The sequence below is a fragment of the Mytilus edulis genome, chromosome 8, assembly GCF_963676685.1.
Source record: "Mytilus edulis chromosome 8, xbMytEdul2.2, whole genome shotgun sequence".
NCBI classification, from domain to species: domain Eukaryota; kingdom Metazoa; phylum Mollusca; class Bivalvia; order Mytilida; family Mytilidae; genus Mytilus; species Mytilus edulis.
In genome coordinates, this window is record NC_092351.1 from 83,678,203 (window position 1) to 83,749,980 (window position 71,778).

The 71,778-nt window shown below is 34.0% G+C and overlaps 1 protein-coding gene across 1 annotated transcript; it reads left to right on the forward strand.

Annotated features, from left to right (window-relative positions):
* The first annotated feature begins 38,619 nt into the window (after positions 1-38,619).
* Positions 38,620-60,525, forward strand: LOC139486425 (uncharacterized). Its single transcript, XM_071271298.1, has 4 exons — positions 38,620-39,052; positions 43,909-44,126; positions 49,895-50,039; positions 50,799-60,525. The coding sequence occupies exons 1-4, from the start codon at positions 38,785-38,787 to the stop codon at positions 59,282-59,284; spliced, it is 9,117 nt and encodes a 3,038-aa protein (XP_071127399.1). The 5' UTR covers positions 38,620-38,784; the 3' UTR covers positions 59,285-60,525.
* The last annotated feature ends 11,253 nt before the right edge of the window (positions 60,526-71,778 follow it).

A 71,778-nucleotide genomic window follows, 5' to 3' on the forward strand; every position in this document is an offset into this window, starting at 1 on the left:
CTTCGATACCTTGCGCAAAAGAAGCACCTGTTTTGTCGGAAAATACGCGAAGTACAAACATTACGTTATGGTGACGTTGTTGCCATACCGCTTTACTCTGTGACGTTATATTATATGCATTAGCTATCACGACGATTAAACGTATAGAAAAACACAACGCATGATTTATTAAGATTCTTCAACATTTAATGGTGCCGTAACCTTTGGATATATATGGATTCAAAGCTGAAATCAGTTCGTGCTGGACACAAAGGAGCCGTCACGAAGCTACTGGTGAAATTCGACGAGTTAAAGTCAAAAACAGACACAGAAGTTGACGAAGTGGAAGCCCTTGATGATGCCGTCACGCTGAAACAGAAAACATTGATTGACCTGAATAACAGACTTTTGGAACAGACATCGGAGGAAAATCTGGAGCAGGAAATCACCGACTCAGATGAGTATATGTACGAACTTGATTGTAAAATTAGACAATTTCGGAAATTTATTAAGTCCTTTGAACATGTTGAAACAAATACTATAATTTCGCATGATACTGTTGGTCCTTCAACGAGCAGACTTAACCCAGACGCATATCATTTCACACCCGAAGCTAGAGTTGATATGAACAGATGTGCAATAGATTCTATGAACCAGCAGTATTCAATTAACGCCCCTGCAGTGCATACCCGTCCGTCAGAGAATGTCATGTTTCAAGTCCCGTCAGAACCGAGATCTTCAAAAACTAATTACCATAGGCTTCCAAAGTTAGACTTACCCTATTTTAATGGAGATATTCTCAAGTGGCAAACATTTTGGGATTGTTTCGAGTCATCTATACACTACAACGACACATTAACGCCAATCCAAAAGTTTAATTATCTTAAAGCCCAGCTAGAGGGAAGCGCCGCGCAGACAGTAGAGGGATTCGCTTTGACTAATGGTAACTACGAAACCGCAGTCAACCTTCTCAGAGATCGGTTCGGACAACCTAGCAAACTTATACATGCTTACATGAAAGCACTCATGAATTTACCCGCACCGACAAATGATGCTTTTAGTTTGAGGTCTTACGGAGACAGATTAGAATCCTACGTACGAGGATTAGAGTCACTTGGTCAAACACCAGAGATGTATGGTTCGCTTTTGGTACCTGTAGTTTTGGACAAGTTACCGATTGATATAAGAAAATCTATTGCAAGAGAACACGGGAGAGATAATTTGATATTACAAAATTTACGAAAATCAATAACTAAAGAGATTGAAATACTTGAGGCAGGACAGGGAGTCATGGAACCGGACAGATTGCACACCACAGCATTTTTCACAGGTACACAACCAAGATCACACAATAAAGGTAAATTAACTGACACACGGAAGAAGGTAAATACGCATACATGTATTTTTTGTTCAGGTGAGCACTATCCGACGGAGTGCTCTGAAGTAACAGACGCAAACGCTAGGAATCAAATTGTCAAACAAAAACAGTTATGTTTTAACTGTTTAGGGTCACACCGGATGGCCGCATGTAAGTCTACAAAACGGTGTAAAAATTGTAACGGAATGCATCATACAAGCATATGTAAAGGGAAAGAGACCAATACAGGTACGAAGCAGGAGCCGAAAGTACAGCAGACAGCTATCAACGTGGTTGAAACAACAGACACAACTAGTGTATTGCATGCATCACAAGTAGGTCCCGACATTCTTCTAAAAACAGCAACTGCACCAGTTATATATAACGACGTAAAAATAGAATGTAACATCTTATTTGACGAAGGAGCGCAACGTACTTTTATCACTCAGAAATTAGCCGATAAACTAGAAATTAAAACAACGGGGAAAGTCAGCATTCAACTGTCTGCGTTCGGAGATTTATCTCAGAAAGTTCGTAACTTGGAAACTGCAACAATACAATTACAGACCGACACGGGAGAAAATGTGCGTATAAACACACTCATTGTACCGGAAATTGCCGTCCCGATTCATAACAGTATTTCACAGACTACAAGGAGCTTGCCACATTTGAAAGGACTTAAACTTGCACACTCTGTACACAGTGGAGAGCGTTTTGAGATCGACCTACTAATAGGCGCGGATTATTATTGGGAAATTATCGAGGACAAAATCATAAGAGGAAAAGGACCCACCGCTGTACAGTCAAAGATCGGATATCTATTATCAGGACCGATCAATAGAAACATCAACCAGCCGTCAACAGTTCTTGTAAACGTCATTACAGACAAGAACACAGCTATTGAAAACGAGAAAGGCTATTCCACAGAAAGGTTGCATTGGAAACATGACCATCCAGATGATATTCCTTCAAGTATGACCGTTGCCAAAAGAAAACCAGAAAACCCATCGCAATGGCTCGTACAAAGTAGATCGTACATCAACCAATTTGAGCAAACTCTCCAAGGAAGTAACTTGCTACCTAGACCGCCTGAACAAACACACACTCAACTTTTGGAGTCAACAAGCCACATATACAGGACAGTAACTTATAACGCTTAAGAAAATTACCGCTGAGTGAAGTTACCGTGTGTGCTAGAAGAAACATCCACGAATGGACTAAAAGATAAACTGTAATTGTGTTCAGTCAAGGTTAAGGAATTTGATTGTATTATTTGAGATGGACATTAATTTTAAATTTATTTATTTATATTGTGAATTTACATTTTTTTTAATTTTCGTTACATATTGCACTTTTGTCGGCCCCCAGAATGTCGGAAAATACGCGAAGTACAAACATTACGTTATGGTGACGTTGTTGCCATACCGCTTTACTCTGTGACGTTATATTATATGCATTAGCTATCACGACGATTAAACGTATAGAAAAACACAACGCATGATTTATTAAGATTCTTCAACATGTTTCTCCTCTACAAGACCTATATAGTCATACCCCGTGACACACCTCATTATTTTTCTCTAGGAGCCGTGGAATAGGTCGACCCCCCTATTTTGGACTATTTTTTTTCAAACTTTGGGCTCTAGTTTCAGATTTTTGAACATAGCGCCCTTCGATACCTTGCGCAAAAGAAGCGCCTGTTTCTCCTCTACAAGACCTATATAGTCATACCCCGTGACACCCCTCATTATTTTTCTCTAGGAGCCGTGGAATAGGTCAACCCCCCTATTTTGGACCATTTTTTTTCAAATTTTGGGCTCTAGTTTCGGATTTTTTAACATAGCGCCCTTCGATACCTTGCGCAAAAGAAGCGCCTGTTTCTCCTCTACAAGACCTATATAGTCATACCCCGTGACACCCCTCATTATTTTTCTCTAGGAGCCGTGGAATAGGTCGACCCCCCTATTTTGGACCATTTTTTTTCAAATTTTGGGCTCTAGTTTCAGATTTTTGAACATAGCGCCCTTCGATACCTTGCGCAAAAGAAGCGCCTGTTTCTCCTCTACAAGACCTATATAGTCATACCCCGTGACACCCCTCATTATTTATCTCTAGGAGCCGTGGAATAGGTCGACCCCCCTATTTTGGACCATTTTTTTTCAAATTTTGGGCTCTAGTTTCAGATTTTTGAACATAGCGCCCTTCGATACCTTGCGCAAAAGAAGCGCCTGTTTCTCCTCTACAAGACCTATATAGTCATACCCCGTGACACCCCTCATTATTTTTCTCTAGGAGCCGTGGAATAGGTCGACCCCCCTATTTTGGACCATTTTTTTTCAAATTTTGGGCTCTAGTTTCAGATTTTTGAACATAGCGCCCTTCGATACCTTGCGCAAAAGAAGCGCCTGTTTCTCCTCTACAAGACCTATATAGTCATACCCCGTGACACTCCTCATTAATTTTCTCTAGGAGCCGTGGAATAGGTCGACCCCCCTATTTTGGACCATTTTTTTTCAAATTTTGGGCTCTAGTTTCAGATTTTTGAACATAGCGCCCTTCGATACCTTCCACAAAAGAAGCGCCTGTTTCTCCTCTACAAGACCTATATAGTCATACCCCGTGACACCCCTCATTATTTTTCTCTAGGAGCCGTGGAATAGGTCGACCCCCCTATTTTGGACCATTTTTTTAGGTCAAATTTTGGGCTCTAGTTTCAGATTTTTGAACATAGCGCCCTTCGATACCTTGCGCAAAAGAAGCGCCTGTTTCTCCTCTACAAGACCTATATAGTCATACCCCGTGACACACCTCATTATTTTTCTCTAGGAGCCGTGGAATAGGTCGACCCCCCTATTTTGGACTATTTTTTTTCAAACTTTGGGCTCTAGTTTCAGATTTTTGAACATAGCGCCCTTCGATACCTTGCGCAAAAGAAGCGCCTGTTTCTCCTCTACAAGACCTATATAGTCATACCCCGTGACACCCCTCATTATTTTTCTCTAGGAGCCGTGGAATAGGTCGACCCCCCTATTTTGGACCATTTTTTTTCAAATTTTGGGCTCTAGTTTCAGATTTTTGAACATAGCGCCCTTCGATTCCTTGGGCAAAAGAAGCGCCTGTTTCTCCTCTACAAGACCTATATAGTCATACCCCGTGACACCCCTAATTATTTTTCTCTAGGAGCCGTGGAATAGGTCGACCCCCCTATTTTGGACCATTTTTTTTCAAATTTTGGGCTCTAGTTTCAGATTTTTGAACATAGCGCCCTTCGATACCTTGCGCAAAAGAAGCGCCTGTTTCTCCTCTACAAGACCTATATAGTCATACTCCGTGACACCCCTCATTATTTATCTCTAGGAGCCGTGGAATAGGTCGACCCCCCTATTTTGGACCATTTTTTTTCAAATTTTGGGCTCTAGTTTCAAATTTTTGAACATAGCGCCCTTCGATACCTTGCGCAAAAGAAGCGCCTGTTTCTCCTCTACAAGACCTATATAGTCATACCCCGTGACACCCCTCATTATTTTTCTCTAGGAGCCGTGGAATAGGTCGACCCCCCTATTTTGGACCATTTTTTTTCAAATTTTGGGCTCTAGTTTCAGATTTTTGAACATAGCGCCCTTCGATACCTTGCGCAAAAGAAGCGCCTGTTTCTCCTCTACAAGACCTATATAGTCATACCCCGTGACACCCCTCATTATTTATCTCTAGGAGCCGTGGAATAGGTCGACCCCCCTATTTTGGACTATTTTTTTTCAAACTTTGGGCTCTAGTTTCAGATTTTTGAACATAGCGCCCTTCGATACCTTGCGCAAAAGAAGCGCCTGTTTCTCCTCTACAAGACCTATATAGTCATACCCCGTGACACCCCTCATTATTTTTCTCTAGGAGCCGTGGAATAGGTCGACCCCCCTATTTTGGACCATTTTTTTTCAAATTTTGGGCTCTAGTTTCAGATTTTTGAACATAGCGCCCTTCGATACCTTGAGCAAAAGAAGCGCCTGTTTCTCCTCTACAAGACCTATATAGTCATACCCCGTGACACCCCTAATTATTTTTCTCTAGGAGCCGTGGAATAGGTCGACCCCCCTATTTTGGACCATTTTTTTTCAAATTTTGGGCTCTAGTTTCAGATTTTTGAACATAGCGCCCTTCGATACCTTGCGCAAAAGAAGCGCCTGTTTCTCCTCTACAAGACCTATATAGTCATACTCCGTGACACCCCTCATTATTTATCTCTAGGAGCCGTGGAATAGGTCGACCCCCCTATTTTGGACCATTTTTTTTCAAATTTTGGGCTCTAGTTTCAGATTTTTGAACATAGCGCCCTTCGATACCTTGCGCAAAAGAAGCGCCTGTTTCTCCTCTACAAGACCTATATAGTCATACCCCGTGACACCCCTCATTATTTTTCTCTAGGAGCCGTGGAATAGGTCGACCCCCCTATTTTGGACCATTTTTTTTCAAATTTTGGGCTCTAGTTTTAGATTTTTGAACATAGCGCCCTTCGATACCTTGCACAAAAGAAGCGCCTGTTTCTCCTCTACAAGACCTATATAGTCATACCCCGTGACACCCCTCATTATTTTTCTCTAGGAGCCGTGGAATAGGTCGACCCCCCTATTTTGGACCATTTTTTTTCAAATTTTGGGCTCTAGTTTCAGATTTTTGAACATAGCGCCCTTCGATACCTTGCGCAAAAGAAGCGCCTGTTTCTCCTCTACAAGACCTATATAGTCATACCCCGTGACACACCTCATTATTTTTCTCTAGGAGACGTGGAATAGGTCGACCCCCCTATTTTGGACTATTTTTTTTTCAAACTTTGGGCTCTAGTTTCAGATTTTTGAGCATAGCGCCCTTCGATACCTTGCGCAAAAGAAGCGCCTGTTTCTCCTCTACAAGACCTATATAGCCATACCCCGTGACACCCCTCATTATTTTTCTCTAGGAGCCGTGGAATAGGTCGACCCCCCTATTTTGGACCATTTTTTTCAAATTTTGGGCTCTAGTTTCAGATTTTTGAACATAGCGCCCTTCGATACCTTGCGCAAAAGAAGCGCCTGTTTCTCCTCTACAAGACCTATATAGTCATACCCCATGACACCCCTCATTATTTTTCTCTAGGAGCCGTGGAATAGGTCGACCCCCCTATTTTGGACCATTTTTTTTCAAATTTTGGGCTCTAGTTTCAGATTTTTGAACATAGCGCCCTTCGATACCTTGCGCAAAAGAAGCGCCTGTTTCTCCTCTACAAGACCTATATAGTCATACCCCGTGACACCCCTCATTATTTTTCTCTAGGAGCCGTGGAATAGGTCGACCCCCCTATTTTGGACCATTTTTTTTCAAATTTTGGGCTCTAGTTTTAGATTTTTGAACATAGCGCCCTTCGATACCTTACACAAAAGAAGCGCCTGTTTCTCCTCTACAAGACCTATATAGTCATACCCCGTGACACCCCTCATTATTTTTCTCTAGGAGCCGTGGAATAGGTCGACCCCCCTATTTTGGACCATTTTTTTTTTCAAATTTTGGGCTCTAGTTTCAGATTTTTGAACATAGCGCCCTGCGATACCTTGCGCAAAAGAAGCGCCTGTTTCTCCTCTACAAGACCTATTTAGTCATACCCCGTGACACACCTCATTATTTTTCTCTAGGAGCCGTGGAATAGGTCGACCCCCCTATTTTGGACTATTTTTTTTCAAACTTTGGGCTCTAGTTTCAGATTTTTGAACATAGCGCCCTTCGATACCTTGCGCAAAAGAAGCGCCTGTTTCTCCTCTACAAGACCTATATAGCCATACCCCGTGACACCCCTCATTATTTTTCTCTAGGAGCCGTGGAATAGGTCGACCCCCCTATTTTGGACCATTTTTTTCAAATTTTGGGCTCTAGTTTCAGATTTTTGAACATAGCGCCCTTCGATACCTTGCGCAAAAGAAGCGCCTGTTTCTCCTCTACAAGACCTATATAGTCATACCCCGTGACACCCCTCATTATTTTTTCTCTAGGAGCCGTGGAATAGGTCGACCCCCCTATTTTGGACCATTTTTTTTCAAATTTTGGGCTCTAGTTTCAGATTTTTGAACATAGCGCCCTTCGATACCTTGCGCAAAAGAAGCGCCTGTTTCTCCTCTACAAGACCTATATAGTCATACCCCGTGACACCCCTCATTATTTTTCTCTAGGAGCCGTGGAATAGGTCGACCCCCCTATTTTGGACCATTTTTTTTCAAATTTTGGGCTCTAGTTTTAGATTTTTGAACATAGCGCCCTTCGATACCTTGCACAAAAGAAGCGCCTGTTTCTCCTCTACAAGACCTATATAGTCATACCCCGTGACACCCCTCATTATTTTTCTCTAGGAGCCGTGGAATAGGTCGACCCCCCTATTTTGGACCATTTTTTTTTTCAAATTTTGGGCTCTAGTTTCAGATTTTTGAACATAGCGCCCTTCGATACCTTGCGCAAAAGAAGCGCCTGTTTCTCCTCTACAAGACCTATATAGTCATACCCCGTGACACACCTCATTATTTTTCTCTAGGAGCCGTGGAATAGGTCGACCCCCCTATTTTGGACTATTTTTTTTCAAACTTTGGGCTCTAGTTTCAGATTTTTGAACATAGCGCCCTTCGATACCTAGCGCAAAAGAAGCGCTTGTTTCTCCTCTACAAGACCTATATAGCCATACCCCGTGACACCCCTCATTATTTTTCTCTAGGAGCCGTGGAATAGGTCGACCCCCCTATTTTGGACCATTTTTTTCAAATTTTGGGCTCTAGTTTCAGATTTTTGAACATAGCGCCCTTCGATACCTTGCGCAAAAGAAGCGCCTGTTTCTCCTCTACAAGACCTATATAGTCATACCCCGTGACACCCCTCATTATTTTTTCTCTAGGAGCCGTGGAATAGGTCGACCCCCCTATTTTGGACCATTTTTTTTCAAATTTTGGGCTCTAGTTTTAGATTTTTGAACATAGCGCCCTTCGATACCTTGCACAAAAGAAGCGCCTGTTTCTCCTCTACAAGACCTATATAGTCATACTCCGTGACACCCCTCATTATTTTTCTCTAGGAGCCGTGGAATAGGTCGACCCCCCTATTTTGGACCATTTTTTTTTTCAAATTTTGGGCTCTAGTTTCAGATTTTTGAACATAGCGCCCTTCGATACCTTGCGCAAAAGAAGCGCCTGTTTCTCCTCTACAAGACCTATATAGCCATACCCCGTGACACCCCTCATTATTTTTCTCTAGGAGCCGTGGAATAGGTCGACCCCCCTATTTTGGACCATTTTTTTCAAATTTTGGGCTCTAGTTTCAGATTTTTAAACATAGCGCCCTTCGATACCTTGCGCAAAAGAAGCGCCTGTTTCTCCTCTACAAGACCTATATAGTCATACCCCGTGACACCCCTCATTATTTTTCTCTAGGAGCCGTGGAATAGGTCGACCCCCCTATTTTGGATCATTTTTTTTCAAATTTTGGGCTCTAGTTTCAGATTTTTGAACATAGCGCCCTTCGATACCTTGCGCAAAAGAAGCGCCTGTTTCTCCTCTACAAGACCTATATAGTCATACCCCGTGACACACCTCATTATTTTTCTCTAGGAGCCGTGGAATAGGTCGACCCCCCTATTTTGGACCATTTTTTTTCAAACTTTGGGCTCTAGTTTTAGATTTTTGAACATAGCGCCCTTCGATACCTTGCGCAAAAGAAGCGCCTGTTTCTCCTCTACAAGACCTATATAGCCATACCCCGTGACACCCCTCATTATTTTTCTCTAGGAGCCGTGGAATAGGTCGACCCCCCTATTTTGGACCATTTTTTTCAAATTTTGGGCTCTAGTTTCAGATTTTTGAACATAGCGCCCTTCGATACCTTGCGCAAAAGAAGCGCCTGTTTCTCCTTTACAAGACCTATATAGTCATACCCCGTGACACCCCTCATTATTTTTCTCTAGGAGCCGTGGAATAGGTCGACCCCCCTACCATTTTTTTTCAAATTTTGGGCTCTAGTTTCAGATTTTTGAAAATAGCGCCCTTCGATACCTTGCGCAAAAGAATCGCCTGTTTCTCCTCTACAAGACCTATATAGTCATACCCCGTGACACCCCTCATTATTTTTCTCTAGGATCCCTGGAATAGGGCAACCCCCATTTCTTCAAATGTGTATGTTAGTTTAATTAAACAATGACATCACAGGTGCGATAATTTACAGGGTAGGACTACTTTTACATACGTTCTAAATTGATTTGGTACATTGGTGGCCCTACACCTACAAAGAATCCGTTGATAGATGCAGATTTACTATGGTACTGAATATTAGCCTTAAAAGAGATGTGACTAGTTTTATCAATGGATGGGATAAAAACCATTTCAAGCTTGAGTTTAAATTGCAATATTTGGACTGATTTTCTGCCTTTTTAAACATTTTTTGATTTAACGGCCGTTGCTGTCTTATTCATTTTTTTGGTTTCTCGATATATCGCCTTATTGTTCGCTGGCTTATTGTTCGCTAGCTATTGTTCGCTAGCTTCTGCCTGGTATCCAGTCTTCAATAATGAGCCCCCCGGGAAAAGCATACTTTGAAAAAAAAAATTGTAAAGCTACATGTTGTATAAACTGATGAATTGTCCTGTATTATTCAACTTACTTTATAGATCATGTAGATATTTGATAGATCTGGCATCAAATTTTTTTTTTAAAAAGCAATAGTGAAAGAAGCCGGTACTGATACATAAACGTTTATGTGTGCACAAATAGTTCACAAAGATTGATCCAGAGAAAGCATACATGAACCATGCTTTTGGCCTCCCCCTTTTTAACTTTATATATAATATATATTTTTTGAAAGAGAAACTCATTCATGCACTATTTAGTTTAGTAAATATTATGCCTACACTTGTATATATAAATGTTTATACATGTATCCGACTGGTATAACACATAATGATGATTGATTGTTATTTAATGTCCAGTGGCAAATATCAATTGAATACACTATAAGGTGTTAAGGTACATAACAGAATTGTACACAAGAGACCAAGTCAAAATATACTACATGTATCTGAATAAAGAACTTAAATTTCAGCAAATTCATCAGGTTCTCTTATTAAGTCTGATCTTAAGTTCACAAGGGCTGAACATACAAGAAGAATGTCATCAAAGTTTTTCAAGGAGGACACTGGAACAGTACTACTTAGAATTTTGAAAACTTTAAGTCTACGAATCGCACGCTCCACATGAATTCTAACTCTTGCTATACGCCTGGTTGTTGTTAAATCCTCATTACTAAGTTGTGGTTTGCATTTTGTAAAGGCTGGAATATTTAGTTTGACTCTGAGTGGGAAAAGTAAATCATCAATTGTGAAACCCCTATCTGCCATTACCTCGTCTCCTGGCAAAAGATACTGACAAAAGCCACTTTTTTCTACTATGAATTTATCACTTGCCCTACCTCCAAAAGCCCGAGATATAAACATTATATGTCCATGAGGTGCAATGCCAACAAGATATTTTGCAGTATTATGTGACTTGTAGTTACTATAAGTCTCTGACCTACTCTTAAGATTTGTTGGTCTCTGTATAAATGTCTCAGCACAATCAATTATCACAGTTGTACGAGGATAATTTTCCCGAAAAGATTCGGGAATACAAGCTCGAATTGTTTCTCGTGGAAGCCAAACAACCAAGCCTTTAAGTTGTTCAGCAAGAACTGGCATCCAAGAATTAAATAATTTGCATGCCAAACTTTTTGAAATACCAAAGCGACGTCCTAAATCATCAAATATCAAATGAAGTTTTAACCTCATCAGTACAAGCAAAAGCTGATCTGCAATATCTAGTTGAAAATTGAATTGATTGTCTTCACGTAGTAATTCCACTAAAGTAAAAAAAACTTCCTTGGTTACACCAGTATATAATAAGGCGTCACTGTCAGTCACAATGTTCGTATTTGCTGACATGGTCCCCCCTTCTATTTTACTCTGAACACCTTTCTCCTCAGTCATAAAAGTTTTGTCTGAGTTGATGTTGTCTGAATGTCTGACCATTTTTCAGAATAAGGATGGTCGTTATAAATAAGATAGTCCGTCTCATCATACTGGGTAGATTTAGTAACAGTTTCAGGGAAAGCTACATTAAAACTACATGTAGCCTCGGGATACGTTTCATTGTCATCATTTACAGAAATGTCTAGAGCTTCAAAACCAGTAGAGTCCGACACATTATCGTCACCAGAATTATTCTCATAACTTAATTTTAGCTTTTTCACAGCCGTTTCACGACGTGCTAACTTGCGTCTGCCGGGTGTAACTTTACTGTCATAACCAAGTTTTAATTTTGGATACGGATTTCTTTTTGTCGGCGCACCATCAAGAAAATGTACGGAACATACATAAACATGTTTTGGCAAAGTTTTTCTGTTAATTGCTTTTATCCACTCGAGTTTTGTTAATTCGTCAGAAGGCATCATATGAAACTTGTATGGGATCAAACAAGGACAGTCATTGTGCAACTCGTTGTGTAATTCACACATTGATTTTTTCCACATCTGGAGTTTTCTACGATTATTTGTACAACTATTAACTGCACACGAATTGCCTCCACCTTTTTGCGTAAACCCCTGAGGGTTTACGCAGTATATATTGGACGAGTGATGTAGTCTTTCGGAACACCGGATGTTATTCGGAACACTTCTGTTCTTTCCATGACCACCTTTCAAATACATGCGCAATAGCTATGACCACTTTTCAAATGCATGCGCAAGAGCTTACTAATCTGTTGAATATGCATTAGCATCTTAAGTTGCTATAGAGATATTTTACGTATGATCTGAAATTTATATAATACTTTCTTGCACACGATCACAAGCTGCTAATATTAACCTACATGCGTAGTATTTTAATTAGTCAAACGATGTAACCAGCTGTGCTAGATATGAGATAAGATTTCATGTAAACAATGCGCTTTATATTCTGAACGAGAATAATTAAAAATAAATTAATCTTTAGAAAGAGTTTTGGTAGCATTTTATTTTAGATTTTACGTTAAGTGAAGATGTACATGTTTTTTATACTGAAATTAAAGGGATTCTTTCTTGCATATGATTAAATTACAGTTGGTTTTTTTTGTTAAATGTTGCAACTTTAATAAAAAAAAATGGTTATTAAAAATAAAATTAAATAGATATTAAAAATGAAAAAATAAAATATTTTGAACGAGAACAATTAAAAATAAAATCTTTAAAAAAAAAGTATTAGCACTTTTTGAAATTTTACGTCTAGGATAGACCAAGGACATGGGAATCATAAATACGTGCCTCAAATAGGTGTAAAAACGAGGATTTTTCAAAAAAAAAAATCGTTTATTGAAAATAACGTTAAAATTAATTATAAAAGTTATGTCCGTATCTATTTCATTAATATTGCAAATTTAAAGTTATTTTCTTTGTTTAAATATTGCAACATTATTTCCTTTTTTTAAAAACAAGGAGGTCACATAATAACCTCTGAATCCTTTTCGTCATTAAAATGCGACTGATAAGTATAGATATTCAATATGAAAAGGGGGGAAATAACCGTGACTGAAATCTAAATCTAAAATGTGTTTAAAAAAAATACACATTTGACCATGCAGATGTAAGAAATAATACTTCAAGCAATGAAACTACGAATTAAATGTGCCACTTTCATTACGACTGATAACCTAAAAATGAATCATGCATGCATTTTTAGCAGACTTAACCAGGTCGGCGATAAGATATCGAATATAAAAAAGAAGATATGGTTTGGTGTCAATGAGACAACTATCTACAAGAAACCAAAATAACACAGAAGTACAAACTATGGGTCTCCGTACGGCCTTCAACAACAGACAAAGCACGTACCGCATAGTCGGCTATAAAAGGCCCCGAAAAGACAATGTAAAATAATCAGTCAAAAAAGAAAATTAACAAAGTCCGTATCATCGTATGCGTAACTTAGTTGCTCACCAGAGGAACGCTACGCAAGCATTTAAACCCATCACAAAAAAAAACAAAAAATAAACCATCACGTCAAACTCGCGTTCCATAAGTCTGAAGTACATCGAAAAGCTTGGTGAACGCTTTTCCTTCAGGAAAATTTTAATGGAACATAAAAAAATTTCATTCAGCTCAAGCGTTTGTCAAGCGTATAACTGTAAACTGCACGTACATAATATACACTCTGCACGAGCGTTGAAAACGCTACAGATAAGTTTGAGACACGTTAAGGGCACATTGCATACAAAAATACTCGTCGCCTTAAAGCTTTCATTTAGGAGAAGAAGTCCGATACGGGTGAAACTTCATCAAACCTACAGAAGATATTACACCCTCTCCAACCATGCAACATGGGCGAGACATAGAAGTACAGGAACTACTCCCATTAGGTTGAGCTGTACAAGATCTACAAAAATATCCCGCCTGCCTCAAAGGTGCATAGGATCGACAATGGTCCAGCACTAATGATACAAGTATCAACCAGAGTTACAATGACGTGGTAGTAAGTCTTTAAAGGCCACCGAGCGGCCTCCAAAAATGAAAAAAAACTCTATTTAGTCGGCTATTAAATGCCCCGACCATTAAGATTTAAAAACAAAAATCAAACAAAACTAAATAGCCTTATTGATAACAAAATAATTTACGAAAAAAACTTGACCGACATGAATTATGAACAACAACCAATGTACTACATGTTCCTGGCTTTAGAATGGACATTGGTACATAAACAATGTGGTGGCCATAAACCCAACCCTCCCTAATGAACCAAACCATAAGGACAACACATCGCAAGAAAAAAACTGTAAAATATCAGTTGCAATTCGCGTCTCTAAAAATATGGATAAGGTGCACAATAATCACTTACATAAAAACAATAGACACAAATCACTGAAATAATCGCACTTACCGAAAGCTATTTCAAAGCTAGTGAACATGTAGACGAACCAGTGGGCATAGACGGACTGGTAAACATGTAAACAGACGGGCGAATGTGATAGACTTATTGACAAACATTCACATATAGACAGACCTGCAGTCGGGAATGTAGAAAGACTAGGAGAAACGCATAGGTACGCTTTACGCACACCCAATACACGTTTAAGGTCGTTGTGCACACGATACAGATATGATTGACAGGTTGAATGCATCAAATTTACTAGCGTATTGGTAGCGTGCATGATTTTTTTTAGCACGGCCGACGTACGTCGGATCTATACGTTGATGTGTGAAGCCGGTATTACATAAGGTAAACAGGCAATGTCAGTTTCTAATTCTTATGCACAACAAAAGTAATATAAAACAATACATCTTTATTAAACAATTATCTAATATATATATAATGCCAAACAAGCATTTGGGTTTACGATTGCATTTCTTTTTTTTAAAGAAAGCAACTTGTTTATAACTTTCGGCGCTTTCCATAGTAAAATAAATTAATAAATGAAAGAAATATAAATGTAAACAGAAAATCGATAATGTTTTGATCAATGCACGTGCTTTATTTTTCACGGTTGTAATGGCTGACCGGTCACGTGAGAGGTTAATGGATGCGCCCACGTTTTCTAGGTCAGTTGTAGATAAACCCGTCTATATTTACAACATTTATTATAATTTCACAACATTGTTTTCGCTGTACATAATAAAAGCGAACTGTTTACGTCTGCAACATTAGACAGAAAATTTCACACTAAGTTAACCTGATTCCCAGAGATGATAAAAACAATGTAATTAAATATCCACCAGCTGCATTTGCAGACGACTATTATTTGAACTCTTAATGACTAGACTGACCTACTGAAAGTGTCATAACATTTAGGAATCCCGTAAAGATTAACGTTCAACTTTCTACACTGTAATAAACTATTTAAAAAATACTGTTATTTTTAAAAGAAATTGTAACTTTGTTTCAACATAATTCATATTGTACTGAAAAATAACGATTAGATTAATTTAACTTGAAAAATTATAAGTAAAACTATAAAAACGAGTTTTACTCTACTTAAATTCAATCATACTCCTTAAAACTATTTAAAACTATTAACTATTGTTTTTCAATAATTCAAAACTGTTTAAGTTAAGATATCTAATCGGGTCCTACTAAAAAGCGTCGGGAGCGCCCGGATGAAGAAAAAGCGCCCGTGGAAAAAAAATTAGCGCCCGGGGAAAATATATAGAGATGAATGTTTCAATTTTAACAATAATATATGAATACTATTTCGAAAAGCTAATAATGGATCACAGTTTATGCTGAAGATTTATAAATCGTTAAACACCGACAGATACGTTTCTCAAATTTCCCAGATAAATATTAATTTTATAAAATTAAAAGAGTTGCACATTATTTAAGAACGGTAAAAGTAATTGAACAAGTGTTCACCATGCAGTTGCGAATATTAGACCTCGGAAACTGAATTTTTTTAAACTAACTAAATATACGTTTTGATCGAGGACAATATCGTTCATGATTCTTCTATATAATTAGGCAGCAACCATTTGATTTTCTGGGGGGGGGGGGGGGGGGCTATGGTTTTTTTTTCTGTGCAAACTTTTTTTTTCGCCTTCGGCGCACAACAATCTATTTTTTTAGCGACAAACCGAAGACAATTTTTTTCTTTCAATTTTAGCATTACATATAGTGGCAGCTGAGGGTGAAACAAACCCAGAAAATCAAATGGTTGCTGCCTTATATTTACCAACTTATATACAATTTTTAAATCTAAAATGTAAAAGTGCAACAACACTATCTAAACACTTTAGATTTAGCATCGTTAATATCCCCATTTATACGGGTGAAACACGCAATGTTTTTTTTTCATTCAGGAAATCACTTATTCTCCCGGGCCTTTTTTTCTTCCTCGGGCGCTTTTTCTTTTCTCGGGCGCTCTCGGGCGTTCCCAAGCGCTTTTTAGTAGGACAGATCTTATCGTATTATTTATTTATCGTAGGACATGTAGAAAAAATCCGTCCTTTCGGATAAGTAGTTTTATACATATCACCCCAAGGTTATCCTAATAACGTGTCGAGTAACGAGTAGCAGCATGAAAACAAATAAATGGTGGTGTCAAACTGTCAAATCCAATGTATCTGTGTTTTCCCCCAAAAATGTTTTTATACGGAGCACTCATGGGAGGACAAGATAACTTCTTTAACACCGAAAAATATATTAGAAAAAAAAATGAATAAATGATATGTTTTAGAAATTGTAATCACAATGACTGACATGCTTGAAATCCTAAATTGGATGCGCAGTTGCTTATTATTTTCTTTTCTTCAATTTTACCCCACCCCCCTTTTTTTTAAGAAATGAATATATTTCATAGATTAGACTACATCCATTGTTTTGGGGTAAAATATGGTTCTTTAACTCCCAACATTGGTAGAGCCTTCAAACACCAAACCCTGGATCAGTGCATTTAGTCTGTTATGATTATGGCAGAAGACATGCAGAGAAATGACTAATGACCAGTGCATTATAGGATTTACATTTTTCCTTTTGGTCAATCATCTTGCAGGGTCCAAACGAGTTCACCTGTATGTGTGCCATTTGTTTTCTTAATTTCTTTATCAGCTATTGACTTGGTATCTTCTTATCAAATAATGTGTGTGAAATTTAAATCTCATTTAGATATACATGTTAGTTTCTTATCCTTTTTACTTAAAAAAAAGCCATTTGCCAATGTAATAAAAAGAATAACGAATCAAAGAATTCAAATAGGCTGCGCGCATTAGCAAATTCATGTGTTGTTCGGTCACTCGTTGAATATTTTTCTTTTTGGATTCTTCGATAATTTATTCTATAAATCTCATTTTAATTTCAATTGTACGTACACGTACTTATGTATATATGTTTGTTAACTAGTACTGGAAAATATTTCTCGGTCTTAAAATCAATTATACGTCGTATACTTTTCTATGTTAAACTTATATAGTTAGGCACTTTTGTTGTATGTTTATATCATTCGGTTTTTTTAGACATTTATTTCTTCCATTAGTTCACTGTTGTAGCCTAAACATATATTCAAAAGGCTAAGTCTAAGAAATCAAGTTGAACCCCATCATGAGTTGAAACATCAATATATATAGTCTTAGGTCTCTACTTTTTATATTTTGTTGTAAGAGATGTATAAATACTCTGTCACGTCCGGTCTATGTTTTAGTTAGTTTTTTTCTGTTTGTATCGATCTGATGAGACAAGCCATTTTCAACTGGCTTCTATAGTTTGTTCATATGTTAGAAGGTTGCAATTTAGTGGTTGTAATGGTTCATGTCATTAATTTTTGTTTTTTCCCAATTGATTTGTGAATTATGCCGTTATTTTTCTCAATTTATTTGTTTCACTTTTTATTTATGTCTTGGCCTTTCATAATCGACTTTAAGGTATCGGCTTTTGTCATTGTTGAAAGTCGTACCGTTACCTCTTATTGCTAACATCTACTAAATATGAACTTTGGTGGAAAGTTGTCTCATTGGCAATCATACAACATCGCCTTATATTTATAATCTTAGGAAAGGTATAGGAAATAGTAAGGAAATTGGAAATATATATGCACGCCATTTAATAAAATTCATGCTAGTGCTTTATTACAGAAAATGACATGCAAAACATTAAACGTTTGAAGTTGTAAATTGTGTTAAAGCTTGCGGAAGAATATCTCAAAAACGTTTTACGACACTCCCGATAAGGACCGGTAACTCTGTATTTTTTTGCGGGAAAATATGAATGGCTTCTCATATCTAATCTTTCAGAAAAATCGATTTCTTACAAAAGAGTGTCCACCATGCACTTACCCTGCACTATTAAAAGCATAGTAGAATATATTGATATACAAATGGATGAAATATAAAAAAAGAAGATGTGCATGGTATGATTGCCAATGAGACAACTATCCACAAAAGACCAAAATGACACAAACATTAACAACTATAGGTCACCGTAAGGCCTTCAACAATGAGCAAAGCCCATACCGCGTAGTCAGCTATAAAAGGCCCCGATAAGACAATGTAAAACAATTCAAACGAGAAAACTAACGGCCTTATTTATGTTTAAAAAATGAACGAAAAACAAATTTGTAACACTTGAACAAACGACAACCACTGAATTACAGGCTCCTGACTTGGGACGGGCATATACATAAATAATGTGGAAATTATATATACAGCCCTTGGATGGTGTTAACTTTCCAAAAAAATGTATAGTGTACTGGTGTAATGGTGTAATGGTGTAAGGTGTATGGTGCTGTGGTGTATGGTGTAAGGGGAATGGTGTAATGGTGTTTGAGGAATGGTGTGATTGTGTAACTAGCGATCGGGAATGGTGTGAATGATGGTGTACGACATCTCATTGGTTGAAACGAATTTCTTTTTATTTTATGTTTTCGAGTTGTAAACATACTCAATAATAATAATCTTAATATTTGAAATTTAATTGCATTATGGGTAATTTCGGATCGTGTAGATAGAATGGGGAATGGTGCATGGTGTAATGTGTAAGGTGTATGGTGCAAAGGTGTAACGTGTATGGTGTAATGGTACAAGGTGTATGGTGTAATGCTGTAAGGTGTATGGTGTAATGGTGTATGGTGTAATGCTGTAAGGTGTATGGTGTAATGGTGTATGGTGTTAGTGGGAAGTTTACACCATACAAGGACTGTACATGTAACTGTTATATTAATAATAAAATAACAACAAACCAGTACATACTCTGTGACGTTTATTATAATATAGTATAATAGTCCCAAGTAAACTGATTTGTATCTCAACAATATCATAGATATTACGGTGCGGTTGAATTTCCTGTCATTTATTCATCATCCACGCAAGAACTTGTCTCAGAAAAAAATATACTCTGTACATTAAACTCAGTTTCAGGTATAGCAAATGTACAGAGGTGTGATCTTTTTCTGTGACATCTGCTTTTGACCATCCACAAGAACTTGAGTCATCCGATGTTTAGCACTTCAGTACTTTGATTAAGTTGGAAGTTTTCAGTTCAAAATCGATTCATGAATTTTTTTGGTGAAAATAAGATTTTTGAAATATCAATTATTGCAACAACAGAAATCGCGTATTTGTCTTCAATAGTTTTAATAAGAACATAACACTTTGTAAATATAGGACCAATTGGCCTATTATTTTCCTTATTACAGTGTATTCAATTTAATGATATACATTGCCTTGTATTGTTTCTTGTGTTCGTCCGGAACCATTCATGAACTATTTGCCACTGGAGTCCAATCAAATCGTTTCCTTTGTTGACTAGTATATATAAATCGATTGAAGCTTGTTTATATCAAGTGACTAATTACATGTAATATTTTTTTTATAAACTGTAGTATCAAAGCTCCTCTATGCACACAAGACGTAATTTATTATTAATTATGGACTTCTTCCAGTAGTTATTTTATATCTATGTTAATCTTTGGTACACCATTCTTACATGTCAGTCCTCTCCCACCATAACATCACTCGATTTTGGTTAATAAGTTGAAAAGTTAAATTTCGTTTATTGTAAGTGTAATGTATCAAGAAAACAAAGACGGGTTCAAACAGAAAGGTTTTGAAATCAAAGATAACTGTGCACCTTAAGATCAGCATGGGTTTATTAGTCGTCAATACGTGTACTTAAAGTCCAGTCTAAAAATAAGCATACTAGGTACTTTGATTCAAGGACGAAACCACGATGTCTAGTCTTACTAAAAAATATAATCAATATTCAAACTCTTCTTATGAAGATTAGAACAGATTATACCCATGTCATATCTTTTACCAATTCAATTCAAATATTTATTGTCATATAAACTCTGAACAATAAGTTTGTGACAAATAATATAAACATACACAAAATACATTTAACAAACAAAACCATGAAAACAAAAAAAGCAAAAAAGCAAAACAATCTATCTATATGATATATAAATATATATTTTATAAATAAATCAAGAGTCCCCTGTCCTCAGTTCTAATGCCTGTTTAAAATAGGACCCTAAGCTTTCTACTTCTTTTGAGGCTGATGGACAAAGAAAATATGTATTTTTTTCATTTTCTTGCCAGGACATAAAATCTGGCATATGTTTAATTACATTTCCTATAAAGTTCTCTCTTAGTTTAGCAATTTTTTTGCAGTATAAAATAAAATGGGCTTCATCCTCCATTGTATTACAGGATGTGCATAGTCTTTTTTCTCTAGGTATTTTTAAATGTCTGCCTTTTTCTATCATTAAATTATGATCGCTAATTCTCATTTTTGTTATGTTACTTCTCTTTTCAAAAGATTTACAGTTTAAGTAGTTTTCCATTTCTAAATTTTGCTTTAAACTTTTATATAAATACAATTTACTTTTTTTATTTATTTTTTCAAATTTTTGTTCAAATATATTTGTGTAGAAATTTAAGAATTGATGTTTTAAGGTTTTTTTTAACAACTTTACCACTTAATCATAAAAGAATCGCGTCTTGTCATTGCCAGTGGCGATCTATGATAGGGCGTGTGCAAGATGTTCACCCCCTCCTTTCATCGAAATAGACAGAAAATAGTATGGTTCTCACAGTTATATGTATCTAAAGGATAAAGTAGTCCTTCACCTAGCTCCTCTCGCCAGTATGAATTGCCTTTTTGGGATTTACACTCCCTTTTCACATTTCATGGATTCTCCCTGATTGTACTAACTATTGTACAGAAATGAGTTAAATCAGTCTAGAAAATACTTAAGGTGGTATGGGAGTCTAAATAAAAATGATAGAATTTGTTCGTTACTTTGCCAAAACGTAGTATCTATTGATACATGTCGAAAAATATAATAAAAATGATAAGTCAACGCGCATTTTCTCAAGCTACAGGACGGGACAAAATGACACATTTTGTATGGATTATACAGGAAAAACACCATTTTGTGATTAGAAACTAAACAAAATGATAGAATTATTAAATACTTCAGGAATACTTCAGGAACATATAGATTTCAGACACTTTCCGTCTAAAATACAAAATAGGAAAATTCCATGAATCCTTCAGAAAATGCACTGTTTTAGAGATACCTCCCCCTAAAATGCCTATTAAAAAAACCTAAAAACAAGCCAAAATAGTTAACATTTGCAATAATATTAATATTTATAAGTTCTATTCTTATAAATTGGCTCTTATAAATGAAAATTCACATTAAATATCTGCATTCCTGCATCAAATTTTGCTATCTTGATGGAAAATCTAGATCTTTGGTTCTCTGTTTTTTACAATCCAAGATGGAGGAAGACACTAATACCACCTTAAGACTAGATCATCTTTTATTTAAATTTTCTCAACTTGTAATTTTTTTAAGAAAAATATGTATTAGGTTTTCAATCAAATTAGTATTATCACAACTGCATGTGACCATGATGACTTTGTGTACTTTTGAAAATATTACAATTACTGTTACACAGTAGCATATCAGATTCCTAACCATATATATAATTATCTATAATAGATGAAGGCTATTCATTGGGGAACCGTCGTGTAATGCATTAAATTTTTGCTCGCGTAATTAACATAATTTAAAGAAAGATGTGATATTTGTAATCAATGAGTCAATTTTTCACAACAGACCAAGTGACACAAAAATTAACAACTTAAGGTCACCGTACGACCTTCACTAATAAAAAAAAATACCAAACTGCAAAATCAGTTACAATAAAGACTCGAAATGATAGGTAAAACAATACAAACAAGTTAACAAACAGCCTGACTTATGGTTTAATTGGTGAACGACAAAAAAATGAATTATACTTCATATGAAAATGCAATATTTTGATGGCTGATACGAGGGTGTTAATTTACTCTATCACATGGCCGAGAGAGTGACAATTTTTTTTTAATGTTACCTTTTTGTCTAGAAAATCGATAGTTTAAAGGACAATGGGTTGACTATACATCAAGTAAATAAAAACACGGCTAAAGTTCCGCTACGTTTTGACTCAGATTTTATCATTTGACTGTCAATCCCCCCCACCCACCCAAAAAAAACCAAAACAAGACCGTTCCTGTTTGTATATAGTTTAACACTAGTAATTTTTAAGACACTTTATAGCTTGTTGTCCGGTGTTAGCTAAGGCTCCGTGTTGAAGGTCGTACCTTGACCTATAATGGTTTACTTTTATAAATTGATACTTGGATAGAGAGTTGTCTCATTGGCACTAGCACATGCCACATCTTCCTATATATATGTATACTATATAAATAGAAAAACTGATTACCAAAGATTAGATGAATAAAAAATATCAAACAAGAATTACAAATACATCATTTAGTGAAATATTCCATGTGGAACACCTAATAAAATTATTATTTAGCGAAACAATATTGGGAGGAACATATATAAATTTGCATATAGGAAAACACATCAACTTAACATTGAATACAATGTTTCTTTGAGGATTTTATATTAAATGGTCTTCAAGTGAAATATGCCAATTTTCACCATTGAAGTGTTCTGTTACAGTTTGGTAAATAATTATCTAGGGAACCCACACACCTTTTAAAAGACACATATTTATGGTAAACACATACATGTATCACTTAAAAATGAAGCGATCCCACATAACCCGTTATTTCCTGAGAGACGGACAGAGATAAAGGAACATGGGAAGGGAAGCGGGGGTTAGCGGGCGGGCAGTTGGGGTCATGGGATTAGGAACTGGATGAAGATAAGAGGTAAAAGATGTGATATTCTTGTGAAAATGATTTGACGGATTTTCGTATAGGGGTTAAGAAAATTGAAAGTAGGAATCATCCCTCTTTTCTGTAACGCCAAACGTATTTTTTATAAATAATTTAACGACCGAAAATAGCAGATTTTATATAAACATGTACATACATGTATGTTTTATAAACATAAACATGTTTACCCCCGCCACATTTTTGCACCTGTCCCAAGTCAGCTGCCTCTGGCCTTTGTTAGTCTTGTATTATTTTTAATTTTAGTTTCTTGTGTACAATTTGGAGTTTAGTATGGTGTTCATTATCACTGAACTAGTATATATTTATTTAATAGGGACCAGGACCAGGTGCGGGAATTTCTCGCTACGTTGAAGACATGTTGGTGACCTTCTGCTGTTGTCTTTTCTATGGTCGGGTAGTTGTCTCTTTGACAAATTCCCCATTTCCTTTCTCAATTTTATGACTTCCTCAAGTTTTATAAACAAAATGGAAAACAATTTTCATGCAAGTAACTTTTGTAGATTTTTAAATTAAAATTTTACTACAGTTTGGGGATTCCGGAGTGGAGGTGGGTGAGGTTCTAGGGGTTGAACCCCCCTTTTTTTCTTAACTATTATTGCATTTGAATTGGGACATATGTTGGACCCCCCTTTTTTTAAATGGCTGGATCCGCCTCTCAAGTATACGTTATGTTAGGTTTCATTGCAAATTTATTGTGTAGCATTTTAAAACAACATATTTTATACAACCTTGAAAATATATATCAAAGTTCACCAATATTTACCGCAGCAAATGTGATTATCAAACAAGATAGGAATGTTAAAGTTAGGCTTGTTGTCATTCGCGTCGGCGAATGACTATTTAAAGATAGACAAGACTTCACTTTGAAAATATATTCTTTAAAACGTTTAAAGTGACGAATTTCTGTTTAGACGCTTGATTTTGTCTCCTGTCAGGGACGTTGAAGTGTTGGTGATAAAAACAACAATGTTAATATGATGACAAATTGGCACAAGATAAGGAAGTGGAAACAAACTTTTGTATAAACAAGTATAATTGATAAATATAAATTATATTTTATGTGAAAAAGTATCTCATTAGTTACATTTTATTTCGAAGTTGCATGTGTTGACATTGATGTAAATATACACTTTATGTTGAGTTATGATTTATTAATAAAAGAAAAGACGGTGAAGTGTTGATGATAAAGAATACTTTATACAAAAACGGTAATATGATGACAATTTGGCATACGATATGGAAATGTAAAAAAACTTTTATATCAACAAGTTATAATTGATAAATATAAATTATATTTTATGTGAAATACTGAATCATTAGTTACGTTTTATTTCGAAGTAGCATGTGTTGACAATGATGTAAATATACACTTTACGTTGTCTCATGACCTACTAATGAAAGAAAATATGGGTATTCTGTTTCTGAGCTTCTAAAAACAAATTTGTTTTAAAATGTAAAAAATGCGTTGAATTTACGACATATTTTTATGAATAAGAATCTTTTTATCTAATCAACCTTTTTTCGCTATGAAAAGATTGTTTTTGCCAAGATTGTTCTTTCACTTTCGTGCAATTTATTTTGATTTTGAGATGGTCCCTATAAAGCTTTAATCATACCTGGGGTTTACATTTGCACAATCACGGTTGTTTTCGCCTTTTAATATTGCATTGTGGGATCGCGCACAGCTATCAATTTACCTGTTTACCGACATTGAAAGTGGATGAAAATATGGCTGGAAAGGGTAAGTAATTCTAAATTATAACAAAATGAACAGCAAAAGAGGAAATAAGCATCAAGGGGTGCAATATTTTGACGATAATTATAGCGGTAGACAATGTACTATTATTGCATTGGTTGCTTTGAGCTTTCTTTCGTTGAAACTTGCAAGTCAGTGGACTTCATCTGACATCGACAGCGTTTTAACAGAGGGTCATGTCAGATACATAGAACATATTATTTCTATGGGTATCGAGCCTAGGAATCTTCAACACAACGAAGTTCCTAATATTATTCGAAATGTTTTAAGCTCAGGAACTGACGTATCTCTTGCAATGGATGCAAATTATTACGGGGTTGTTGGTGGAGATGGTGATAGAGGTGCAGGGGCTTATGACTTCGAATCGAGTCTTGTTATGGCCTTTTCTTCTTCTCCATTCGTGATTGCGACATTTTCAGATTACACTGTCGCTCTTTATTATTGTGAAACATAAGACACCTATTACTTATTTGATTCACACTCTTGTGGTCCATTTGGAGAAAGAGGGGATCCGTTTGGCACTGCTATATTGTTAGAATTTTGTGATTTACAAATGCTTCAACAATATATTATAAACACATACAGCTCCTCTTTCTATGAATTTTCTGCTGTAATATTCAGACATGTACCCAGAAGAGGATCTCCATCGGTCCATCATCAAGCAGTTTTTCCCAATTTATTTACTGCAGTTCCTATTGAAGATTTGAGTGCTCAAAAATCTAGTCATAAAATCAATTTTACCACGGTTGCATACACTAAACAGAGAAATGCAAATATAAATATTACCGAACGAAAGAGTCTTGAAGCAGAGTGTGGCCCAGTACAAGATAAATTGGCATCACGCGCGAATAATTTGTTTTCAAAGAATGAGAAAAAAGGTGTAAAAGTCAGGAAAAGGAGACGTACAACAGTTTCATTATCAAACATTGATCATGATCATACATATCATGAAGTTAATGAGTTGTTTGCAGTGAATATTGATGACTCTGATAGACCTGTAAGTATGCATGTAATTATGCCAGGAGAGCCTTTGAAGGATTTGACAGAGGTTTTGTTACCTAATTTTTTTCAAGAACCTTTAGCAAGTAATGCAAGTATGTGCACTTCAAATTGTAATAAAAACAATGTTCTTTCAATCGAAAGGTCAAATCTCTACGTAAAAGAAATTAATATGAAGCCTGAGTATGCATGTAAAGTGTGTAAAAGAATTTTATTCCATAACCAAATATACAGGAGTCCGTGTTCTTATGAAGGTCATGGCATTGAGAAAAAGGATATATTATGTCAGTGGTGTATGAAAACCTTGAAAAAAGGTGATATGTGTTTTCTGGATTTTCAGCAAAATAATTTAAATGCTGGGGAAATACCGTCTGAATTGAAAGCTTTGTCTGTAATTGAAAAGAGATGCATATCTTTAATTAACACTTTTTTTACCTTAATTGTGTTGCCTGCATAATTATCCTGTTGGACAATTGGGTATGAAAGGGCTTGTAATTCATTTGCCAATGTTTGTTGATGATCTTGTTGTTAAACTACCGATATTTTCAAATGAATCAATGATTGCGTGTATGTATCCTTCATCTGTTAGTAAAGTGCCATCTTTTGTTGATTGTAACAAAGTCTTAAAAGCACTCGAGTGGTTGAAACTTAATAATCCGCTTTACCATAATATTACAGTAAATATGTCTCCAAAGGATGAAATCCAATCACAAAATTTACAAAATTGCGTGTTTGAAGAAATTGGTACTGTTCCTGTTGATTATTGCATGCCAAATCTTGCAATAGATGAAGTTATTAAGTCAAAGAAGTTTGTTTTGCCTGTTGCAAGTGGACGAAACGGTTCTTTAGTTAATTTGACGAAGTTGGCACATGGTGAAGAAAAAGCTTTTCCTACATTATTTCCCTTTGGAAAAGCTGGTTTTAATGCAAAAAGACCTAAAAAACTTACTTTGCTAAAGTAAGCTTTCGCTATGAAAAGATTGTTTTTGCCAAGATTGTTCTTTCACTTTCGTGCAATTTATTTTGATTTTGAGATGGTCCCTATAAAGCTCTAATCATACCTGGGGTTTACATTTGCACAATCACGGTTATTTTCGCCTTTTAATATTGCATTGTGGGATCGCGTCTCAAGGATATAATGTTTTTGACCCATCAGTCTGTCAATCTTAATTTTGTCATCACAACTCTAAAACTACACCACAGAATTCCATGAAACTTTATAAAAAGTAAGCACTCCACACGTAGTTGTGCATGTTACCATAAAATTGTTATCCCTATGTTTTGTGGGAATTGTACCTCTTTCAACTTAGAAATATACATTAATGTACCCCTGAATTAGCTAGTAAACAGAACTCCTCTGGAACTTATATCAAGGTTTGATATGCTTATCTTTATGTACTTTTTTGATGTAAATTTTTACTTGTTGACATTTTCAATAAATTGTTTTATCAAAAATCCTTGTTCATTTGTTTAAGAGAAACCAAGGATTAATATACTCGACTGCAATAAGTGATCATAATTATATTTGAAATTTGTCTTCCCTATGACAAAAAAATTGTTAAAGCAATACACAGGTATTTCTTTCAAGCAGCAAAAAGGGTAATTTGGACAAAATTGTTATTAACATTAAACTGTAGTAATATAATTATTCCCCACGCAACAAAATAATAATTTGACCTTGAAATGGAGGTCACAATGGTGCATGAGAAATCACCTTAGCCAATTACATTTTCCAACCATACATGATTCGTCAATGTCATGGGATAATAATATTATGTCCTGGACAAAACAATTGGAAAAAATCAATAATTTGATTTAAAGGTCATAGGTCAAGGTGATATGAAGGTATCAATGGTGTTTGACACACCATCTCAATTTAATACACCTACCAAATATGATAAGTCAATGTCAAAGGATAGATTTATACCCTAGACAAAGTTGTATGAGAAGAAGAAAAACTACTAAAACAGTATGACTCCCTTCATCTGAAGGGAAGACATTATAACAATGCAAAACATTGAGAAATGACAAAAAATAATAGAACAAAAATTACAAAACAATGCAATAACCATTGAAGGTCCAACATTTACTCTCAGAAAAACAAATATAACATTGGGTGGGCTGGAAGGGTAAACATGTGAAGATGACAACTTAAAAACTTTTTTAAAAAACATTTCTAAAACACATATTTTTAAAATAATTATCATTCGTTTATTCACAAAATGCCAATCGAATGACCTCAGCTTTTTTAAAAAGCTAATCTTGTTGCTAATTAGAATAAACAGGCTGGGAGTTCCGATAATAAATCTCAGACAAACGCTCCAACTAAACTGTCAACAATTGAGATTTCCTGTCGAAATAATTATCCGCTATATAAAGAAGAAATGCATTTGTTGGACGTTATAAAATGCGAGTTTCATTTTAGTATTATAATACTAGTGTAGCCAGGTGTAGGGTGAGGCTGTATAAAGAACTAGCTTTATACATTTTTTTTCTAAAACATTATTATATTACTACATATTACTTTTAACTGATTCGCTGTAATTGATTGTTATTTTCTTTACGTCCAGTCACAAATATTTCGAACATGTTCAAGACAAGAACAGATAAATCATAAGTACAGCATGTAGGTCCTTTATGCAACTGTATGGAGTTTAAACATCACGATTTTAATTGTTGTGAAATTATTCTGACTCTGACCATTTAGATATTGACAAATACAATGTCTATCAATATTAGAATAGTATAAAGCATGACATTATTCTCATTGGAAACTTTAGAACTTAAAATTGGGAATGAAAATTGGGAATGTGTCAAAGAGACAGTAACCCGTCCAAAGAGCAGAAAACAGCACAGGGCCACCAATCGTTCGACACAGTGAGGAAATCCCACAAGTGAGGTTTTGCTTGCATCTAAACAGTATGTATCCAAGTTCAGCAAATATGAAATTTAATAAAAAAAAAAAATCTCCGAAACATATAAAGGAACCAAAATAAGTAGTTAAAAAAAACCATACTAAACTAACATAGGCCAGAGAATCCCGACTTAGAATAGCCGCACAAATGCGGCATGTATATATATAATGGAAGTCAGCAGGGTTAAAGAACATCAGTTGTTCGACCTGTTAGTCAAATGCGTTTTGTTTAAATATACTTTTTCACTATTTTGGTCTTTTGGAAAATGTTGTTTGTGCTGTTTTTAGACCCTTCTACAACGAAATTTGGTTTACATGCACGAGTATAATAATTGCGGTTTTTATCCAACGCAATCAAAGGTTTGAACGTAGTTTTCAATTTAGACTCGTATAAATATATATAATTATATATATAAAACTCGTCTTAACATCAACCCAACAATGTTAGATCTGTAAACTTGCTTTCGCAAATTTTTTGTTCTTCCCTCGCCGGGACACCCAATCGCCTGCACTGTTGCCGTCCTGCTAGACCTCAATTTATATATAACTTGTTTAGTGAAATCTTACCCCCCCCCCCATGTATACATCTATCCTATGTGGAATCAACAAACACACAGCAATATGCAAAGTAAAAAGAAGTCCGGAACCGATCTTAGAATAGGTAACACAAGAATATTTTAAGACACGTTCGAAAGGCGGCTATTGTGATTGTGTCAGCTCGACAGGGACACATTCAAATGTCTGAATGTTGCAAAACTGCACGAAAAACGTATCGCATGTAACACACTCACGAAGAGGCTGCCCAACGGAAAATCTTGTCTGCCAGGAGTCAGAATAATGTATTCGAGTAGAAACTCTGCAATTTCGAACTTTATTCGATCGTCACTGATGAGCCTTTTGTAGACGAAACGCGCGTCTGGCTCAAATACAAAATTTAAATCCTTGTATCTACGATGAGTTTATTAGGCTTACTGTGAGTACTCTCATATTTGTACTTAGTGTCTATTTGGTTTTGTTTGGGATGTACAAGTACCCGGACACGTCCACGTGTAATTTCATGTAGTAATTGTATCTTTAATCATCTGTCGAGTTAAGACTTTCAACTGATTTTTATAGATCGTTCTTATGTTGTACTATTACACCACTGTTTCATGTAAGGGAGTGGGTTGCGATCACGCAAACATGTTTGACCCCGCCACATCCAGTATGTATGTGTCTCTCCCAAATCTGGAGCCTGTAATTCAGTGGCTGTCGTTTGTTTCTGTTACATATTTGTTTTTCGTTCATTTTTTGGTACATAAATTAGGCCGTTATTTTTCTCGTTTAAATTGTTTTATATTATCATTTTGGGGTCTTTTATAGCTGACTTTGCGGTATGTTGACCTATAGTTATTAATTTCTGTGCCATTTTTGGTCGTTTGTGAAGAGTTGATGCATTGGCAATCATACCATTTCTTCTTTTTTCTATATTTGCCTTGTGAAATAGCACGCTTAATAAACTGACCCAGTGCGTCATTGTAGTACAAAGTTTTGAAAATTTTCAAACCTCATATATCAATTGCCGTCATAAGACGGCATGCTGGACTCAGTCGTATCTTGGACTGTTCGCATTCGGGATGCAATCTGGACTCAATCGGCAAAAAAACAGCAATGGTAAATCTTTCTAGATCATGCCCGTTCCACATGACACTGTCCAGAAAATAGTTATCAAAGACACAAGGATTATAGTTTTTTAAGGCAGACGCGCGTTTCGTCTACATAAGACTGATCAGTGACGTTAAGTTCTAAAATAGTTATTAAGCCAAACAAGTATAAAGAAGAAGAGCATTGAGGACCAACAATTCCAAAAAGTTGTGCCAAATACGGCTAAGGTGATCAATTCCTGGGATAATGAAATTCTTAGTCACAGATCAATGTTACGATTTTGATCATCGCGATACTAGAGAATTTGTCACGACATAATAACGATTGTAATTCGACTAGACAAAATTGATTGAGACTTCCCGAATGTTAAGGGACGCACCTTACTGTCGGGGTGCTTGTCCAAACTCTCCGATCCGTAGGAGTCCGAGTGTTACGAACGTATACTACAGCGTTCAGGCAATAACAGGACATTCCATATCATTGAGGATAGTAATCCGACTTTTTAACTTTTCGAGTCTAAGCGCAATCTGATCTCAAACGGGATCAATAATCGCCCTGTGTAAACCCCGCTTTAAAGATCATAGAACGATTCTACCACGCTCATGCCGTCCTAATCACTCACGTCTTACGACCTTACTACGTTCATATTACGACCATTTTTACTTATAGCCATGCTCGGGCTCATTCTCATTGTCAAATAAAGCATGTAAAAGCTCTCCAGGTTTTATTCGTCTGTATATAATTTGGACCTAATGTCTCCAACAGCTCAGCCATGCTTGACACATTTGTATCATCCCACTATTAATTGTTCAATAAAATATCTTCATTTGATCTTGATAGATCAGCAATATACGTTGTGATAGGTTAATCCGACATCTCATCTGGATCAGGATTCGTATCAGAGGCCCCACTGACTCTACCTCTATCCATATCATGCACAAATACAAAATATTGTAGATTTTGGTGGCCTGTCTGTGTTGTTATCGAGAATTTTACGTATAAATGAAAATAAGGAGGAATGGAACAGTATTTATATTGACTCCGACAACATGATATTGACGTTATTATATTACCGAGAGCGTAGTAAAATCGCCATATAAACATGGTAAGATCGTAGAATGATCGTGATAAAATCGTTCTTTAATCGCAGAAGAAACGTGCTAAGATCGTTTTTTAATCGGATAAAGTGTGATATAATCGTAGTAAGAACGTGATGAGCATAGCAAGATCGTGATTATCGTAGTGAGGTCGCAGAACAAGCGTGGTGAAAACGGGGTATACTCTTGGCGGAATCGTTGTAGAAAAGTAATGAGGTCGTAGTAGCATCGTGAACTCATCCAAAATTTACATTTTCATGCCGCCCATACCGCGACCTCAACACGATCTGAATACTTTTTAGATCGTGCTGAGCGTGGTGCGATCGTGGTCTAGTGTGACTTGTTCATAAAATAACAGCGGGCAAGCTGAAGAGATGCCGTGCATTTACATTGATACATGTATACATTGTATATTTAGTATTGACCATTTACTGAAATAACTATCTGTTCTGTCTTTTTGGAACATTACCATTGAACTTTCATTGTAATTCTTTTGCACTATTGAGGAAGTTATATAAAATAAAACATCGTAAAGCTTAACTTATAGCTGTTTTGATTTTAGCCAGTGGCTTTATCTCCGAAATCTAAAAATAACAGGAAAGACGCGAAAACACCTGTTATATTTACCTGAATGTGTGATCTTGGATTGGGTTTTAAATAAAAAGACACTTTTCTATTATTACTGTTACTATTACAAAATAGAAAAGAAATGAATTTCATCTTCAAATTGGTTGCAGTTAATCTTTCTTCTATATATATTGGCATTCTACATTTCTAAGATATCTTCCTTTTTCTATTAATAAATTATGATCTCTTATTCTAGTTTTGTTATTAGTTTTCTAAATTAAAATTTTGAGTAAGTTAAATATTTTTCATTTGTATTATTTAGTCTTACAAGATTATAAATAGTGAGTTTGCTGTTATCCTTCATATCTTATCATTTACTCTCTTTTCATAAAAATCCTTCAATTTTAATTTTATTTGATCTTTAATAGTTTTATTTATCTTATGAGAGGAATATTTCTTGAAAGTGTCTAAATCCATACCAGTTTCTTCTGATACATGTTTTACAAATGAGAACCAACTGAAGAATAAATTCGCACAGAGTCTAAGCTTTGAGACAAAAAAAATGATTCCTTTACAAGAGGATAAATGGCATGAGAATATAAACGTATACCATACAATATAGATTGAAATTTAATATGTAGTTCCAGGGGAAGTCTCTCAAGACCAGCTCTTAGATATAGGAAGATGTGGTGTGCAGTGCCAATGAGACAACTCTCCATCCAAATAACAATTTAAAAAAAAAGTAAACCATTATAGGTCAATGTACGGCCTTCAACACGGAGCCTTGGCTCACACCAATCAACAAGCTATAAAGGGCTCCAAAATTACTAGTGTAAAACCATTCAAACGGGAAAACCAACGGTATAAATGTGATGAAACTATGCTTAAGCCACGTGTATATTTACAAAATTGTAAGTGTGACTTTTTAAAAGGTGGTTTGACATGAAGTGAATCAAATTATCAAAGGGTATCAAATAGTTGCAGGGGCGGATCCAGCCATTTTAAAAAAGGGGGAGGGGGTCCTAACCCAGGACAAAGGGGGGGTCCAATTACATGTCCCCATTCAAATGCATTGTTCGTCCAACAAACCCCCGGACCCCCTCCCCCCTCTGGATCCGCACCTGAGTTGCCACTGACACATTGAGTCTTTTTAGTTTCATGCTCTCTTAATCAACTCAAGATCCAGAAAACTAGTAAATGGTACATATAAGACTGTACTTTGACCTTCAATGGTTTATCTTTAAAAATTATGACTTTAATGGAGAGTTGTCTCATTGGCAATCATATGTTATCTCCTTATATCTATAAAGGTCATGATACGACTTTCAACTATGAGTAAAATTCGTGCAGCATAGTCTGCTATATGAAAGGCCCCGAAATTACAAATGATAAAACAATTCAAACGAGATGCATTATGATTAGTTTGTTTTTTTTTCAATCCAAGAAAATATGTATAACTGTGTATATAAAATTTACAAATTGCCAATATCTCCTTTTAAGCTCACCAGGCCAAAAGTGACAAAGTGCGATTATTTATTAAACTTTTTTCATCAATTGTCGTCCTTCGTCCGTCGTTGTCGTCTGATAGCTTTTACAAAGATATTCCACTCTGAATCTGCTGGGCCAAATAAAACCAATTTCGGCCTAAATCATTATTAGGGTATGTAGATAAAAAATTCATTCCGATGCATATGACCACGCTTGTGCACCGAGATGGCAGTCATCGCTAAAAACAGAACATCGGGGTAAAATGCAATTTTTGGCGTATAAATCTCTGAAACTAAAGCATTTATAGCAAATCTTATGTTCGTTCAGTCAAAAGTTATCTGCCAATGCAGTAGACAACCCGTTGTTGTGTTGTTTCCCCTTGAACTGATAGTTGAAAGAAAATTTTGCAGTTTTTGGCTATCATCCTGAATATTACCATGCATGAAGAAAAACTGTTGACAGCAAACTTTTTCAGCAAAACAAGGTCTACAAAAAGTAGTTATTGCCTTTTACAGTTAATTTCTCACAATTTGTCTTACATTTCGGTAATCCTTTGCCAAAAAAATCTCCTCTGAAACTACTTGTCCAAATTAAAACAAACTTTGCATAAACAATCCCTAGGGTATCTAGTTCAAAAAAATGTATCCATTGACCAAACATCAACCAAGATGGCAGAATGGCTAAATAGTAAATAAGCAGGGATGCAGTGTTTGATTTATATCTCTGAAACTTAAGCATTTAGTCCTAAATAAGATATAAATGAGAGAAACTGAACAGACTTAAATGACCGCCAATATAAGATAAAAAAAAAACCATATCTGTTTTTGTCATTTAATAATACTTTTCTCGTCTACAATGTTGAAGTGTGTCTTTGTCTAATATGATATAGACCAAGATGAGCAACACAGGCTATTTTGAGCCTCCTGTTATTATTAAACTGGCGTTTTTTTGTGTTGTTTTCACTCGCACAATATTCCGGGACAGTAGTGAAAATAGAGGTAATTCGAATCTTTCATTACAGTGCAGACAATGAATGAATAAATAAAATTGAAAGACTTTGTCTAGCTGCAATATTCCTTTTTTCCTCTTTCAGTATGCAATGCTAAAAACTCGACATGAAATATTAGTTAGGACTTCGATATGGGGAAAATATCACTCACCTCAAGTTCAAGAAAAACAATTTTCACTGTGTAAGTGATTCTTGATGTTGAAAGATTTCAGAAATCATGAACTAAACTTTATCTTATAAAAAATATGTTGTATGATTGCCAATGAGACAACTCTCCACAAGAGACCAAATGACATAGAAACTAACAATTATAGGTCACCGTACGGTCTTCAACAATGAGCAAAACCCATACCACATAGTCAGCTATAATAGGTTCCGAAATGACAAATATAAAACAATGCAAACCTAAATTACGTACAAAAATGAACGAAAACAAATATGTAATACATCAACAAACGACAACCACTGAATTACATGATCCTGACTTGGGACAGCTTGTTTGTAGTTCTTTTGTGTGATGAATGCAATAATATTGAAGGTCGACTTGTTACTCATTTTTTTCCTGCAGGAAATATTAATTCTCTACCGTATAATAGAATGAAATTAAGCAAAAACTCCTAGAAAAGTTTAATAAATTAATTGAACATATGAACAATACTGCTTATGTTAAAAGAAAGATTACAATACATGTATTGCAATATAATTAAATGTGTCATGTCATGTTCAAACCGACCCGTCAGTTTCGTGCTGGCATAGACATCTTTCGTATGAGTGATATTTTTCGAGGCAATTAATAAGAACTATTACATTAACGGATCCAGGGGGAGGGGGTCCGAGTGTTTGAACCCTCCTCTTTTTGGCCGATCAATGCATTTGAATGGGAACATATAGTTGGACCCCCCCCCCCCCTTTTTGTCCTGAGTTGGGACCCCCCTTAAAGCTTTTAATATGGCTAGATCCGCCCCTGTATTATATGTCAGAGGAAAGACTGTGGTGCTCGCGGAGTCATATTAAGTTTTGTTGACTATTTAAATACATGTACATTAGCACGTAAACAAAATACAGCGCTGCTTCCCAGTTTAGTTGAATATGCCATAACATTAGTCATATAATTCAAACAAACGCGAGAAGAAAAGAGTTATTTCACAAGCTTTTAGCATTGATTATAAATTTAATTTAAATTCCAGCAACCTTTTACGTTGAAGTCCGTGAAAGTTAGAACATACGAAAAAAAAAATCAAACGAATATAACATTCAAACAAACAAATAAATTTGTTGCGAGTGTTTTTCTATTATATAGACTTTTTCAAATAATTAATTTAGTTTTATTTTATTTTGTGTCGTCGATTAGTTTGTTTTCCTTCAGAAGCATATTAACAATTAAAGTTAAAACAAAAATAATAATTTATAACTAATATCTACGCTTGTGTATTATGATGCGTTGTCTGTTTTCAAAGTTGGCGATTATAAATCTCTAAACTTTTATCACAAAATATTATATATTAAAGTGGCAAGTGCAATTTGAGGGATCAGCGTACCAATGTGACCTCTAGCTTAAGAGAAATGTCTAATCGTTGAACTATCATTAGTTATAATGAGGTTTCCTGATGCACTTGAGCCATTAAAAATCAAATACCTTGTTACTGTAGCTTACAGTACACAGATGTATCAGTATCGTATTTCACTTCATTGATAAAACACAATATTTTGTAGCTTAGACGATTTATAATTACACAGTTTATATATCTCTGCAGATTATAATGTATTTATAGCACACATATGGAAACAGATACGCATACGTCAATGTGATTGCATCAACAATTTGTCAATAGTTGTATTTATGTCCTGCAATTATACTATCTAATATTTTTCGATAATTACAATACGAATCGAATATTTCCGCTTAGCTCTCATTTAAATATTCCCAAACAGAGGTATGCCATGAACAAGATCAGTTTTCAAAATCTTACACTTTAAGCTAATCTAAGTCATTCCCTCTCCATTTATACCGTCAGAGCATATATTTTCATCAGCAGGACTGTTAGTTACAAATAAAGTTGAGAATTAGCCTCATCCCAGGCACAGTTGTCAAGATACTACTTTTAGATCAGACAAATTCAATGCACCTTATGTCGATCCTCAGAAAATTATTAAAGTCATCAGTGATCATCAGTTAGTTCAAACATCACCCCTTTGTTGATTATTTTAAAAATGTGTTTTTTACGGTCCCTTAATACTGTTGTTTGAGTAATAATTTTTCTATAGATATCACTTTATTACTGGATTAGATAATTGTCAGTTTACATAATAAAATAAGAACATGTATGTCATGTATTAAATATTACATCTATGATTATACATAATATACAGTTTACATATGTATAAAACAATGAAAGACCGGTCACAATACATAAAATGGATATAATTTTTTGTTTCCATTTTGTAAATGTTTTACCGAGCGAGTACTCTTCACCGAGGTAACATCCCTTCATGTTATTATATATTTTTTTCCATTGTAGTTAAGAAAACAATAAATAGATTTCATTAGTCTCCCTTGTTTTTTTTTTAGAGAATCAGTTTCAAAATATAGTTATCTCCCATCTTAAATTTAGCCTGTTAGTCAAAGGGAGACAACTTTAATTTTCCACAAAAATTACAGAATTCCATAATATTATGGAGTTCGCTTAGTGCCCCGACTGACAAACTAGATGCTAATGTTTTTGGTATATCAATTTTCTTTATCTTTGTAGGAATATACCAACTCCATCTTCATATTGGAAACATCTCTCAACTCATTCAGTATACAACAGCTTACAGCTGCTGCACTTTGTAACACGTCAAAAGTGTCTGAGTAAAATATGATTTAACATGGTTATGCCAAAGAATTCATTGAAAGATGCATACTTTTGTTATTTTACTTTATAGATGATACCCGTAATTTATGATAAAAATAAAATATTTATGTTTTTTCCTCAATCATATGGTGGAAACATATCAAATTATACTTATGGTGTCATTGTCATTTTTTTATACAGTTTATATAAAAAAGAATATGTGGTATGATTGAAAATGAGACAACTGTCCACAAGAGACCAACACAGACACTAACAGTTATAGGTCACCGTACGGCCTTCAACAATGAGCAAAGCCCATACCGCATTGTCAGTTATAAAAGGTCCCGATATGACAATGTAAAAAATTCAAACGAGAAAACTAATAGTTTATATTTGTATGAATGTAAATAGATATGGTGTTTGTAAGCAACGCATGGTCTAATTTAAAAGATACACATGTATACGTTCGGTCGGAATTTCGACGTTCCATATGATGCCTTGTGTCGAGAGATAATACCATGCACTCTGTGTTAAAGTGTGTTCTTGTAACAACTCTATCAGGTGTCCTTGGTTGTCATGTAGCAAGGCAAAAAATATGTCCCTATCCAACATTTCCCCTATTTTCAAGTGAAATCAAGGTCACTTCTACTTAGTATAAGGGGTTCTGATCCCGGGTCTTGCTTACTGTTTTGTAATTTCACATGTCCCACTAGACTTCATTTCCCGTTTTCACGACACAATAATTCAACTTTCACGTGTTTCGCTTACAAAAAAATCGTCAATCAAGCGTCACGCTTAGACTCACGTATAACTTACTTTTTACATTTAATTTAACTATTTTCTCGTACTGAACCCGCATGAAAATGAAAGTATAAGCAAAGTATGAGCAAACTGTTATTTGTATGAAAAAGGAATTGAAATTAAGGAATGCATTAAACAATTGGCCACAGTGACACTATAAGTTGGTATGGTCTCCAATTATTTGACAAGTAATAAGATTGTTATATTTAATAATGTATCTTAACTATACGAAAAAAGGGAGACATTAGAGATCCGTCATTGAGACAGAATACAAAAATAAACCCAACAAAGTTATAGAAAGCATCATACTATGTTCAACAAGTGTCTTAACAATAAATGGAGGAGATACCCCAATTTGTCATGATTCTATCTAATTGTACTAAACCTGCAGACATAAAATTATGCATACCTACATTTTAAATATTTGTTTGACTTTCATATTATAAATATCTTAATCGTAAGTCTTGTTCTTTAACGTTACCACAATTTTAGTATGGTGTGGACATATAACTAGCGTTTTTTGGTTGTTTATCTAATGTTCGAATACCAGAGACACAAAACAAAAGGTATTTCTTGTAATTTCTTATTGTACTAGTTGTACTAATGTTAATATTTGTTTTGCAGAAAATGGCATCAATTCATACAAACACAGCTGATTGTTCTTTAACGCAAGAGGAATTAAATTTCCTAAGGATGGCAAACCTAATACTTAGAGTTGCACCTCAAGCTATAAGAGTTAAATTTGATAAAGAATTTAATCAGGGTGGACTTCAGACTGTATTGAATCAAGCCAGATTTAAAGTGTTAGAATCATTAAAAAGGAAGAAAATTATAAACCAGGCACAATGGGAAATGATGTTTCCTATAACAGGTAACTATTAAGGGCATACGATACAGTTACAGGGAAGGTAATGACGTTGCTAACGTAATTTGTTATTTTCGCGACGTCAAACTGTGACATATCGGGGAAAGATGCATTTTTCGACTGATTTTTATCATTCAAACTGATTTAATTTGAAAACGAGTTCATGGACCCCTATTTTTCGAAACGGCATTTTGTTTCATTTTGCAGGGAGATGATGTGACCCAAATTTTATAAAACTGTAAATAGAGGATTTTTTTTAATTTTGATAAACATGCAGTAAAAAATGACGTTTTTTCCTCAATTCATGAACATTTGATAAATATGAGTTATTTCTGAATAAAAAATTGTATATTTTTTATGATATTTATTAAATACAGAAATTACCGATTATTTAACAAAAAACAATTTATGTTTATCTTTTATAACAAAAAAGTTATGTCTATCTTTCGAAAAAGAATTTACGGCCACAAATCTGAATTTTGAGCAAATATACAAAATTTCGACCTCATTTTACTCAAAAAGTAGCACATGGAGGTATATTTTTTATTGCATATTTGATTTAATCAGGTAAAAATTAGCCTATATGCAAATTTTCACGAACTTGTAAATACAGGTTCAAAACTGTATCGTATGCCCTTAAGTATGAATATGAGCGAATAGCTAGTTTTAAATTAACAACATGCTGTTGAAATGTTCTAGGTTTATTTAGTTTTAAATTATAGATGAAAAATAAATGTTTATCATCGTTTTTACATTACCTGTATTATAATGTTTTTTGTGGATCGAATCAGTCAATCAAATGATTTATCTTTGTTTCGCTTTCAATGTTGACATTATTTTCTTTTAAATAACTTCACACATACAATTCACGTGTTATCTATCTCAAAGATAGGGATTAAATTAAAGTTGACATGAATACGGATTCAATGAGGTCAAATTTTTCACTTGCAAGTGAATAATTCATAATCAATGTTTTATTTGCTTATTTTGATATAATTGAACCATATCGGCTGCTTAAAGCAAAGTATTCTTTCACAATTTGCATTTCATTAGTGATTGAGCAAAAAGAAATGTATTAAATTTTTCATAGCTAGTGTCCCTTAAATATTTTGACTGGTGAAATATAATTTTTATCCATTTCTTGAACAAATGCATGTATATGTTACAGGCATTTTCTAAATTTAGGCATTTTGTAAAATGACTGAAATTTTTAGGCATTTTCTAAAATGCCTGCATGATTTAGGCATTTTACAAATTGACTATTTTTTTCAGGCATTTTATAAAATGCCTGAAAAAATTGTAAGGCATTTTACAAAATGCCTAAAAGACTAAAACTGAATATAATATACTCAAAATTAAACGACTTGAAATATCAAATAGATACTTTTATTCTATCATTAAATAAAGCATGCAATTTAAACAGTTACAGATTTTTAATTGTAATTGAATTATTTACATAAACAGTGAAGTTGACAATTATTTGTTGCTACATGTAAGGTTTGGATGACAGCGACTGTTACACATTTGTCCCGACTTTTTGCAAAGACAACGTTTAGTGTTACATCTAGTCTTACCAATAGCACTACAGCCACATTTTATGTAACCCTGACCATTACATAACGAAACTTTACTGACAGCTTTTCTAAAGGATATTTCATTATCATAATTTACAGATTGAATAGCAATAAAAATACTGTCAGACACTTAAAACTGATTCCTGGTGTAAAGTCCAAGTATTCCTTTTTTAATTCCCAGTTGATAACGATGCTCTTCCTTTCCAGTCACAACAGCCATAAGGTTAGGGGTCATCCATAATTGTCAACCATTTTCCAAAGTGTACAAAACGTACACTTGTGTGGAGGGGGTTAAACAATCAAAATTTTACCGTACGCCTTTTAAAAAAAAGTAAAAGTAAAACAGCCAGATATTTTTCAATCTATTTTCAATGCAAATTTTGATATGAATCTGAACAATAATAGACATGATCTTCTTTTTATTAGGAATGATTGATTCTTGTCTTGAAATCTGCAAATGGTTGATGTACACTTTTTGAGGGAGGGTGGGGGGTCGGACAAAGTGTATATTTTGTACACTTTGGAAAATGGTTGACAATTATGGCTACATTTTTAAAGAATAATCTTTAATTTATTTTACTTAACCCTTTTGTGTAGCTTTACAATATATTTTTATCATCTATTTCATATTTACACAATTTGCCTGAAACAGACCAGGCAATTTGTGAAATTTTCATTTAAAATTTCAGGCATTTTACAAAATGACTAGGTTTTTTTAGGCATTTTGTAAAATGCCCGCCAACTTTAGGCATTTTAAAAATTGCCTAAAAATTCAGTCATTTTACAAAATGCCTAAATTTTGAAAATGCCTGTAACATATATATCATAAACTTCTGTGTACGATTTAAACATTTTTTTACGCAAAAATGTCGTATAATCGTCAATTTGCTTTTTTCTCTGTCTATAAAGTAAAATTATGGCTGATAATTAATTGCCGTGATTTGAAGCCGTAGTTGACCGATTGTCACCTTATAGTCTCCTTATGGTAAACTATCAAATAAGAAGAATGGATATCGAGCACGTTTATAAAATATATCTACAATCAGATAATACTTTATTTTGATATGCGTATTGCTGTCACCGGATTTTTACGAGAGGGTCACGCTAAGGTACTTTGCATACAAAAAATATGTCGGCGAATTGTTTCCTGGAAGCAAGCAATAAAAATAAAGTAAACTTCTTCTAAATGTGTTCAAATTAAAGAATGTTCTTTAAAAAAAGTATGAGATTCTCAAAATGAAAGTGTAAAAAAATATCAACAGAAATTTTCAAAGTCAAAAGTGATTGTTAAAGTACCGAAACCATTGATACAAATGCATCGCTTTTCTAATTGTACTTTATAGCTTCAACAAAGAAGATTTGAAAGCTAAGCTGTCATTCAAAGTGTATTCTATGAGGACAGGCCAGTGCCTTTTAATTTTTTGTCACCATTTTCAAGACAGGGATCGAAGGGGTTTCTTTAATTACGGACAATAAAAACACATTCAACCCAAATCGGAGTTCCAGTTGCTACTTTTTTTACAATATTAATCGTTCTTCAGAATTTGATTTTCGACAATACCTGTATCTTTAAATGCAGAAAAAAACATGTTCCTGATTCTATTTTGTAACATTATGGGTAACATGAGTGAAGCTCGAATCTAAAAAAGTTTAAAAGGCCAATTAAAGTACGACGTTGAAGAGCATTGAGGACCAAATTTTTAAAAGTGTTGTCGAATACAGCTAAGGTAATCTATGCCTGAGGTAGAAAAGCCTTAGTATTTCAAAAAAAATCAAAAATTTATTAACAGTAAATTTATAAATATAACCATATCAATGACAATTCATGTCAGGACAAAAAGTGCTGACTACTGGGCTTGTGATACCCTCGGGGAAATAAATCTCCACCAGTCCGTAATTATCTGACTTGTTTCAAACTACCATAAATGTAGCAAATGGTCGATGGTTTTCTTACTTCCTCTACCAATAATTATTGGTCGCCCAGATAAACCCTGGTAGGCTAAACGATGCAATAAATATCAACAATCAGTCGAACTTTTGTCTTTATTATAACATGTATAATTTACTTCATTCTTTTCCGATGATACCTTTCAGATTCATGAGAAAAGAAAACAGAAGAATTTAAATGGTATTTTTTATGCCCAACCTACGATATCAGAGGGGCATTATGTTTTCTGTTCTGTGTGTCCGTTCGTTCGTTCGTCCGTCTGTACCGCTTCAGGTTAAATCTGTTGGTCAAGGTAGTTTTTGACGAAGCTGAAGTCCAATCAACTTGAAAATTAGTACATATGTTCCTTATGATATGATCTTTATAATTTTTTAAGCCAAATTAGACGTTTGACCCTAATTTCACGGTCCACTGAACATAGAAAATGATAGTGCGAGTTTCAGATTAAAGGTTTTGGTCAAGGTATTTTATGATATTGTTCTTTTATATTTCATTATGATATATTTCTATTATGAATAACTATATACGTTGAACCACAAACGTCAAAATCATTCAATCGCGTAGTGGAATTAACTATTTTTGGATTCTTATAAATTCTATATATAACTTTTGGACGAGTTTAAATCTCGGTCTATTTCTGAAATTTTTTCTTACATATTTTTTAACCTTGTATGCTAACATTGCCTATGTAAATTTTAAAATTGTTTGTATGCACATTGAACGACAAATTTATGTGACGTATAAAATTTTCTGACGTCAGACACGCAGATCAATCAATGTGTTCGTAGATAGAAGATGATTTTGTGTTCTGTTAAATTGTTCCTTTTAAAATTGTTATACGATGATGACTGATGTACCCATATTCTGACTATTTTATTCATTGTGTCTATTTATTTAACGCATCAATGTAAATATAATGGAATTTGAAGAGACTGTCATTAAAGTGAGAGGGTTAGAGCTATAGTATCAGGTTTAATCCACCATTTTCTACATTTGAAAATGCATGTACCAAGTCAGGAAAATGACAGTTCTTGTCCATTCGTTTTTGATGCGTTTTGTTATTTGATTTTGCCATGTGATTATGGACTTTCCGAATTGATTTTCCTCTAAGTTCAGTATTTTTTTTATTTAACTTTTTAGTACACATGTTCCCTATGGTATGATCTTTCTAATTTTAATGCCAAATTGAACATTGGATAATGGTAGTGCGAGGTGGCTTCCGTGTACTTTGGACACATTCTTGGTTTTTTTATTTGAACAAGAAAGAAACAGGCTGGGTTTTTCTTAATCGGAAAGGTTCAGATCCAATAAATTATGAATAAAATAATTGTATTATATAGGGAAGGCCTCTTCTGCGACTTTTGACTTGACGCTGATGATTTGTTTGCTACGAAACCTAACACAAATAGTAGTAGGGGATATATTACCTCACCCAGCAGACATCAGTGAAGGGAATGATCTATCGAGGTTGAAATACTACAGAAACAAGATTGCCCATTGCGATGATGGTGTTTTAACTAACAAACAACTTAACGATTACTGGACCGACATATCTCAGGTAAATCAATATTTTTCTCAATAGACCTATGTACGGAAAAAACACGTAAAGAAAAGCAAATAACTCAAAATTGTTTGAATTACTTTTTTTGGCACACCACACATCGTAACGTTTGTGTTTAACTTTTAACTCTCATGCTTAAAGACCAAACAGCCTATTCATTTCTATCAGTGATTTTTCCTTAAATATTTGTGTGAAGGTGTTGCATGATTTGAGGAACAAAAGATGATGAAAAAAATTGGGGGTCACAGACTTAGTTTTGTCACTGTAGCAACCTAAGTTTTGTGTTTTCCCGGATATTAACCTAATATTTGCTTGTTATCAAAACTCTCAAAAAATGCTTTATATCAAACCTACAAGCAAATATCAAACCTACACGTCAAACAGTAGATTTGTATCTTTCAAATACAGGTCCAAGAGTTTAAAAGGCTCATATTGATTTGATCTTTAACAATATGATTTATTTCATTCCCGCCAAAAATTAAACGTAAAACAGAAAATCGTTTCTTGTTTTAAAAAATATCTACCAGTGGTTTCTTCATAAAAATTAAAAAAAAAAAAAGAAAGTGCCATATATACTCTACAAAATAAAGCAAAAAAAGGTTTGGCACCGACCTTTTAAAAAAAGTTATGAGTAATTTTAATGTTTTTACTGGTTCGTTTTGAAGAAAAGAGTTGTCTTTCTTCAGAACATTGCAATCCGGTAATACTAGAGATTAAGCATGTATCAGTTTCAGATCTTTATGATGTTATCGCCGCACAATATAAACCTTCAGAAACACCATCCGTCGGAATGGAAAAATTGTTTGAAATAACCTTTCACGCCGCATTTGTATTGAAAGTCTGTTTTTGTCCCACATAAGAAAATAAAAAAAGGAATGAAAGATGGTACTGGTTAACTTACAGAATATTTGACTATACCAGACTAGATGTGCTTGTTTCTTTTTCGCGATAATTTCGGAAGTTTGCCGTAACGAACTCATTCGGTACTGTTGAAAGACGGACATACAAAAGCATAGACGGAGTTCTTTATACCATTATTTTTCCCGACTAAGACGAACGTTTAGATATTATTGCATCGAGTTTGTGAATTCATTATTTTAGAATATTTAAGATATAAGGAAATCAAAATTATAGGTATAATATATGAATGAAAGTTTTGATTTTAAAACGTTATCCATTTATCTTAAAAATACAATCCTTTTATTACTGCCTCATGTATTTTCATTTAACGAGACAGTAAATACAAAAAAATCAAAAATCAATTTAGAAATAGTTTTCCGTTGAAAACTACAAAGTAAGATTTTTCCAACAGGATAAAATACAATAAATCTAACTTGCTCATTTTGTAAATTAAACCAAAAAAAGGTTGTTGCCGGCATTGAAAATCGAAATTTGTTTTTTAATCTTTCCGCTCACAGTTGAACTAACGTTGCGCACGATGTTCCTACAACACGACGTTACACCATCACGACGTCAAAGAGAGTTTTCTGAAACTTTTGACATACATTTATTTAATTTGTAAGTTTCATTTGCTTTTTATATGTTGTTGGCTGATTCTAAATCTGTCTCTATTAATTTTGTGATGTCTATTAACTATGAATTTATTTACCTCAAGTTGTGGAAATCGATTTAATAATTTTCACCCTTAATTCACCTTAAAATGTTCAATTGTCGTAAGTAATGAACATGAAGGATGGAAAAATTGGACAGAAGTATACGGTTTTCAATAAATGAATTATAACAAAACCTTAATCGCAGGCTTCTAAAATTGCATAGTGCATATCATCTGTTATTGTAAATTTTTCATATCTTGATTCAACCCTAATACAAATATATCCGACAATCTGCAAGTAAATAAAAACTTATTTACCCTGGATTAATTTGAATTGAATTGTATTAAAAATTTGCTTGACACATAACTTGTCGAAATACAACCATTAAATAAAATTACTAAAACCCGATCTTGAAAATTATTTTCCCAGTCATTTGAAGTTGCTTGCTTTTAAAATGTACTAATCTTCTCCTGAATCGTCCGTATAATACGGGGTTGCATTAATTCAATGAAACTGTTTTTGTCGCTGTTTCCGATAAGACTTTCAGTTACATCCGTTTCATGCACAACATGCACCGTGGGTTTTTTTTTCGACAACCAGCATTCTTTTTTAATTTCACCACGCGATTGATTCGTTTTAAGTATCAGGAATATACAATGGAACAAATTTCGCACTAGTAACGTCGAAAAAAAAGCGTTTGTTTGGAATTTCGACGTTTTTCGACGTTTGTACAAAATGGCTACCGTTTTGTAATGTTTTGTAGCATTTTATTCCTGTTAGACCCAAACATGTAGTTTATAAAAAAAAGAATCTAGACTTAATGTACTTTTCGTGTATCTAACTTATGTTTTGGTAAATTATAAATTACTTATTGAAATATCAGGTAAAAAACCCGCATTTATTGCTTGGACAAATGAAATATCAACTTGGACAAAATGGCTACCGCTTGAAAAACGACTGTGTAGAAATGGTTTTATAGAATCTACAATTTTTGAACTGACGAACAATTAGGTAATTGTTTGTTCTTTCTGTAGATGTTATAACTATCTCACATTTTTTAGACATTTTTAGCTATGTCTACTTATAAAACTTCCTTTCAGCCGTTAAGTCAAAGAAAAACGTCATTGGACATTTTTCTTATTCCAGCTTAATATGCAACCACCGAGTCAAACGACATTCGCAAAAATACGGCTTTAATTTAACCGAGAACTGACACACTTCGTTGCTTCTGCCAAGTTTCGGGAAGATCAGAGAATAAGAATAGGATCACTATACATAAGAGATAAAACAGTTGTTTAAAAATGTAACGTTTGACATCCGTTTATTTCACATAGCTTTTTTGTATTAATCCTCAAATATACTAGATATTAATAAGCATATGACCAAGAGCTATAAGAACATAAAGGAAAACAGATACTGAATTAGTTTTTATAGTGGTTAGTATTTGTAAACATTTTATTTTGTTTTGCGGAGGAAATTTCGAAGATTTTGTTTTAAATCATAGGGGTTGTAGGAACAGCTAGCGTGACGTTACTGAGCTTAATGAAAGCGAGCGATTTTATGTAAGATATTATTCGTTCTTGGGGCAATTAATTTTGTCATAAATTAAATTTACAACAGTTTAGTTTTAAACACTGAAAATTTTGATTTTAATTCACATTCGCTGAGTATTAGTTTTATTACTATGTTTTGCCGTACAGCTAATTTCCTAATGCATTTAGGGTAAAACTTTGATTGGCTTCCTTGCTTTGTATAAATGTTTACTCAAGCTCTGTAATTAAGATTGACATCTTCATATATAGGTATGTAAACCTGTATATATGCTATTTAATTGAATTGGTCGTTATCAAAATATAATTAAACAAAATATACAATATTGCAAGCAGGCAAACCAAAGTGTTGATCTACATACAGTAGGAAATTGGCTGTCAGCTTCAGTGAGATTATATAATATGTTTATCATTTCTCCTTTAGACAATTTGAAATTAAACAAATTACTAACAAAAATGACCCTTTGTCATCATTTTATTTTTATTTTAAGATTTTGTCAAATAAGCAGTATAAAAACTTCATTGCAAGATGGAACATTATTTTATGAGAATCATTCAGACATCAGTTATATGCACATGTTGCCAGTATGTCAAAAATTTTAGGATTAATTGATTATCTGACTAACTTTGTGAAAACTCTTTTTTTTTTTTAATTTTGAAAAATTGACACTTAAATTAGATGGATCATTGCATAAGGAACATTGATAGAACTTCAACTTCGTCAAAACTACCTTGACCAAAAACTGTAACCAAAAACTTTATCCTGAAGCGGGACAGACGGACGAACGAACGGACGCAGACCAGAAAACATAATGCCCATAAATCGGGCATAATTTTTAATTCACCTAACCTGTACAAAATCGGCGCAAACGAAAGACAAAATCTACGCAAGTGAAGAAGAAAAAATATGAAATGCAGATCGACGCAAATATAAGACAAAATCTATGCATGTGAAAGAATAAAAAAAAATGAAATGCAGAACGGCGCAAAAGCAAAAAGTCAAGATCAAAATTTATGTTTTATTATTTTCATTAGAACGAAGGTTATATACAGTGTAGTATCTTTCCTCGTGTCCATTTGTGTTAAATTTCCACAGGATACTTAAGTAGCGCAACGCATAATAGCACATCTTTCCTTGGGAGACGTAGCGTTCCTACGTAGCACCATGTTTGAATCCGTGAAAAACGCAAAATAGGACGTTATAATTTGACGTTTTTTTCATTGCTAGAAACAACGTAATAGAGCTTTTATGTCACCACCAAGTTGCGTTAGCTGATGCGCATAAACAATAGGCTGTTTGGTCTTTAAGTTGGCTAGGGTGTCTTAATTATAATTGATATATTTTTTGTTTACTTGTCAAAATGAAGTTTTTATCATCCTTTTTTCAAAATTGTATTAAAAAGTATGGGTCACCGGACATTTTTCCACGCTACAGGTTTTGCACAATTGTCAGAATTTGTATAGATTATGCTTGGATAAAAAGAACATGTTCTATCAGAACTTTAAGATAAAACGCGGAAAGATTGGCCTTATAACATGCTTTCAAATAAGAAAAAGAAAAAGGGGGTTACCGAACTTGTTTAATTGCTACATATCAAAATAGGTAAATTCATAACACTTTCTATTATTAAATTTCCTTTACCTGAGTTATCTCCCCTTGTTTTGCAAAGTTAGAAAAGTCTTATCAAACACAAACAAGGTGTTTCTGAGAAATAACAGCTGTAACTATGATAAAAAAACACAATTTTCTATATGTATAGCAAAGGTATTTTGCATAAATTACATACAACTGTCAGAATTTACACATTCCATCAAATATCTAGACCAAAGTTATATGCTTATTCAAAATCCAAGATGGAGGAAGACACCCGAGCCACCATAATGGTTAAGGGCAACAATAAAACTTATTCATTGATGAAATAAAATGATCGCTTATATGTATACTTTTTCTCGATCTTTTTGTGATAATTTTCATTCTCACGCGACTCGCTTGAGAATGAAAATTATCGGTTGTCATGGTTGTTTCAAAGGTTTTTCGCAGTAACGTATAAATCCATATGCAGGTGATAGAATGTCGACTAATCAAAGGTTTACACGGAACTATATAAAAAATAATCATCGGATGACTGGGCATGAATGTAAAAAAAAAACAATACTTTTCTCGTTTCAATTTTACCGTGAATGTACTAATAAATTATCGTTTGGCATTAACGGAGAAAACGAAATACTTTTTCTATGATGCTTTAATTCTGACGTCTTGTAAAAAGTGATAGTTATATTGTAATGTAGCTATTTAGAAATGCACAAACGTTCGCAAATTATCATAATAATAGGTTTGAAATTTTATGGCATAAACGTGTTCTGCAAATTAGCTTGATATACACATTCATTCATGAAAAATCCGTCATCAATGTCTTTGAATTAGATGAGATTTTAACTAAATCAATTAAACCAAAAAGTCACACACATAATAAAATTTTCAGAATGACAAACTATGATGAACTTATTTGTACAAGGTACTTAAATTAGAAAATTATTCTATATAAAGTTTCCAAAAAATATATACGGTCTTTCCAAATAGCATGTTATCTATATTAGCTCTAGGTATAGGATTAACATCTAATATTTTTTTTCTGAAAAAAAGTCCATCATTCCCTTTTAGGCAATTGAAAGACTTGGTGGTTTCAGCTTAAAAAAGAAATGCGATGACCTTAAAATATGTAAGCTAGATAGCAACGATCGGGAAATACTCACAGAGATAAGAAATATGGACAAATCATATGATCCTATTCCAAAGGGATTAAAAAGTAGGTTATATTATATTGTTCACTATCTTATGAAAAAATCCTTAAAATCATCTCTACAAATTGTGATTTTGATTTGAGGTATCCATTCTTTGAGTGAAGCAGGTCCGATAATAATTAAGGATTATTGAACAAATAAAATTGAAAATGGAAATGGGGAATGGGAAATGTGTCAAAGAGACAACAACCCGACCAAAAAGTAGACAACAGCCGAAGGCATTTGAAAGGAGCGAAGACTGGCGTCCAGAATATGAACTAGTACACAATAAAAAAAAATTTTGAAAATGATAAAACTGTTCGGCTAAAGACGTCAAACACTGTCCGTCATAAATTACCCGACAAAAGATAGGGTCTATCAGGGAAACGATTGACGTATGACTAAATATGGGGCTGAATATTGAAATACACCGAAATTGTCTTTGATTACTACATACAGCTGAAAGATATTTGTATGACACGTAAAATTCAAGTATAAATAGTTGGAAAATGTAAATATAAACCCATTCTAGCTGTTATAAGCAAGAGCGATTCAAAGTTTTACATCATATCATTTAATGATCTTGTAGTATTTTAAAAATAAAAAATGCAGTTTAAAATGTGTTATTTTTCAATTCCTCGAATTGTGTCTATGAATAAATCCCTTATGGCATGTATTTTTATTTTAATTCACAATTAATTGACCACATATGTTTTGATATATGATTGTCTTACAAAAGTTCTACAGCAGTTCAACATTTATGAGGTAACGTGTATATTTTGTAGGAATCCATATCGAGACAATAGAAGAATGGGAAAAACAGAAAGTAGTAGAAACAAGAGCTATTAAACATCTTATTCACATGATCAATCAGGAAGACACAGGGCACGTGGTAGCTGTAGGATCATCAGGTTGCGGAAAGTCCACGTCTATTCAATATGTTGCATTAATGTTACATTATCAACAAGGGTTTGATATTATTCCTATTCACAGCCCAGATCATATATTACAATATTTTATGCCCGAAAGTAGACAGGTATTTGTAATAGATGACATATGTGGTAAATCGACACCAGACATTAATTTAGTTAACACGTGGAGTAGAATGACTGTTGAAATTAAACAAATTCTAAAATGTAAAACGGTCAAAATTTTATCATCTTGTAGAACACATATTTATCAAGACCGCCTCTTTAAAAATATCATGTTCATGTCTACTACAGTATGTAATCTAACATCAGATTTTGGCTTGACAAAATCTGAGAGAATATCAATTGCTGAGATTTATTTGACAGAAGAGGAGGTAAAAAAAATACAATTCAATGATTTTGAAAAGTATGATTTTTTTCCCCTTTTATGTAAACTATTTACAAAGCAAGCATCAAGGGACGTTGTAACATTTTTTTCGCATCCAGTACAGGTTATACGAGATGATATAAAATTGTTAATGGAAGCAAGTGATCAGGCAACGTTTGCTACTTTATTTCTTTTCATTGCATATAATAACGACTTAAAAGAAAATTTGTTTTCAACTAAATCAGGTATTACACAAGTTCTTAAAGACTTACGTGATAATTTTCAAATGCAACGTTATTTTTCGATTCAAGTTGTACAATCGGAATTAGAAAAATTGAAAGAGGCATATTTGAAAAAGATTAAGAATTCATACAGTATTTTGCATGACAAATTGTTTGATATTTTTGTGTCTTTTTGTGGTGAGCATAAGTTTGATCTTGTGCTCAAAATTGCCAACGCTGAAATTGTACGAGATCGATTTGTGTTCGAACGTTTAATGACAAATGATAAGGTGAATGACCATTTTATTAAAATTCCTGAAATCAAAGAACAACTATATTTAGCGCGATTGGTAAAAGATATAAATGACGGCTTTGTTGAAAATGTATTTTTAAATAAACAACTAAAGTATAAGTCTTTCCGTCAGCAATTAATCCAATTTCTTGCGGGAAAGGTTGATTTACATAAAATTATATCTTTATTAGACACTGAAACAATGTCTACGTTGTTATTTTCTCTGGTTCGTCAAGACTTTTGTGACATGCTCACATTACTGATATCAGAAGATGTTAATGTAAATTGTACAAACTTAGAGCATGTTGTTAAATTGGCCAATCCGCTGATCTTTACCCCATTATATATGGCATCCGAATATGGCTATGTCGGTATTGTTATCATACTATTGGATCATAAGGCTTTTGCTGATATTATTTGTGGAATGTTTGAAACCTCTCTATATGTAGCTTCAGAAAAGGGTCACAAGGAAATAGTTAAGTTATTATTACATCATAAAGCTAATCCAAATTTTAAAAGCAGAGGGAAAATAACACCCTTGTATATAGCTTCCTTAAATGGTTATGCCTCTATTGTAAAACTACTTTTGAAATATAATGCTGACCCTAATATAGGTAGCTGGGGAAATGTAACACCTCTGTTTGAGGCTTCAAGGAATGGACACACAGATGTCGTTGGATCACTTTTATGGTTTAACGCTGATCCTAATCTGAGAGATAAGTACAATCGAATACCTCTGGATATAGCATCGGAAAAGGGTTACACAGACATTGTAACATTACTGTTACAATACAAATCAGAAACAAATCATCGTGACGAGGATAATGTTACACCTCTCTTCAGAGCTTTAACTGAAAGTCATATTGATACTGCAAAGGTTCTTTTAAAGAATAGCGCTGATTGCAATATTTGTAATGACGATAATATTACACCTTTCTTCATTGCTGTAGAAAAAGATTATACAGAAATTTTAGACATAATGCTAGAATGTGAATCTTGCGTAAATATCAAAAACCGTTATAACACAATACGATTTTATATAGCTTGTAAAAAATGTGACATGATGGCAGTCAAGTCTACATTAGAAGAAATAGTTGATATAAATAGTAATGATCACGAATTCAACCAGTCGGCGCTGCATGTTTCTTGCTGTGTTGGCCAACTTGAGATTGTACAATTACTTTTAAGCCAAAATTGTGAAATTAATATACGTGATAAATATGGTGCAACGCCCCTGTATAGAGCGTCTTCTTTAGACCATGCAAATATTGTTGAATTATTGTTAGATAACAACGCAGATGTGAATTTATGGAATAAAGCAAAACAAACACCTCTATTTATAGCATCATACAAAAATCATGATAAGATTGTTAAATTATTGCTTGACCATAAATGCGACCCGAATATAAGTAACAGAGATAACGAAACACCTCTATACATGGCTGCAATGGAAGGTCATTCGGAAACTCTCAGATTATTGTTAAAGTACAATTGTGATCTGAATATATCTAATAAAGACACGGAAACACCTCTGTATAGAGCGTCGTATGAAGGTCATTTTGAAATTGTGTCATTACTGATTGAAAACCATTGTGATGTTAACATATGTAATAAGAAAAATGAGTCCCCAGTCTTTAGAGCTTCTTGTGAAGGTCATTTTAACATTGTAGAATTATTGATACAAAACAAATGTGGCGTTGACATCAATGCCGTTGATGAAGACCATAATACATCTCTTCACATAGTTGCATTGAATGGTTGTTACAAAATCGTAGAATTGCTATTAAAGTACAAATGCGATCCAAATATTAGAAACAACAAAGGCGAAACAGCTCTATATATAGCTTCGTATAACGGTCATTCTGATATTGTAGAATTATTGTTACAAAATAACAGTAATTCCGACATTTGTAATAAAGAAAATGAGACACCTTTAAGTAGAGCCTCATATGGAGGTCATGTATGTATTGTTAAATCATTGTTAAATATGGACTCTGACGTAAATTTTTGTAATACGAATCGCGAAACACCTCTCATGAGGGCGTCATGCCATGGCCATATTGGGATCGTAAAATTATTACTGGAATACAATTGTGATGCTAACATTTATAATAAGGACATGGAGACACCTCTTTTCAGAGCTTCGTGCGAAGGGTATTCATCAATTGTAAAACTATTGTTAGAAAGCAATTGTAAGCTTAATCAAATGAATAAAGATAGTGAGACACCACTATTCACAGCCTCTTTACATGGACACTTAGACATAATAGGTATGCTTTTAGACTACAAGGCTGATCCAAATGTCTTGAATAAGGACAAAGAGACACCACTTTATATAGCATCATACAAAGGTCATTTCAAGATAGTCGAATTACTCTTGAAACATAAAAGTGATCCCAATATATATAATAAAGACAATGAGACACCGCTCTATAGAGCATCTTGTGAAGGCTATTCTACCATTGTTAAATGTCTGTTAGAGCATGGATGCGACCCTAATATATGTGAACGTTTAAATAGAAGCTGCTTGTACAGTTCTATCTTCAAGGGTCATTTAGAGATTGTAAAATTATTATTAGATTTCAACTGTGATTACAACATATGTAATCACGAAGACGAAACTCCTCTCTACGTGGCTTCATTGTTAGGTAATACGGATATTGTGAAAATACTGTTAAAAGGCAAATGTGAAACTGATGTGAGTAATAAGAACACGGAGACACCCCTGTATGCAGCGTCTTGTGAGGGTCATACTCAGATCGTTGAATTATTATTGGATTATAAATGCAATCCGAATATTTACAACAGAGACAACGAAACACCTTTGCTTGTAGCTTCCTTTGAAGGTCATACTGGTATTGTTGCACTTCTTCTAAAATATAACAGTTATCCGAATATATGTGACAAGGAAAACAGAACGCCTCTTTACATAGCAGCTTCTCAAGGTCATACCAAAATTGTCAAATTATTGTTAGAACATAATTGTGATCCTGATATATACAATGAGGACAAAGAGACCTCTCTTTTTAGAGCATCATATGAAGGTTATAGTGATATTGTAAAGTTACTATTAGAACACAACTGCGATCCAAATATATGTAATAAAGAAAATAAGTCTCCTCTTACTATGGCTGCCTTAAATGGACACATTGATGTATTACGACTTCTTTTAAAGCAAAACTGCGACTGTTGTATGAACGATGATAACAACGAAACACCTATATTTAAAGCTTCAAGTTGTGGCCATACTGACATTGTTAAATTATTAATAAAGCACAAATGCGACCCTTCTTTACCTAATAAAGACAATGAAACACCTCTTTTTAAGGCATGTAGCAATGGCCATACTGAAATCGTTAAAGTCTTACTTGAACATAACTGCAATCCGAATGTATGTAATAAAGATCAGGAATCGCCACTTTTGAGAGCAGCAGGGGGTGGTTATTTTCCGATTGTACAGCTATTATTAAAACAAAATAGCGATCCAAATATTTGCAATAAAAACCAAGAAACGCCATTTTATCGAGCAGCATACAATGGTCATTCTGATATTGTTAAATTAATGTTCGAAAACCAGTGCGATCCAAATATCCCTAATAGAGAATCAGAAACACCGCTATTTTGGGCTTCATGGAATGGACACAAAAAAGTTGTTGACCTGATGCTTGACAACAACTGTGACCCTAACATTGGAAATATTTATTTTGAAACTCCTCTTTATATAGCATCAAAGAGAAATCGTGAAGAGATTGTAAAATCGTTACTGGAACATAAATGTGATCCTAATATCAAGACAAGTTATAATCAAACTGCTCTCTATATAGCGTCGTCTAACTGTAATACTCAGATTGCAAAATTATTATTAAAATACAATGCTGAAACTGACACCTACTGTAGTCACAATGATACTGCACTGTTTATGGCATCGAAGGAAGGTTTTCATGATATTGTTCAAATTCTTTTGGAACATAATGCTGACCCAAACATATTAAACAAAAATAAAGAGACCCCTCTGTTCATAGCTTCATGTAATGGTAGTTATAAGGTTGTTAAACTTTTATTAGAGAACAACTGTGATATTAATCTGTGCAACGAGCACAATGAGACTCCTCTTTTCAAAGCATCGTTAGGTTCTCATTATACTATTGTACAACTATTGCTAGAACATCACTGTAATCCTAATATTTACAACAATGCCCGCGAAACGCCACTTTTTATAGCTTCCTGGACAGGAAAAACCGACATAGTTAAATTACTTTTGCAGCAAAATTGCGATCCTAATATTTACAATATGGACAAGGAAACACCGTTATTTCGAGCTGCATGGTTAGGTAATGCTGATATAGTCAAAATATTACTAGAAAACAACTGTCAACCTAATAAATGCAACAATGAAAATGAAACACCTCTCTTTAGAGCATCATGGATGGGTTATTATGATATCGTAGAAATGATGTTAAATCACAATTGCGATCCTAATATCTTCAATAAGCAGGACGAGACTCCTCTTTTTAGGGCCTGCAGTTTAGGTTATATAAACATTGTTAGATTGTTATTAGAACACAACTGCGATACAAATAAATGTAATCTGAAGAACGAGTCACCTCTCTTGGCAGCTGTCCTAAACGGATATACTCAGATTGTAAGATTAATATTAGAACATAATGGTACTGTCAATACTTTTGCTAATAATCAAGAAACACAGTTAAATCAAACTGCATTGAAGGATCACACAGGCATTGTTAAACCCATGTTGAATAATAATTGCAATCCCCGTAACAATAGCATGAATATCGAATCACCGTTACATATAGCTTCAGGAAATGGTCATCATGAGATTGCTAACTTACTGCTGAATCACAACTGTGATGCTAACAGTACTGATAAAAATGGACTAACACCGCTGTTCATTGCGTCTACGTATGGTCACAATGAGATCGTAAAATTACTGTTGAAATACAAAGGTGATGCAAATATCTGCAACATGCGCAATGAGACACCACTGTATAAAGCTGTGATTGTAGGTAAAACAGAAACTGTAAAAATATTAATAGAACACACTAAGGATATTAATATATTTAATACTGATAATGAGACGCCACTATATGTTGCTGCGAAAAACGGAAATCCTGATATTGTTCATGAACTTTTGCAACACCACTGTAATCCCGATATCTGTAATCAGGAGAAACAAACACCTTTATTTATCGCTTGCCGTAATGGACACACTGAGGTTGTAAATTTAATATTACAACACGTAAATGATGATAAAAAAGAGAAAGACAATGATATATCTGTCAGCAACACTATAGATACAAACCCAACCAGTTACACTAATATACCTAGTAACGACGGAACAACTTGCCTTGGAATAGCTTCTGCCTTTGGTCATATCGATATAGTCAAATTATTGCTACAGTATAAAGCCGACCCTAATATCTACAATGAAAAGAATGAGACTCCTATGTTTACAGCTTCAATTGCAGGCCATACAAATATAATCAGTGTACTGTTAGAACACAACGGGGATCCTAATATATTCAATAAGGACCACGAAACACCTCTTTATCAAGCGATTGGTTATGGCTTCCAACAAGTTTCGAAAATATTGTTGGAAAGCGGTGGTGATCCTAATATTCACAATATAGAAAATGTGACACCACTTTTTTTGGCCGCTAGTAAAGGCAACGTAGACATTGTAAAACAGTTAATAAAACACCAGTGTAATCCTAATTTATTTAATAAGGACCATGAAACCCCTCTTTTCATTGCAGTATCTAAGAACTATATTGATGTTGTGAAGTTATTGGTAAATGAAAATAACTGTGCCAGTAATATAAGTAATAATGAAACTGGAAACAGTTTCGTGAATTTATTATTAGAGCAAAACTATAGTATCAATGTGTTTAATAAAAACAATGAAACACCCTTATTTAAGGCTTCATATATAGGGAATACAGAAATGGTAAAATTATTACTCGAAAGGAAATCAGATCCAAATTTACATAACAAAAATAATGAAAGTCCACTCTCGGTTGCCTCATTTTACGGTCATTGTGAGGTTGTTCAATTATTAATAGAACATAAATCTGATCTCAATTGCTGTAATGATGAACACGAAACTCCTCTTTTCAAAGCAGTATCTAGTGACCATCTTGATATTGTTAAATTATTACTAAAAGGAAATGCATGTGATAGTAATACGAGTAATAATGACAATGAACACAATTCCGTGAATTTATTATTAGAGCAACACTGTAATATCAATATGTTCAATAAAGACCATGAAACACCCTTGTTTAAGGCTTCATATACAGGTAATGCAGAAATGGTAAAATTATTACTCGAAAGGAAATCAGATCCAAATTTATATAATAAAAATAATGAACGTCCAATCTCGGTTGCCTCATTTAACGGTCATTGTGAGGTTGTTAAATTATTAATAGAACATGAATCTGATCTCAATTGCTGTAATGATGAACACGAAACTCCTCTTTTCAAAGCATCGTGTAAAGGTCATACCGAAATTGTAGAACTATTATTGCGTTATGAATGTGACTGTAACATTTATAATAAGAAAATGGAAACACCTCTTTTTATATCCTCTACGTATGGTTGGGCAAAGATTGTACAATTACTGTTAGAACATAAGTGTGAAATTGAGATTTGTGACTTGACGAAGGTTAGCCCTCTTTATAATGCAACAATGAAGCGCAATACTCAAATTGTAACATTACTTCTTAAACATAAATCTGATCATAATATCAGTATGAAAACTTATAAACAGACACTCTTTGCAGCTGTTAATGACGCTAATACTGACATTGTGAATGCATTGATGGAAAATAATTGTGACCCTAATATATGCAATAAATATATTAAAACACCTCTATTCATAGCTTCATGCAGGGGTTATTCGCATATTGTAAGATTATTATTAAAGAACAAATGTGACCCAAACATATGTAGCAAAGACAAGGAAACACCTATTTTTATAGCTTCAAGCATGCGTTTTTCATTGATTGTAGAACTATTATTAGAATACAACTGTGATCCGAATATGTGTAATGTCAGTAGTGAGACACCTCTTAACATAGCTTCAAGCAAAGGTTATAGAGATATTGTGAAGATATTATTAAAACACAACAGTGATCCTAATATATGTAACATAAATAAGCAGACACCACTGTTCAACGCTTCAATGTTAGGTTTTACAAGGATTGTACAACTATTATTGCAATGCAATGGCGACCCAGATATATGTGATAAGTTTAATAAAAGTCCTCTACATGTTGCTGTATCTGAGGGTTATTACGGAATTGTAAAACTGTTGCTACAATATAACTGTAATACTAATCTTCGAGACATTAATAATCAAAGGGCTTTGGATATAGCTAGGCACTATGGTCGTACTGAAATCATGTTGTTGATACGACAGGTGAACAACTGTTTGATCTTATAAACATTTTTGATACGATCATTCGACAACAACTGATACTAGTGATCTGTGAAAAACTGAGGGTTTCTTTTTAGATTCCCATTAAAAACGCATTGTTACAGTATATTAGAAACGGCTTCACCGGCTACATAACCATGGGCAATTACAATTAGTACCTTCACGTGGACATGTTGTTCTAAGTAATTTCTAATAATATTCAGCGATAATCTCAAAAATGAGAGTTGTCTTATTCATTGTTATTGACAATCAGACCACATCATCCTTTTTTATTTTTAATGTTTTGTATGTCTTTTATGTTAAATTATCTTAATAGAAATTCGATAAGCAAAGTTTCACATCTATTGAAATTGAAATATGTAGCATTTGTTATTTATAACTCTATTTATTGGATATCAGTATTAAGTTATAGTTTAAATTGCAGTTTTAGTTATTTGTTATTCTTATTCTTGTATGGTTTTTTTATGATTTTTATTTTACTGATTCTCTGTTTTTGTGCTAAAGTTGGAGAAAATGACCAAAATGAAATTTTTAAACAATTCGTGCTTTGTACTACAAATACACGAACTTGTTAAACATGTAGAACTTTTTTACCATTTTTCAATTTGTCATTTGACAAAAGCGAGATTAAGGTATGCTGTTTCTGTCAGCGTCTGAAGCGTTATCGGCAGCGGCTTCAACGGCCTCAATAAACTGATAAAGGTTGTGACTAGGTCAACTTAAGGGAACCACAAAAGTAAAACAATTAATAATTGGAATGTAGTTGCATGAGCATTGGTAAACCCCTTTTTTCCATAGAGATTGTTCTCTCTTGACCCCTTAGTCATGATCAATTTATTTTGACTTTGAAACTTTTAATTAGTTAACATGTTAAAGTTTGTGTTTAGATCAAGTAGAAATACACCACTTCAGATGTCAATGTAATTTTGTATGAAATTGTTTAAGAATTTGCACATTTCGTTTCCATTGAAACTGTTTTCCTTGTATCTCCAATTATGGTTTCATTGGCTTTGGGTAGTTTTCATAATTTACATGTTGAAGTATTTGACTATCAAAAAAATAGAGGCGAGACATATCTCTGTTTTAAAAAGACTAAAAAACAAACACCATGCATTACATGAAAGTTACTATGTTATTTGAATAAAAATAAAAATGATAAAGAATATATATAATTACTTTTTCAACCCATGAGCTTCAATAAATTAGTCAGTTGATATATAAATTACATGACCATAGTAAAGTCGTTTAAATCTTCTTGTTTCCAGTGTTTCAATTAAACTTTAATGTAGCTTAACTTTGTATGCTTTAGAAATATATTATGTTTATCTGATTTTGTCAAAATAAATCTAATATATTAATATCTATTTATTTCCTTATGTTTAGGGGTAAAGATTGCACTGCAAACAATTCGTTGAAAACATTTACATAGACATGCTAGTTATAATTGATTTTTATGCGCTTACCAATGTATATCAAGATATATCATAAAGTAAATTGTTGAGGATTTTAAAGCGACACTCATAAATTATTAAAGCTTACATAAAGAGTTGCAGAATGTTGTAAGTGGTGTATCTGTTCTTACTTCTATTATGATCAAAGGAAGATATACAAAAGACGTGGTATGATTGCCAATAAGACAACTCTCAACAAGATACCAAAATGACACAAAAATAAACAACTATGGGTCACCGTACTGTCTTCAACAATGAGCAGAGTCAAAGTTAAAATCTGATATCGAATCATATCGTGGTATATCCCTTATACCTTGCATTTTAAAAAAATTGGAAATGTTGCTGAATAATAGTCTAAATGAACGACTGGTATTTCTTCCGAATAATCAACAAATGACATATCAAATTAACCAAGCAGTATCTACGACTCGTTAAATTTAAAGAAACCGAACATCACTACAAGGAGAAGAATAGTTATATTCAAGTCAGATTGCTAGATAGCAAAAGGGCATTTCATACGGCGGACCATATTGGATTTAAAATTAAGATCAATTACCTTGAAATTAAGGGAGTTTACTTTTCAGTTTCAAAATAATTTACTTTTCAAAACATTAGTTTATATTGATAGAGAATTGATAAAGGAATCCACAGAGTAAAAAAAATATAAATGTGATTGTTTTTGCGATAATTAACAATTTGGGCGGGAAATAACTCATTTTAAAATGTAGCCTGCTTAAACAAATGCGTTGTTTCTGTAAGTAAACAACGAAAATGAGAGCAATTTTGACACTTCAGTACTGACAAGATTTTTGGTTAAAATGTAATTATCATAGAAAAAAATACATAAAGGAAACATGAGTTTACCAATGATCAATTTTACAAATCGATTTGGAGAAGATTAACCGAAGTAATAAACAACAACTGACGGATTCGAATGGTTCCCAAAAGGAGCTTAACTGGGTGCACCGGCAGTATAAGCATCTCCTGGTAGGCATGCATTAAACTGTAATCTGTTAAGACAGTGTTCCTATACATTTGATCATGTTTTATAAAAACTATAAAAGCTATAAAAAGACAATGTGGTGAAAATGTTTGGTATCTTTTTAGTTTTATCGTTCCTAATTCCTTTATTTTGTATTTAAAGAGTTTAAATGTATTCATGAATTTCTATAAAGCACAGCTAACAATGTCACAGCCAGGGCGTTGTCAGTTGTTTTGGATTTATGAGTTTGACTGTCCCTTTGGTATCTTTCGTCCCTCTTTTATATATATTTATTATTTTTCACCACAGTGTCTTTTCATAGCTTTTGATCACATTTTGTTAAAAAAAAAATTAACAAAGAAGATTTGTCTGAACGCATTAAAGTATGATTGGGTGAATAATAATTTTAAAGAAAACTCAAAATTCAGGTTCGGTTAAAGCCATAATGTCAGTTTTATACCGATTTTACAGCACAACTTTCAGATTCCGACAAGTAATGTCCCTTCATAAGGTGCTAACCAAGTGTTGTTTCTTTAAAGCCGATCAATCATCCAAGAGGGCCGCCAGTGGGGGCTTAGTTTAACATGGGACCCTATGGGAAAAAAGTAAAATCACAAAAATACTGAACTCCGAGGAAAACTAAATCTGAAAGTCCCTAAGCACCTGGGAAAATCAAATGACAAAATAGAACAAAAACAAATGGACAACAACTGTTACATTCCTGACTTGGTACAGGCATTTTCAAATGTAGAAAATGGTGGATTGAACCTGGTTGTATATCGCTAAACCTCTCACTTGTACGACAATCGCATCAAATTTAATCATTTTATAATGATGCGTGAACAAACAGACATAATAGCTAACAATGTCTCAAATAAAGGTAAACAGTTTGATTAGGTAGGTCACAATTCTGAAAAGGGAACGAGATTGTAATAACGACATAAGGAACATATCCGATATCATCTATAAAACAGATATTCCATACCGGTCAACTAACTCGTGATGGCATCCGTAAAATTTACAAAGTTACGATTTCAGCTTCCAAATGCTTAACTATTGGGAAGCTGAAATCATATCTTTTGTCCTAAAGTTTTGTTTTCAACTGACCCTCATAGTCAATTTCTAGATATAAATCCTAATCAAGTTGCAAAATCAAGAGCTCAAACACATCAAACGAAGGGATAACTACTGTAAATATTCCTGACTTGGAACAGGCATTCCTGTTTAGAAAATGGTGAATTGAACCTGGTTCTACAGTGCCAAACCTCTCACTTTCTACGATAGTCTCATCGAATTCCGTTATATTTACAACGATGCGTAACCTAAACAGACATTATAATAAATAAAATAGTCAAAATATGGGTACACATACTAATGTCTTCTTTTAGAGAACCACTGAATGGAATGAAACCAAACATGGATAGAATGCTCCTAATGAGGTGCTGACCAAGTGTTGATACTTTGTAGCTGATCCATCATCCAATATGGCCGCCTGCGGGGGACTTAGTTTAACATTGGACCCTGTGGAAATACATACAAATGTTTACTTTTAGAGAACCACTGACTAGAATGAAACCAAACATAATATGAATGTTCCTTATGAGGTGCTGACCAAGTGTTGTTACTTTGTAGTCGATTATCATCCAAGATGGCCGCCAGCGGGGATGTTAGTTTAACATGGGACCCTGTGGGAAATACATACAAATGTCTTCTCTTAGAGAACCACTGAATGGAATGAAACCAAACATAGCATGAATGTTCCTTCTGATGTGCTGACCAAGTGTTGTTACTTTGTAACCGATCCATCATCCAAGATGGACGCCAGCAGGGGACTAATTTTAACACAGGAAAATATGCCTCCTGGTGCGGGAAATTCTCGCTCAATTGAAGACCTATTGGTGACCTTCTGCTGTTGTCTGTTCTATGGTCGAGTTGTCTCTTTGACACATTCCCCATTTCCATTCTCAATTTTAGTTTATACAAATGTTTTCTATTGGAGAACCACTGAATGAAATGAAATCAAACATAGCATGAATGTTTTTATAAGATGTTGACAAAGTGTTGTTACTTTGTAGCCGATCCATCATCCAAGATGGCTGCGAGCGGGGGACTTAGTTTAACAAAGTACCCTATGGGAAATGCATACAAATTTCTTCTTTCAGAAAACCACAGAATGGAGTGAAACTATACATAGCATGAATGTTTCTTATAAGATGCTTGCCAAGTATATGTTATGATTTTTATCTTTTTCTATATGATTTTAAAAAAAAACTTGTTGAATCAGGAGAGCGACATAAGCTCATGAGCAGGGTTCTCACTAAGGCGAGTCCATGAGTCCTGGACTCATCAAAATCTGTCTGGACTCATCATTTTCAAAACTAGTGAGTCCACAGATGCATCAATATAGAAATATTTTGTATAACATGTATAAACTAAACACAGTTAAATACAAATATCATCATTTTATAGCAAATGTTTAAAAGTAATCTGAATTTAATGTCATTTCATTGCTCTGTTAGGCCATGGAGACTTAAATATTACATTATATTGCAATACAATATCTTCTCCTTACTGTTGGACTCAACATGGCCAATAATGACGAGTCTCTGGACTCGCCTTCAAAAATCCTTAACGAGAACCCTGCTCATGAGAGCCTCTAGTTTTAACATGTTTCATGATGTCTCCAGTAGTAAAAATGGATCTTACCCATCCAAACTATTGTGTAGTTTAGTATTTCTTTATTGTATAAAATAATAAAGTGTACCCAATATATATATATATTCTCTACATATTTATGGCACCCTCAACGGAGTTGTGATGACATATTCTTATTCTACGTTTCTTTTTTTCTTATTTCTTCCACTATTTTTGTCCAGCTTATATCTCTGAATTTAATGAACCAATGTTAATGGAACTATACAATAATGTTACCCACCATGTGCAGATTTGCAAATAAGAGTTGGCATATTCAAGATGCCTGCCGTTGCCATGGAAACTGGTAAAAAGCGAAAAATTTCAAAATTTTCGCAATGCTCCAATCTTTCTAAAACTTTGCAAAAATGTTAATTGTCATGTGTAAATCCGGTCTTTGGAATTTTCAAAATAGATGCCGTTACCCTGGCAATGAGGGAAGGATGCCATCCGTTATTGCTGGCAATTACAAATCTAGTTATATCTGATCTGTAACAATTCCATTTTCAATTCTTATTTTTCATATATTGTGTTACCACGGTAGATTAAAACTGACGAGAAATGTTAACACCCGGTCACAGAGAGCTTTATTATTTTAGAGTCTAATTGGTCGAGTGGTTCAGCGCGTTGGTTATATTGCAAGGCGATTGGGTGCCACGATATCTCAGCATCATGCATTTATTTTTTTTAAGAAACAGGTTATCTTAGTGCCGTGTGGAGACAGTAGAGTGCCTCCCCATGCTTCAGGTTTATGTTCTTATAATATACTAGATTATGGAGTGTGTGTCCGAGCGAGAACTGCTCTAGTTCATTACTTTAAGAATATTTATCAAAAAGTAGTATTTCAATATTCAGCCCCATTCTACTTTTTAATCAGCCATCAGTCCTACCCTGATATACCCTATCTTTTTCGGGTAATTAATACTGATAGCGTTTGACATTTTTAGCCGAACAGATTTATAAATTTTACATAACTTGAATTATTGTATGCTGGTTCATATTCTGGACGCCAGTCTTTGCTCCTTTATTATATTACTCACTAACAAAAACAATTATGAAGCTAAGAAATGGAAAAATATTAAATACTTAACTTGTTCAAAGGGTATCCACACGTCTCAAATCGGTTATCTAAAAATACTACCATCGCTAACATTTTTAACAATAAAAATCGTGGTTACCATTCTATCGATAAGTGTCATGCCACAAAATGACTTACATGTCCCCGTCTTTCCACCAACAATACGGTAAGGTCCACGTTTAATGGTCGCACGTTTTCTTTGAATTTTGAAACTGATATAACTTGAAAAACAAACAGTATTATTTATTTACTCACATGAAACAAACCGGGATGTGGTATTCAGTACGTAGGAGAAACTGAACAATATTTATCTAAACGCACTCAAGAACATCTGTATCGTTTTAAAAGACCCAATAAATTCAAAAGTATCATTTACCAACACCTTAAGAAACACAACCATCCTTTTAAATATTTAGCAGTTCAACCTTTAGAAGTAGTAAATAAGCAGCCTGGTGAATCTCATTCAAAGTTTGTACGATCACGGAAAATAATTGAATTAAATTGGATTAAAAAATTACAGACAGTCTACCCTCTCGGTCTTAATGATAATATCATAGGAATTGGTAATATATCCAGGACCGATTCCGTTAACATTTTGGATATAGTTTCTAAAACTGTTCGTAAAAACCGTTCTCACGGTCGTAGAACAAATCGCAATCAAAGAAAATTTCGGACCAATCATACCAATATTTCGGACCTAATTTCTATTTCAAAAAACAATGGCAGACATTATCTGTTAACAAAACTCTGTTCATTACCGGTTAATAAGTTAAATAAAATTTTGGAGGATTGCAACACAATTTCATATAGCAGTCCTAAGTATGAAATTGTTCAAATTATTATGGCATATTGTTATTCTAAACTATTTCCCAAAATTGATCGCCCTACATAAAAAAAACATTTTATTAAAATAAATTATGTCCAGAAAGGTTTTGATTTTGTAAATATTGCCGGTATATTTAACAACCATTCTGTTAAAGAACAAATTCCTGGATATTTTGACAATACTGAGCTACCTCTCATTTGTTACATTTACAAGAAATCTACCCGGAAATTTGTGTTTAATTATAGTCAATTGTGTAAAGATGTTAATATCAGTAAAAATACACCTACTTCATGTAATTGTAGTACCTCCGAATATATTTATGGACCCATTTCCCATGTTATAACAGGAGATCTTAACATCGTTCAAGACCGAGAGTTAAAATCATTCCTCAGTAAAGGACCTAAATATCGTCCCCCGTCAACTATTAATTGGAATGAGTGTCGTAATATCATCCATGACTCACTCCATACTTACTGTATGAAATGGATAAAACGGGAAAAAGCTGACAAAAAAGTCTTTGGACTCTTTTTTTAATTCAGTAATGAAGATAGTTGATATACGTATTCAACATTTTAAAGAACATTTTACTATTAACAATAACCACAATAAACCTATTTCTCGTATCAAACATAAACTAAAAGAACTAGTCAAGAAATTTGTTTTTGTCCCGGCCGATAAAGCTGCTAATAATATTATTATTGTTTGACGTAAATTTTACATTGAGGTTCTGAAAAAAGAAATCACCAATTCACCAACATTCCAACTGACTCCATTTTCAGAAAACGACATCTGTAACAAACATAAACTTTTAGCTACCGCTTTACAAGCAGAGCCAAATACAATGAAAGTCCCAACTATGTATTGGCTTCCGAAGCTACACAAAACACCTTACAAATATAGATTTATTTCGTCTTCAAGCCATTGTTCCACTACTAAAGTGTCTATTCTTCTTACCAACACACTTGGTACCATCAAAAACCTGATAATAAATTGTTCAAATAAGGCCTTCGAAAATAGTGGAATTAATTACTTTTGGAGTGTCAAGAACTCCTTGGAAGTACTTGATAAATTGCATGCTTATATTGGTGATTTTGAATCTGTTCAAAGTTTTGATTTTTCTACCCTGTATACCACATTGCCTCACATTCTCATTAAGAAAAAATTCACACACCTAATTAAATGGGCATTTAAAAAATCAGAATGTAAATATATATGTTCAAACTCTTTTAGGTCATTTTTTAGTAGCAATAAACAAAAAAACTATGTTAATTGGACATGCTTTGATACTATATATGCCCTTGAATTTTTACTAGATAACATTTTTGTTCGCTTTGGGGATTCCGTATATCGTCAGATTATCGGAATTCCAATGGGGACTAACTGTGCACCACTTATTGCGAACCTGTTTTTGTATTGCTATGAGTTACAATTTATGACAAAAATAAGCAAAGACCCATCGAAACAACATCTGATAAACAAATTTAATAATACTTTTAGATATTTGGATGATATGTTGGCTCTCAATAATGACGACTTCAGTATGTATATTAAAGAAATTTATCCTATTGAACTTACTTTAAATAAAGCTAATACTAACAATGACCACTGCCCTTTCCTCGATCTTGATATCTATATCACTAACGGAAAGCTGAATACTAAAATTTATGATAAAAGAGATGATTTTTCATTTCCTATTGTTAATTATCCATTTTTAGATGGTGACGTTCCCTTGTCACCATCTTACGGTGTTTATATATCTCAACTTGTACGATTCGCTCGTGTATGTAACAATGTTTTAGATTTTAACGAGAGAAATTTATGTATTACTGAAAAATTATTACACCAGGGTTTTCGATATCACAAACTAGTCAAAACATTTACTAAATTTTATCATCAGTATAAGGACATCATTCGTAAATATAGCTCAACATGCAGACTTCTTATACGTTCAGGTATTTCACATCCAATTTTTATGGAAATATTCTTTAAAAAGCACAAAGGTGTCAGTATTCACCTCAAAAACTAACAAAACCTTTAAATAGACTTATTAAGAAGGGATATAGTTATGATACTGTTGTCAGGTCATAAAGGATTGCATATTTTGGCGTTAATATTGATTCACTTATAGGGTCTTTGCATCGGAACTAAACACATTTATTCAAAAACCAGTTGTTGGCATGACACGGGTTATGTTTTTCTCATATATGTTATGATGGTATGATACTAAACCCCTAACGGGAAGGATTGTGCCTGATGTTCATATGATGAAATCATAATCTTTCAGTCAGTTTAATTGAAGTCTGGAGCTGGCATGTCAGTTAACTGCTAGTAGTCTGTTGTTATTTATTGAACTGAATTTTAATGTGCGTATTGTTATGCGTTTACTTTTCTACATTGGCTAGAGGTATAGGGGAGGGTTGAGATCTCACAAACATGTTTAACCCCGCCGCATTTTTGCGCCTGTCCCTAGTCAGGAGCCTCTGGCCTTTGTTAGTCTTGTATTATTTTAATTTTAGTTTCTTGTGTACAATTTGGAAATTAGTATGGCGTTCATGATCACTGAACTAGTATATATTTGTTTAGGGGCCAGCTGAAAGACGCCTCCGGGTGCGGGAATTTTTCGCTACATTGAAGACCTGTTGGTGACCTTCTGCTGTTGTTTTTTTCTATGGTCGGGTTGTTGTCTCTTTGGCACATTACCCCTTTCCATTCTCAATTTTATGATTAAAAGATCAAAAACTTCGTTTACGGAAGCAAACAAAGACCAGTCCGTAAGCACTCATGTTTCCTTATGATCTGCTATTCATGGTGCAGACTGTTTTAATATTGACTTACACAAGTTGATTTATTGATACCTTCTCTTCACATTCAGATCAGCGAAAAGTATTCGTTATAGTATGCTGTTTGTCTTACGTATATTCACGGGTTACTTAAAAGCAATCAGTTTCCCTAGCTGTGACAGGGTTTGTCAAAATTCAGTCGACAGTACAGTCAATGACAAGCAGGCAACTCCAAAATTTGAAAATCATTTTACCACACACTGCAGAGATCAGCTTTAGTTTTGTTTTCGAATGCATTTGAAAATATATGTTTTCAATCTAAAACATTTTAACCTTAAAGACTCTTAACCATGGAAGTAGTATGATTGTCATTGACTGGCTGTTTTTATAGTCCTAAATAAAGTCTTGTTTAAAGTTTAAAAATATGTCTCAAAAATCTTAAAGAAATGTATAGGTCGGAATAGTTCTACGATATCTTAAGATATAAGTCCACGACAAAAGTATATCTATTGAGATGAAATACAGACACAACGCATCTGTCAACCTATTTTGAATGGTGACCATAATGTGTGAATGTAGTTTATGACGTGTTTCCTTGTGTTTCTATTTGGTGATATTAGCTTTAGAAGCACATGCCACGATGTTGTGCTACAGGATAAATTAACGTAGGATAAGTGAAAAGTAGAAAACATACGTATGCAAAAAGTCTGACCTTTGTTCCTACCACTTCATCAATGCATTACATTTACGCAAAGAAGCCACATCCGTCAAACAGCCAAGGGTAATATGTTAGTCACTTAGATTGTTTATCACAACATGTTTGTATTTACGGCGCACGAAACAGTACTGAATTATAGATTCGTCAATCAAGTACAGAAAAATATAATGTTATTTCAATGTCCATAATGTTAGTTATAAAAACCGATTGATAGCTTAGCTGCAATTGTGATAAATAATTGATATCAAAGTTATCATTTAGACTTTTAAAACGTTTAGATTAAACAATCGCATTGTTGCAGTAAATGATTTTGTGTTTTGAAGGTACAACAAAGTGACATCTTATGTAACAGGTTCACACTTGCCTCAGAGCCATTTCAATTGAAACGCACTTTCGTGTATTCAGCTTTGTTTTCTATTTTCTATAACATGTTTATCTAAGGGGGAATCTTCTGCACAGGTCAGATGATAAATAAAATGTTTGGTGAACCATTTTTAATGAAAGCAGAATTTGTCGCTGATGAATTCTAATTTATTTTTAAGTTCCTAGACAATATGCTTTTTTTCCCGGTAGCTACCTTTTTAATACTCATGGGACCAGTACGCCTTCTTATTATAAACCATTTCATAAAATCAATTCTGATTCAATCTAAATCCAAGTATAAATGTGCGTCTTAAGTTACAGTACGATTAATTCATTTCATATATTGCTATTATAGAAAAAGCAGTTAAATTATTCTGCATTGTGAACTTCATACTGAAGATTGCACCAGTGTCTATTAATAAGAATATAACAATGGAAATTACATGTTTGCTCATATATGTATGTAAAAGATCAGAATAATTTCGATAGGAGTGTTATCACAATTTGTATCTATGCATATAAAAAAGCTACAATCTTCATCATGACCGAAAGCAGTTGTAATCAAATATCAACATTAATTCCAGACATAAACATATTGCAATTTGAGCTTGGTCTAACCTTGGAGATACTACTTGTCAACTTGTGTATTTTATATGTATTCGCTCAAAAGCAAAATCGTTCTCCTGCCACTGTTTTATTATCATGTTTGGCTGTTACCGATACCTTAACTGCAGTTTTGACTGCAATCATCGATTTCTGTGGGTATTATGTATATCATGACGATACAAATAGAATTAGTAAGTCGACGTACTCGAATGACAGTGTTTTGATATGGAATAGGACTTATCCAGGATGTGTAGTGTTTCATGTATTAGACGATGGTGCGTATGCTTTCCATATGACATCTGTATTAATAACAACTTTTTTAAGTGTTCAGAAGGCGTTTGCTATGTTGTTCCCGATGTGGGCTCACACATACTTCACAGTTAAAACTTCTCTTATTGCCAGTGCAGTAGCATTATGTTGTTCTCTGTCTTTGTTTTTGCCTACAACTATTTCTTCATCAATAGAAATGTTAAATGCGTATAATGGCACGTGCTGGTATTCTTACCAACATGTCTCAAAATATTTTAATAATGAAAGTTATAATAGCTGGTTAAATGAATCAATCATCGACACTCCGAGTCAGCTTGTTCAAAGTTTCCATTTTTTGTTTTGAAAATCAGACTAATATAATGATGCTGACTATCAGATTATTGTCAATAAAGGAATAATAACATTTGGAAATGTCCGATATCGATACAAATTATCGATGTTCTACCATAGAATAAAGAAGCATACTTCTATGTTTTTATTCGCGTAACTGACGTGACGTTATCTTCATTTTCGGAGAAAATCTCCCAATTGACCTTTGGATTCTGAAACGGCTGATTCCGTGCATTACGATAGTCTGCTATCAGTTATTGTGCGATTCAAAATGATGACATAACCGACACCCTAGTTGTTGTGGCACATGTTTCGCATAAAAATCAGTAGTATCCCCGTTTTCTGGTACAAGTCTTGTGTGTAATAGTCATAACCTGATTTGGATGCATAAAAATGTCACTTGAT

Coding starts and splice junctions, on each gene's coding strand:
- LOC139486425 (XM_071271298.1), top strand. CDS start 38,785: ATGTTAATATTTGTTTTGCAGAAAATGGCATCAATTCATACAAACACA. Junction 39,053..43,908: donor AATGATGTTTCCTATAACAG/GTAACTATTAAG, acceptor TGTATTATATAG/GGAAGGCCTCTTCTGCGACT. Junction 44,127..49,894: donor ACTGGACCGACATATCTCAG/GTAAATCAATAT, acceptor ATTCCCTTTTAG/GCAATTGAAAGACTTGGTGG.